Here is a 66616-nt window from a genome sequence, read left to right as displayed (position 1 = left end):
CCTCCAAGGCTAATCAACGAGAATGAAGATGAAGTATCCCTACAGCAACATGTCCAACCTTCTCCACCACAGAAGTCAATAATGAGCAGTCACTCTCTCACGAAGAGCCTCAAGATCCTCATGCTGATGTTCAACTTGTCATCGAAATTACCAGAAGATAGTCCCCAAGAGTTAGAAAGCCATCAATTTCTGATGAATGTATATGTGCAGGAGATTGAATGACATTAGAATGAAGATGAAACTAAGAACTTTGATCAAGAAAGCATCAATGAAGGAGTGTACGTAGATTATAGCAGACACTGGACACATGGAGAATTATCCATCTTGAACACGAAAAACATTTTTAATAGGTCTGGCAATCCGGTAATCATGTCACATTCAATCGACTAATCCTAACCAATGAATTTGGCTTCTGCTACTCTGAAAGCAAATGAATCTAGCTAGCAAGTACAATTTACGCATCATGTAATTGGATCTTCTAAACCAGAAGGCTTCCCATTAATAGCTTTGTTGGATATGAAAAAGAAGAATTAGGTGGCCGGTTGCCATTAGAAAGAAAGAATCAAAATTTGCATCTAATTATTATATCATATAGAAGGGAAGAAGGAATGGAAAATAAAAGAATTTTTTAGGTACCTAATATTCAGAAGGCAAGGTTGTCGTGTGATCCAGAATTTAAGTAGAACAATAAGAAAATTTCTGAAAAATAAAAATAAGTCTTTCGAATCCCCCCTCCCCTCCCCAAATATCACTGAAATAATAATAATAATAATATTGTAAAAACGGAGTGTATTTATTTGTTCTGGGCCTTTATTGGGTTAAGGCCTCGTAGAACTTTAAGCCTTTTTATTATTGGGTTAAATTACGGACTAGAATTTACAACAGCCAGTTCCAATCACACTGAAAAGAACTCGAAAAGAATAAGCTCTGTGAAACCGTACAAGCTCTGCGTAAGAACCTCTGCAATTCGACGATGGAGAAACGTGAGCCACGTGAACCTTGGGGTAATCGTTTCGTTGCTACAGTAGTGTTAACTTATGCTTCTTTATTTGTTGCAGTTCTTAGCTGTTTGGTTTCCGAGAAAACGAGATCAATATCTGGCTTGATTTTCATTCCGTCGCTTAAATATATCACAGAAACTAGATATACTAATCTCTTCGGTCGCTTTTGGATGCTCTGTTCGTTCGCTCTTCGATATATCAATTCGTCCGCTCTTCGATCTTTCTCGTCGGTCGCTATTCGATCGCCCTAGGATCTCTCCCTTCGGTCGTTCTTTGATTTCTCCTTTCGTTCGCTCTACGATCTCTCCCTCTTTATTTATTTTTTAAAAAAAATTAGCCGCACAGCGCTTCGGTCGAGGTGTCACAAACAGTACAGCCGAGCGGCTATACTATTTAAGAGAGTATAGCCGCCCGGCTATTAATAAAAAATAGAGAAACAGTCTTAGCGAGGGTATAGCCGAGCGGCTGTACTATTTAGGTACAGCCGGGCGGCTGTACTATATTTTAAAAAACAGCAGTATAGCCGTGCGGCTATACTATTTATTAATTAAACAAAGAGGATCAGTCTAACGAGCAGGCGCCGCGTGTAAACGAGTATGGCCGCCCGGCTATACTATTGTATAAAAAAATTTAGAGCACCGATATAGCCGCGCGGCTGTATTATTTTTATTTATAAAAAATGACCCCTGGCTATTAGGCGCCACGTGTCAAAATGCGTATCGCTCTATGATCTCTCCCTTTGATATCTCTTCACACGTAGCACTTGGGTTTTGATTTTTAATTTCTTTTTTCTTTTTAAATGTTCTGCTAAAAAAATGCTTCATGTTGACATAATTAAGTTTTTCTCCCCTCTGTTTTCCGAATTGCTGTTGAAAGAAAAACTGAAGTCTGAGAGCACGTTGTGCATCTCCCCCATTTTCACATGTATTATTGTTTTGGTTTCTGTAAAAATATTTCGCTTGCTTTATCTGGCATGTATTGAGTTTCTGCCTTAAAACCAAATTTACACGTATAAACTTGCTTCTGATTTCTGAGCTGCAAAATCTTTTGTTTGCTCAGCGAACCTTCTCAGCTGGTAATGCAAGGTCCAATGCACTGTGCTCATGGAGAAAACTTTTGTTGTTGTTTAGACTCTCGAGATATGCAATAGGATGTGTGTTTTAGGTCAGTGTGATCCAAGCAATCTTCAGGTGTTAGGGTAAAAAGTGGAGACGCTGTTTCGTCTCCTTGTTTCGTCTTATATTATTGACAGTCCCAACTATAATTGTTCATGCTCCCAATTTATATAGGACATTTTGGACTTGTGCTCTGGGGCACATAGTTCATGGAATATCCTTGTACTTGCATACAAATGTTGTCATCATCATCTCTGTTTCTGTTTGTCTGTTTGTTTATGTATATTCTCTTGTGGTGTTCTTTAACAAATCTATACACGCAAAGCAAGCTTGATTTAGGTTTTAATTTCTTCAAATATGGATCGTTGTGCAATACGTGTTCTGGAGCATGTGCATTCTTGTCCACGGAAATTTCCCATACATAACTATGTGTATTCCTGACCTTTTAAAACTTTGAGAGTATGAATATGTGCCTTCAGTGTCAGTCTATACATTGTATCAATCAGCTTCTTGCATGTGGAACTGATTGCTGAGTCTTTAGTGCGGGTTATGTGTTTTTACAAACCTGCTTGTTGGTTTCTTATCACATTTTCCTTTGACTTTGTAGAATGTCAAAATGCTTTTATCCCTTGATCCAATTATTATTTCTGAGTAACTGAACTCTTCTCGATATTGTTCAAGGCTGTGTTTTCTGAAACACCTATTACTTACAAGAATGCAATGCTCGCTCCTCCTGTTACGCACTTCAATTATTGCTCTGGTGGGGGTCGCTGATCTAGATTTTGTTTTACTTGTATGTGCATTCAAATCATTTAGCTCTCAACTTTTTATTGCTTCCATATCATGAATCAGATGAATTGGATGGTGACATTTGTTGCGAGGAAGCTGAGAAACTCAATGCGCAAAAATCTGTTATCGTTGATGCTATCGGTAGATTGAAGACCTTCGGGATCATCCCACCTGCCTAATCAACGAGAATGAAGATGAAGTATCCCTGCAGCAACATGTCCAACCTTCTCCACCACAAAAGTCAATATAATGAGCAGTCAATCTCTCACGAAGAGCCTCAAGATCCTGAAGCTGATGTTCAACCTGTCATCGAAATTACCAGAAGATAGTCCCCAAGAGTTAGAAAGCCATCAATTTCTGATGAATGTGTATGTGCAGGAGATTGAATGACTTTAGAATGAAGATGACCCTATGAGCTTTGATCAAGAAAGCATCAATGAAGGAGTGTACGTAGCCGATAGGATGCAAATGGGTCTTCAAAACCAATAGAAATTCTAGTGGCAATATAGAAACGCACTCTTTTCTTATATTGGTTGTATTCCTTGTTTTAAGAAATCCTAAGTATTGATACATGGAGATCTATCTACTATTCTGAAATCGCTGCTTCCTTCTCTGGGATCAGGGTTGAGCCAACCCTGTTCTTTTGTTCTACAAGGCAGGCACTCAATATACTTATCCCGAAAACTAATCGAAAGAGATTCGTCTGATTGCTTAAGGTGTCGATATATGCACCATTCAAAAATCGGATAAAAAATCTAGCAAGGTTACAAGTTCGAATCTTTTTCTCTCTCTCATTAATAAAGAAAAAATAATAATCCGAAATAATGCTATCCAGCATATGTAACTAAATAGTTAATTGAATCCTTAAAACCCTATAAATTTATAGCAGACACTGATAATCTAAACCCCGTCCCAGTCATGTATATGTTGAAATATACTGAAAGGCACAATAAATAGAATATGTTGCCCAACTAGCAACTTCCAGACCAGCCATTAGTTGTTTCACTTGAAATCACTCTAAAGCAACTTCACGAAGCATGAGTGACCAAAGGGCTTCAAAGCTGCTAGTTTGGAAACTCTTATTAAACCAGGCCAGGAATTCTGGATGCAACTCCATGCGATTCTCCTTCCACACCTGTCTTAACGCAGCGCAGTTATGAATCTTGTTTCTCATCAGCTTCTCTAAAAGATTCCCAACCCGCCGTCGACCAGCTGCTTCCGGCTTTAAAACATTACCAGGAGGTTCTGCCATACACTTACGAACAACTTTTAAGCAAGGCAAAACCTGGCCTTGAAGCAAAGCATAAGCAAAAGCTTTCACTCGATCTGGAAACTGATCAAGTTTATTCATTGGCAAACCAAATGGTGGAAGCTCCCACAAATGAGAACCGAAGGCTGGAATGACATAACTAAATACTTGATCAGTTAGAGGCTCGTAGTAAGGTTTGGTATCTGTTGGGGGTGCAGAGAAAGTGCATAAAGCCCGGGCATGCTCAACAAGCCATTCTGATTTTACACGAGTAACGCCGTACATGTACGGTCCTGATCTTGTCTGGATTAGCTCATTGTATACCAGAAATTCAGGGGCTGAATTAGAAACAGATGACCAAGGGTCGAGGAACACAGTCTCTTTAACCATGCAGGCTTGATATCGAACGGCACGAACTTTTCCATCTCCTAAATCAGATGACACTGATGAACTCCTTCCTCTAATGCGCTTAGCAACCCTGTCTGCCCAACCAGCACAGATGGCTTGGCCCAAGAGCTCTTCCTCATACATCGAAAGAGGGTTCTTGTCATAGGAAACCCTCCAATCACGTTCTACATCTTCCATGCTACCATAGATCCATGAAAATTCTTTCTCCCCACCAGAAACGCCACTTTGTTCAAAGACACGTTCGAAGAGCTGCTTTCTCAGCTTGGATATTTCCTCCATGGTTTTCGGGTGCAGAGCATTGTCATTGCAGAATTCCACTGGCCTCTTAGATATTTCATAGCACTGCAAAGCATAAGCTCTGGACAGAGCATCACTGCTGGGATTGAAAAACCTTTCACGAGGCACTTTTAGAGTTTCTTTTAGTTTCTTCTTTGTCAACTTCTCTTGATTTGAATGCTCGAAAGGCGCATCGCTGCAAACATTGTCATGGTTTGTAGTGTGAATATCTTCAAACTGCCTGAGAAAAGGATTTGAACAACTCAGAGATGCAACTGCTGCAACTGCATATGCTAACACCAAATTAGCTCGAGCACGATTTTTCTGTTTACTCATGATTTGAAAAATCGTAAGGAGCATCCGAGAGTGACGAGGACGCAGGGGATAACAAGCCATGGAATGCCCTAAAGGCGTTAATCTTCCATTTGTGTCACTTGCTTCAAGGACCGCCAAGAGACGCTCTGCTTCATCCACAGCACCAGCCTCTGGAGGAGTTGGAAATGGAAAATTGGATATCTGGGATGCACAGAAGAAAAAGGTCATACGTTACAAGAGCAATACAGATGTAAAAGAGAAAACAAAAGGCATTTTATTGTGGAACATAAAGGAGCAAATAACCCAGTGGTAGCAAAATAAAACATATAACATTCACTGCCTAAGAACCCCTGCTACATAGTAAGAACCATCAAAATCATTGTGCAGTTACCCCTGCACCTGAGATCTTGTGTTCGAATCTTTGCTCCTTACTATAGCTTGCATTTTTTTTAATAAAAAAAAAATCTAAAATGCTGAACAAAAGAATATGAATTTGGACCCACCTTAAGAATATTCATAGACTTCAGAAGAAGGGCAACACCATCAAAGGGGACTTTGGATATTTCGGGTGCGGAAAAATCAGGGAATTTGTTATAATACACTGCTTGAGAATACAGGCGGTAACAGTGGCCAGGTCCTGTTCTTCCAGCTCTTCCTTTACGCTGATCAGCTGATGCCTTGCTAATCCACTGTATTTTATATGTTTCCATGCCATTTGAATTGTAGTCCTTCACTTTCTCTTTCCCAGTATCAACAACATACTTTATCCTGCTTATAGTTAAAGAGGTTTCAGCCACATTTGTGGCTACAACAACAAGCCGACCTCCCTCCTTCACTTTTTCTATTTCCGTAAGTTGAGCTTCTGCATTCAGTCTGGCATAAAGAGGGACAACATGCAGTGCGCCTGGAAAAGTACCCTTTTTCCCAGCTGAATTGCAGCATAATGAAGATTTTCCAGCCCAAGAATCGAAACCAGCTTTCGGTGATACAATGCTACCATCCTCTCCTACAACCTCTGCCACAGTTCCATCAACTAATCCTGGGGTATCTTGGCACAATGAATCCCTATCGTCATCGCGAAAAAATTCTTGTTCACTTTCTGTTTCTGAATCATATGAATAACCCTCCAACTCATCCTCAACAGAATCAATATCAGAAACTTCATCAGTATCACTCTCAACTGATCTTTTCATAAGTTCCCTTGAAGCTCCTTGTAGCTTTCGACACAAGCGCTCTACTTCTCGCTTCCCAGTGACAAACACAAGTATGCCCCCAAGTGGCAGTCTCTTGTGAATCTTCAAGACTTTTTTACATGCTTTCTCAACATAATCCCCTTCTTCCTCGGTTCTGTTTTCGTAGTAAGCTTTTACTGAAAATTGTCTAGTGGGGACTTCTATGATCGGGGGCTCACCAAAAAGCTTTCTGATAAAGTCTTCTCGCAAGGTAGCACTCATCAGCACAAGCTTTAAAGGGAAAATCTGTTGTTCACGACTTACGTTTTTCCCCAAAAGCACCGCCTTTTGCTGGTTTTCATATTCTTTCTGCCATCACATGCAAAAGATTATGAGAAATTAACCGTGATTAATATAACTTTTAGCCATAAGCACTGCTCTCTAGCTCACCTGACGCTGTACAATAACACGTGAAAGCATTCCGATAAGTATGTCGGTGTTCGAGCTCCGCACATGTACTTCATCAAGAATTATGACAGAGTATTGCTTCAACAAAAAATCACTCTGCACAATTTGAAAAAAAAAAACATTATTACACAAAGATGACTCAGTTTAATTACGCATACTCCATAAGGTTTCATTACCAGAGGAAGCATACTAAAAGCAGGAAGTTGGTTATTTGATGTTTATAAGTGTTCAAAACATGACATGGATTTTAAAAAGATATCATTTGCTTAAAGTACCTTGAGTTCTTGTAGTAATATTCCGTCTGTCATGAATTTGATGGAGCAACTACTTTTACTCATTCTTTTGTCATGCCTAACTTGAAAGCCGACCTCTTTACCTAAATTCAGTCCAAGCTCATACGCCACTCGCTCAGCCGTCGCATAGACTGCAACACGGCGGGGTTGAGTTACACCAATAATACCACTTTGGGCAGAATTAGAGTGGCTTGAACCATAGCCAGCTTCAAAAAGAAACTGCAACATGTCAACCCAAATGCAGAATTTAGAACGTTCAAGATGACTTTAAAAAAATTAAACATATAAAGACAATCATTACTAGGAAAATCAAGCATATAAACTAATAATATTAATAAGCAGTCAGAATGCTTTTGATTGTCAAAAAACGCTTTTAATACTTCCACAATCACTTCTAAACATGCCTTAGAACCAGAATGCCAACAAACCCACCTGAGGAACTTGGGTTGTTTTACCACATCCAGTCTCTCCACGTATAATCACAGTGGAATTTTCATTAATGGCCTCCATGATCTCCTGCTCCATCATTACTATTGGAAGATCCTTCCTTGCTTCTTCAACTTCATCAGGCCTTGATACATGCACTATGGTTGGTGCAAGTAGAGGCCTTGCTGCAGGAAATTCTGATAATTCACTTGCTCTGCTGCTGGAATTTACTTTTGTGCTCTCTTTTACTTTGTCCTGTCAGAAGAACAAAATATACATATAAACAGTTTCAGATTTCATGCCATACAATTTACAAAACCCAAAAAATAAAAACTTTGTAGCTAGAATTCACAATATTGGTTCACAAATCATACTCTTCAACTATAATTGATTGCACACCTCATGAATCTCATCCAAATCCTGCCTTGATTGAGTTTTTTCTAACTGATGATCAGGCTCAGTTTGATCATTACAAGCACAGTCTCCATTATTCTTGTTAAATCCAGCTTTTGGGAATTGTAAAGCTTTCCTGCGTTTTGAATATTTGGATTCAACCTACATAATAAACAAGGATATATATCAGTAAAAAAGAAGAATAAATATGTGCGGCAGCAAAGTTCAATATGGAACCCGTTGGAATTTCCAAGTCAAGTTAATTAGAAGACACTCACATCACATACCTCCAACTTGTTGCGCTTTCTTTTCTGGGATTTGCTCATCTTCCTTGGTTTTTCTTGTATTGAGTTTTTCAAAACCCTAAGAAATACACTTGAATGCAATTGGAGTGTTGAGGACGAGGCATGAGCTCGTTACTTGTGAAAGGAGTTTTCCTGTTGGGCCCCAGAATCACTGATGGGCTTCATAGAAAAGTGGGCTTTATTTCTTTCTGTATTTGTGGTCCATGTGAATTGATATTTGAATGGATGTATGCTTCTTCCATATCTAGAATATTGAACATAATTGTAATACCTGTAGTGGTTGGAATCCCCGCGAAATTATAAATGAATGGCTTAATTGTTATATCTCTTGGAAGTTAAAGTGACTTATTTTGCCGTCTTGATCAATGTTTGATATTCTACAGTGCTCTTTATCATCAATTTCATCTAAAAATCTGTTAAGTTTGTAATTTTGTGCACCTAAGTTTTTTATTCACAAATTTGAGTGGGTAATGTGGCAAAGTAGAGCCCACCTCCATCATGGATAAAAAAAATTAATAAAAAATTAAAATACAAACATCAAATTTAAAACTGTAAAAAATTGGACTCTTCTCTCTCTCTCTTCGTTTTTTGTTGTTTGATTTTGGGATGGGAGGCATGATATTTTAAAACCAATTAAGGGTATGCGGCCTGGGGGTTTCTGTGGTAGTAGGGAAGAAAAAACCAGAGGGAGGGGGAGGTGTAAGAAATCAGCGGGGGTTGGGGGGCGGTGGGTTATTGGGTTCTGCCCAGGGAGAGTGGGTTGTCGGGGGAGGGGGGCAATGGGTTTTCGGGTTCTACCCAGGGAAGGGGTGGGTTGTAGGTTGGTTGGCGGGCCGGAATAGGTTTCTGGGCTCTGCGCAGGGAGGGGTGGATGGAGTAGGTTTTTTTTTTCCCTTCTAAAATCTATTTTATTTTCAATTTTATGTTTGTATTTTAATTTTTTAAAGTAATTAAAAAAACCTAAGTGCACAAGATTACTAAAATACCTCTGTCACGTCATCAAACTTAACAGATTTTTGAATGAAGTTAACAATAGGGGCAATATGGAACATCAAACCTTGATCAATGGGGCAAAGTGGGTTACTTTAACTTTCAAAGGGTAAATTGAGAATTGACCAATGTTTCAAGAGACAATGTAGCATTTAAGCCTAAATGAAAAAATAAAGTTGCAAACATAATTAGCTAGTGTGTGTTGATGTAAATTGCAGATGTTAGCTATTAATTAATTAATACTAATGCATAGAAGTAAAAGGGTCAATTTATTTTCATGGGTTTGATAATTTTAGTCAATAAAACTTTAGTTTTTGCTACAACAATTCAAAAATAATTTGAGTTTAACCCATCTCCTCCAGTCCTCCTCCCTTCCAACTTCCACCTTCCACCTTCTACAAAGTGGAGTACTTTGAGCCTTTACAAATTTTATATTGTAAATTTCCCCACATTGAAGTTATTTTTTGCCACAAGACCCCACATTTTAAATGATATATTTTCTCCTTTATTTTAAAACCCCCAATGAATAATAAATCATATAATTTCTTATCCAAATCAGAAAAAACAGGGAGTGAGTTACAAAATTTTAAGCATACTTTATGTTCCTAAAACATATATATTAAGAAATTTACAAAATAAGAGCCTGAAAAGCTTCTTTTCTATTTTGCCCCTCTCTCTCTCTCTCTATCTGTTTATTTTCTCTTTCGCTTCTCCGCTGTAGAAAATCTAGAATCCCCTTCTTCTTTCCAATTCGTTTCCCTCCACAGATCTCCAAATTCCCTCTGTCCAACCCTAAATTCATCGTCCCACACTCTCTCTCAACAATTCACACTGATCCATTTTCTATGCGCGGATGATTCTAGAAACTTCCATGAACCTTCCCGATAAGGCGCGTTTCGCTGCTGTCTTCATGGACCACCGCCACCCTTACCATGCCTGAGCTGCGTAGCAGACCACGCAGAACCCGGGCACCCAAAAACCCCGACCCGATTCTGAACCAGAACCCGAACCCGATCACCCAGCCTCAGCCTCAACCACCTCAGAAGCTAACTGTGCGGAAGACTAGGACCGCACAGAACAAGAAGAATAACAATAATAATCAGAAGAAGAATAAGGAAAAGAAGGCAGTTGGTGTCGGCAAGAGGAGGAGGGCCAAGGCTGGTCCGGTCATTGAAACGAGGTCGTTTAAGTTAGACGAAGAACAGGCTGGTGGTGAGGGAGCCATGGATGAGTACGATAGCGGTGGCCGCAGTGCCGATAAAGGTCCCGGAGCTGAGGATGAGGGCTTAGCTCCTATTCCCGAGAAGGTCAGTCTCTCTTTCACTTTTTCCAGTTTACGTTTGGATAATGAGTACGCTGAGAAAATGAAGGGAAGATATAAAATTTTGTGTATTTTTATTCTCGTTGCCATTTTTTGAACTGAGAAGTAGAAGAAAAATTCAAAATTCAAAATATAATTTTTTTGTTTATTAGTCTTAATTTGTCGATTTGGGCTGTGAACTCTTTGTGAGTGGGGCGTGGCAACAACGTGCAGTTTCTTTCTTAACATTGTGTTTGCACTGCGAACTATTTAGCATTATAGCATATCATGGTTTTTTGCTAATTGTTTTATATTCATTCTTCGATTTATTGACAACAGGTCCAGGTTGGTGGTTCCCCAGTATACAAAATAGAGAAGAAATTGGGGAAAGGAGGCTTTGGACAAGTGTATGTAGGTCGACGCATGGGGACTGGCCCTGGAGCTGTTGAGGTGTGCAATCATCTTCTTCATGGCATAACATCATTGTATAATTTGTTTCTGAAAAGAACAAAGACGTTATGTTGGATTTGTATTGTTAACGTAGCTGTTTGATCTAAATTTTAGGTTGCGTTGAAATTTGAGCATAGAAGCAGCAAAGGATGTAACTATGGCCCACCTTACGAATGGCAAATTTACAAGTAGGATGCTCCTATCTTCCCTTGTAGTGCGTTCGTTCTATACAAATCACATTCTCACCTTCCCAGTCTTATATTGTAACTCTTACTTAATCTTATGTCTGTACAGTGCACTCGGCGGTAGTCATGGGGTGCCACGAGTTCATTATAAGGGCCGTCAAGCTGACTACTACATCATGGTATGAGTTGTTTGCTCAAATTTCATTTTAATTGTAGTTTCTAATTAGCCAAGTTTGAGAATTTATGGAATCAGCCCTATTTTGTGTACAGGTGATGGATATGCTTGGACCTAGCTTGTGGGATGTCTGGAATAACAGCTCACACACGTAAGTTTCTCCCGTCTTTATACAGAAAATAAGGAAGGTATTTTCATTTTCTTCTTGCAACACTTATATCGTGGTCTGCTGCTCTAACACTTACTTCTACCGTTTCAATTTCAGGATGTCAATTGAAATGGTTGCGTGTATTGCCATTGAGGCAATATCCATATTGGAGAAGATGCACTCTAGAGGGTGATAATTTTATTTCAAATTTTCTGATTATTAGTTTTTTTCTTTTCAATATAATTCGTAGTTACGTTGAAATCATTGCAAATATAGTTCACTTATTTTTCGTGAAGATAGAATTCCATTGGTCAGAGAGTTATTTGATTTAATTTAAATCTTCATATTCTAATCCCTGTAATTGTGCCATGTGGGCTGTGTCAGTGCCACAACGTCCTGATACTTCTTTCCTATATCAATGCCTCATTTTAGTGCGTGATGGATGTCTGTTTAGTATGGTATATGTAGATGAGTGACGAGCAATATGTTGAATTCCTGTTAACCTGGTTTCCCATAAATGAAATAAAATGGCAATATTGAGTTGCTCTCCATGGTTTGCTTATCAAGTTATTTACAATTTCTCTGATGGTGTTCATGACAGATATGTACATGGGGATGTGAAACCTGAGAACTTTTTGCTTGGTCCCCCTGGTACTCTTGAGGAGAAGAAGCTGTTTCTTGTTGACCTTGGATTAGGTTAAGTCGTAGTTATATGATCCTACTTACAGCTGAAATTACTTGTCTGAGTAGCGTACCTAATACCTTATCATCTTGTTGCCTGTTTTGACTTGACAGCCACCAGGTGGCGAGATTCAACTGGCCAGCATGTTGACTATGATCAACGACCAGATGTTTTCAGGTGAAATAAATGCTGGTTAATTATTTGACCATAAAGTGGGATTTACCCTTGCAACTAAACCAAAAAACAAAAACCAACTGATATGTATACTGATCATTAATATGCTGCAGGGGAACGGTAAGGTATGCAAGTGTGCATGCTCATCTTGGTAGAACTGGCAGCAGGCGAGATGACTTGGAATCTCTAGCTTACACACTGATATTTCTTCTTCGTGGCCGGTTGCCATGGCAAGGATATCAGGTTCATAATGTCCAGAATTTGAGTAGGCATATGCTTCTATTTAATAGTGTATGTCACTCTTAACACAATATTTTTGTTAGGGAGAAAATAAAGGATTCCTTGTCTGCAAGAAAAAGATGGTCACTTCCCCAGAAACTCTGTGTTGCTTCTGCCCTCAGCCATTCAGACAGTTTGTTGAGTATGTGGTGAATTTGAAGTTTGACGAAGAACCGAACTATGCAAAATATATATCCCTTTTTGATGGGATTGTTGGTCCAAATCCAGATATCAGGCCAATAAATACTGATGGTGCTCAGAAGGTACTTTTAATGTTCTTGCATCTATACAGACTGTTTTTAGGTACCATTACTTATGGACCTTGGCTTCGAAATCGTCTAACTTATATTTGTTGCATTGTAAAGCTTATATGTCAGGTTGGACAAAAGAGAGGAAGATTGACCATGGAGGAGGAGGATGATGAGCAACCAAAGAAGAAGATTCGTATGGGGATGCCTGCAACACAATGGATTAGTGTATACAATGCTCGTAGGCCTATGAAGCAAAGGTATCTTCATTAAAGCTACATACTGGACTCTGTAATTCAAATTTGACCTAGAAGTGAACTAAGTAGATGTTTCCATCTCCCGTAGATATCACTATAATGTTGCAGATGTGAGGCTCTCCCAACACATTGAGAAAGGAAATGAGGACGGGTTATTTATTAGCAGTGTAGCTTCATGTTCAAATCTTTGGGCTCTCATTATGGATGCTGGCACTGGCTTCAGTTCCCAAGTTTATGAACTTTCTCCCTATTTTCTTCATAAGGTTTGTGTTCCATTAAATCTAGAATGGTTGTCTATCGAAGATTTGGATTTAGCTAGCTTTTGCAACTAGCATTGTTGTTTTTATGCATCAAATTATTTCTTTTATAATTTATACTACGCCACATGGATTATTATGATTGCCTGTGTAAGGAGATACATCAATCATGCCATTTATCTCTGGTTTTGAAGGAATGGATTATGGAGCAATGGGACAAAAACTACTATATCAGCGCAATAGCAGGAACTAGCAATGGAAGCTCACTAGTTGTAATGTCTAAAGGTTAGTCTAAGTATCTGTATCTGTATAGCTCGATTGCTTTACCAATTTAGTCATCTAACTTGACCTCTATTGCTTCATATAGGGACACAATTCTTACAGCAGTCATATAAAGTCAGTGAGTCATTTCCTTTCAAGTGGATTAATAAAAAATGGAGGGAAGGATTTTATGTTACTGCAATGGCCACTGCCGGGAGTAGATGGGCTATTGTTATGTCCCGTGGTGCAGGATTTTCTGACCAGGTCTTATTTGGATTTCCAAATATGTATGTTGAAATACCGTTTGGTGGTGAAGAAAAGATTCTGATAAGTGTGTTTTGGCTCCCTTGAAATGAATAATTGCAGGTTGTGGAACTAGATTTCCTGTATCCAAGTGAAGGCATTCATCGAAGGTGGGATCATGGTTTCCGCATCACGTCAACTGCAGCAACTTGGGATCAGGCAGCTTTTGTCCTTAGTGTTCCGAGGAGAAAACTGGCAGATGAAACTCAAGAGACGCTTCGAACTTCTGCTTTTCCTAGTACTCATGTTAAGGTGGGTTATTTTATTAATTGTTTTCTTCCTGTTTGTGGTTTCCATTTTATTCTTCTTTCTGAAGGCTCAAGTTTCTGTGGAAAATTGTGCAGGAGAAATGGGCAAAAAATCTGTATATTGCATCTATTTGTTACGGTCGAACTGTCTCATGAACAGCCAAAGTTATGTTGGGACGCCACTGATGAAATTCTGACGATTCACCTTTATGAACCACAAGCCAGCTTTTACCATTTAGTGACTGTTCAGAAGCAAAAATCCTCTCACGGAAAATTTGATTGGTCTTTGCATATGGGAGTTGATGTACGCTAAACTCTTCTTTATCGCCACCATAACATACATCTGTTACAAGTACTTGTGCACTGTCTTTCAATCTTTTGAGCTTATTTATATCTTTCATGCCCATTGGGAAGTTATTTATTCTTGCCTATCGTTAGAAAGATTGTATATTTCTGAGCAATAATTCCTCGGTTGAAGGCATGTGCACAAGTCATGTTTTGATTATTGATAGAATTTGGGAAAGTGCTCCTATGATTAGATGTGTCTCTGGACATTCTGAGCCCTTAAGTCTGTACTTAGTTTTCTTCATTTTTTCCCTGGGGGGTGAGAGAGCTCCTTTGTGGACTTTAAGATGAGATGTCTCAGTTTGACCTGAAAAACAGAAAACAGTTGTATACTTGCAAGCGTGAGTATGTAATGGTTTCTTAATTATTTTTTGTTTGTCTCGACCTCTTTCCAAACGCTTGTGTCCTTTGAATTACTAGCCACTGGTTATATACATTGCTGACCAATTCATGTCAGCATTACACATAAGTTGGCGATATGAATATGCTAGCTGTTCAGTGAATAAATGAATATCACAGGTTGAATAGTTGATAATTTTCGTCAAGGTCTTTGAAGCAGAACCACAATAGGGAAGGTTATATTGCACCAATTGATGAAGTAAGACCTGTGATGCCAAGAAAAGAAAGACCACCTATCTTAACATTGGTAAGTTGTAGGTCACAAGGAAATTTTATTCAAATTTCTCTTTATTGCAGCTTATATTGTGATTTTCTGTCTGGTTTTGTAGCTGTATGGTTTCATTATCTATTAGACAGCACTCAGTTCTTTTATTATGCTAAATCTCCTTAGCACTTCTTTCTGGTCGTCTCTTCGTTTTTTTTCATTTTTTAATCGTTTTATATGATGTAAACCACCGTCTTTGTATTAGATATAGGTGAGCTGCATGTGTGTGTGTGGCTTTGTGGTTCTTGCATATCCAGCCATGGTGATGCTATTGGAGAAAGTGGAAGTTGTCAAACCACAAGGTATGATATCTTTGTATTATTAACATCCCCCCCCCCCCCCCCAACTACCACTGTTAAACTTCATGACATGACTGCCGTTTTGTGTGACTGCATCATTCTCATGCATTTCTAACTTGCATTTATGAGCCTGCTCTTGGTAATTACCGCAAGAGAAGTACAAATTTGTCTTATTGTGTAACTAGTATCCGCATTGGTTTCTGTTCCGTTTTGATGGATTTAGTGTGTATAAGATTACTGTGGATTAATGTTGGTTTTAGTTCGAAGCACCTTTTTCACGGGACTGATAATTAATTGTCCAACTACTACTGTTAAACTTCATGACATGACTGCCGTTTTGTGTGACTGCATCATTTTCATGCATTTCTAACTTGCATTTATGAGCCTGCTCTTGGTAATTACCACAAGAGAAGTACAAATTTGTCTTATTGTGTAACTAGTATCCGCATTGGTTTCTGTTCCGTTTTGATGGATTTAGTGTGTATAAGATTACTGTGGATTAATGTTGGTTTTAGTTTGAAACACCTTTTTCACGGGACTGATAATTAATTGTCCAACTAAACAGACCAAAGTTTAGTATTAGCCTTATATAAATATTTTGTCTCTTTGCTGAAACTCCTGTTCATCTGTCTTAATTGGACAGAGTACTGAAGTTAGTGATACCAGAAGCAGGATGGGGAATGTTAGTTGGGAGAAATGGTTAAACGTTCTAGATAGTGCTTAGGAAAGTTAACTGATTTCGTCTAGGTATAAGAAACGTAGTTAAATGCAATAGAACAGATTAAGAGCTAGAAAAATGAATCTTGCATCACGAGTATACATTTGCATATGCCAAAAAGCATTGTTCGCCTTTTAGGAAAATAAGAAATAAAACAAGTTAAAGAATGAGGAGCCTTTACGAGCCTATAATTTGGAAGTTGTAATGGGTGCTTTCAGCCTAATGACATGATTGAGTTAAGCGGCACACAACCTCTTAAAAAATGTTCAGGAACTATGCATATTGTGCGAATTTCATTTATGCTCTTATTTTAATTGTATATCAGTCTAGAAGAAGAATGGTGCAGTACACCCATACAATTTCAACGTTCCTCTCAACTCCCCAAGCCATTTGGTTTTATTTCCAGTTGCAGAGCCAAAATGGTAGCCCGGAATATGGCAATGGTGTGCAGAATTTTCTAGATTGAACTGACCAGATCGACTTGAATCTGGCTGGTCAGAAAATGCAGCCAGGTCATGAATTGGCATTTCAGAAGACGAATTGAGTCTGTCATGAACCGGCCGAGGCATGGTGGTTGTTAAACTTTTGTCGAATATAATCAGATTTTTACTCGGAGAATGATTTCAATTGTTGCCATCATCATCCTCTGTTTAACTGTAAAAATTACATACTCTGATCACTGGTTCCTTCCCCTTTTGGCAACAGACGTCTGCCGGTAGGCCACAGCATAACTAGAGAGATGGTAACTTTTAAACATCATATGCAACGACCCATATTTGTGAGTCTTTTCCTTTCCCAGTATGACAACTTGATTTTGTTAAAACATTTTTCTCAATATCAATGCCATCCTTCATCACAAAACAAAATTAAAAAAGGACGATTAGCATCCAGCTATGAAGCGATTACTAAAGAGTTCAGGTTTAGGGTTAAGATGTTTGACAGAGGAGATGTTGAATGGATTTAGGAGTAAGTGAATAGATAATACCTACTTTATCACACAACCAAAACCCGCTCGCCACCTCCCCACCAAAAAAATACCGAAGGATAAACGTCATGTCGTAGATGATCAGTGATTATTTTCGAGGGCGGATTGCACAGTAACTCGCAGAAATTTCCCACAGAAATTTGGCGCCTGAATTTCATTGTGTTTTGGGCTTTTAAAGCTCAATGGTTTTGCTCGTATCTGGATCCGAAGATTTCGGGCTATATTTAATAGCTTTAATGGAGAACAGGAGGAAGGTATGGGCTTGGTACGGCACACCTTGGGAAATTGTATACAGCCAAGAAAGTGAAACGCATTAGAATTATGGAAGTTTCTGCAATGCTTATGGAAAGTAGGCAGGCACCTTGTGTTTGTACCCATTGCCCATTTTTCCCCGCCAGACCACCGAAAACGAGTCATGGTTTTAATCCGTTTTCTATACCTGCCTGTATCCATACATCCACAGTACAGTAGAACAACCCTAGAAGGCCAGAACTACAGCAACCAACATCACAATTCTCATTAAGGGTTGGAGTGATCCATCAAACTCACAACCACATAAGACTAACGCACATCAACTCGCCAGTACTCAACACTAATGAGTTCCCTTGCAAAGATTGACATCAACTCGTGCCGGTTCATGCCCTCACACAGCTCGAGGACAAAAAATTGACAAAACTGAGCTGGCTTTAGTGAAAAACCATTACGACAGTGCATGGCACCTCTAATGTGTTGGCCTTCGACATAATCTTCTCAATCGAACTCTTTCCTGGGGGAAATTAAGTATCATAACATCAGCAGTTACATACCTGAAGACAGAATTTAAAAAAAAAAAAAAAAAAAAAACTACTAACAATACTTGCCTCGATGTTGTCATGATTATATCGAATTGAGAAAAGACACCTGCATCCCCTTATATCGTGCATTTTCCTTTGGATTTCAATAATATGAGCATCATAGTAGATTGCTTGATCTCTCCTCTCCTAATTATTACCAAACCACCAAACGTGAACACTACTACCAACTTGAAACTGCAGTTGGTTATAGTATACCAAAACAGACTACAACTTTGGGAATTACCTGGAAGCAGAGGACAAGGTCTCCAACCTTCAAATTTTGACATTCTGAATGCTCCAGTGGTACAGAGCGTTCTCGCACTGCTCTTTTTACATTGACCCACTCATCTTCTTCGGCTCCAAATCCAACAAATCTGACACGAACTTCCTTTAATAAATGACAAAATCCATTTAATGAATTTATGTATGATTAGGACTGACTTTTGTACACTGTTTTCTAAATCTAAGTCTGGTCTCCAGTTAGATTTATATGGACTCAGAGTTCAGCCCACTGTAAATTGGAAGCAGTCAGCAGTATAATCATCAATAGGCAAAAGGTTACGATTTAAATACTTACAGTTTCCCCCGAACTAAGAGACCTGTGAGCAAGGAACGACTCAACATCATACCTGCAAAGTGATATAAGAGATTCAGACTCCACAGAGAGTGGAGAAACTGACGGTGGAACAGAGAGAGCATCTAATTGGCAAAACATCATATTCACATCAAAGTGTTGAGAAAATATTCTTTCCATTACAATTACTATCAGGGTAGCTATGTTTGCACTAGGCAATCAGAACATACAATTCAAAGAAGCACAAATTTTAGGAAGTCTTTCATGGTCACTAACAAGTTGAATAGCAAAGATTTAGGAAATACTCATGCACTGAAACTGTACTTAAATCTTCATTATACCTTCTATGTTTTGCCCCACCTCTTGTTTTAAAGTTGAGGTGGTTAAAAAGACCTTGAGGCATTAAACTTCTACTGTTGTCAGGTTAATTAAAGTGTGCATGGTCATTCATTCCTTAAATCCTGCATCAATTGCCTCATATCAATTTTTTTATAATTTAATATAAGCCTAGCTTTCCAAGCGCACCCAATTAAACACAAGGTCTTCCTTGTATTGCTGAAAACCTTGTTAAGAGGTGTACCATAAAATATGCTAATAGCCAACAAGTTAGAGGTTATAGTAGTAATAACAAGAAACTGATGAACTAAATATAAAGGACCACCAAGAAATCCAATGACAAAGTCACCCTTGTTTGTATACTAACCATGCCCCATCTTTTGATGACCTTGCCTCAAATTCCAACTCTGATATGTTTCCGGTCTTTTCTTCTGCTTTCAAATGCACAATATTAAAATTGGAATAAAATGATATGTGAATAATATTATGTGAAACAGAAACAGTTCAAACTTGAAATAACTTATTAGATATGACATTCAGTGGCTGGCTGGTAATAGAATGACAAATTTATATAATACAGTTCAAAACTTCAACTAGCTCGGTTGGTTTGTGGTTCACTATTTCTCTATTTTGGCCATAATAAATGAGCTCACCATACAAAAATCAGATTTAACCAGTTTACAAAAGCCTTACAAGCTTGCATAGTACTACAGCCTAGACATAAAAGCAACAAGAAGTTATGAGAAGCACCTTTAGGTATTTCAGAACTTCCAAGTGCCTTATTCAAAGGGCGAATTCCCTGTTGCTCAGAGATATTTTTGGATACGTTTGGCAACTCTTGCGCTCTATTCTGCAACCAACTTTGCACCTAAGACAATTGCAACAGAGTAGGGCTCTAAAGATGATTAATCAAGGACACCTTATGGTAACAATAGCAACAACAATATCATGGTATTATACAGATATACTGCAATAAAAGTAAAGGAAGAGAGAGCGAATGAAATGTGCAACCTCAGTCCATTTCACAATCGGTTTCCCAGCACGACCTGCGGAGCGACTGCATAAGCATAAGAAGCCAAAGCAAGACTTAGAGTAGGGACAAAAATTTCTCCGAAAGAAGAATCAGTAACCATGAAATGAAACTCACTTAAAACATTTTGCAATATTTTGACAAAATTGTCGCTCCAGCACTTGTTCTCCTAATTCCCTTAGCAATCTCTCCATTTTCTGAGTCTGTTCATAATGGTGGTGGAAAAAACCAAAAAAAAGCAAAGCGCAATTAATTTTTCAACAGATAATCTCCAATTAAGGATTGAATTCCACTGTATTGAGGTGAGCATGCGAGTTTTCTACTGACTTATTAATAATGGCATTCTTCAAGACATGGAAATCAGACAACGTAAATCACATTAGACAGTATATTTTCAAAAGAAGACCGCAGAAGCTGGGTGATAAGTAATTTTCAATAAACAAGCAATTCCCAGATAATGATAAAGGAAAAATAAATTAATTTAATAGAAAAAGGCGGAGAAGGAAGAGAAATTTATTCATTACCTCGGCCTTTGTAAAGCCAATGTGAACCTCTCTGTGTCTTGGACGAAGACGCTCCATTTACTCTCTCTCTCTCTCTCTCTCTGAAACCCCAACTTTAAACTTTGTATATTTGATTTCTTTCCCACTCTCCCTTTCTAATGGAAAACCCTAGAACTTTGTATAACAAGCACCTTTTTGTTCTGATTTCTTTTTCTGATTTTTTTAGTCTTCAAACGGAGCTCACTGTTCTGTACTTTCAAGTTTGACATGGAATGGAATGTCTGCTGTGTGTGCGTTTTTATGGACTTTGCTTTCTCACATTGGAAAGTGATGACAGGCTGAATTGATATGGTGCCAACTCAAAGCCCAGCCCAGCCCAGCCCAGAAGAGTGTTCAGGCTCCTTATCCATTTATGGGAACCTGATCCTGTGGAAGGGTGGGGTTTGGATGAGTTAGTAAAAAAATATGGGCTGGGGTGAGGCAGTTTGTACTTGAAATTCAGATATTGGAATATCACACTTTACTTGCTGTGTTTTGCTAATTACTTAGCATTGTTTAGCATAATGTATGGTCTGTTGTATCATTAGGCATATAATTAACAGATAAAAATTAAATTATTGAAAATAAAAAAAAATTTCCGCTGCCAGGAGTCAAACCCGGATGATAAACTCAAACCATTTTATTGGGCTACAACAGATTGGATGCTATTGATGGGAAATATAATAATATAAATGAACATTATTAACCATATAATTTTAAAAAAGAAAAATATCAAAAAATTAAAAGAGGTTTTCCGTTGCCAGGATTTGAACTTGGATAATTAACTCAATCCAATTTATTGGGCTACAGCAAATTAGATGCTATATAAAAATAAAAGCTTTTTCCCTGCCGGAATTTAAACCCGGATAATAAACTCAATCCAATTGATTAGGCTACAGGAGACTATTGTCATAAATTGGAATAACAATTATATATATCATGAAACATTGTTGCAATTTATATCTTGCCAATATTAACCCTCTCTGACAAATATGTAGTGTTGTGCATTTAAACAACAAATACCGGAAATCAGCGGTTTTTAACCGATATTTTCGTTTAGAGTAGATTATCACTTATATAAAAAAAAACCAAAACATGTATCATTTTTAAAATAAAACTCCAATTTTCAACTAACGTGCAACTTAACATCGTTAGTCTTTCTTCTTCTTTTTCAACATCTATGTAAATTTGATGATTGGATCACCTTTTTTTAAAATAAATAAAAAAGAAAGAAATCTCGATGGTATGAGAGGACTTTATTTATAATCAACATTCAAAAAATAGAGGACATGAAACCTAACCCGAGTACAGTCATTAGTAGTTGTCTAAGCATGAAGGATGAACGCAAGGCCGGAGTGGCAGCACTTAAGGCAAAAAATTATGAAACACGAGTATAGGAACATATATAAAATATATCAGCATTCAAAACCTACTTGTTTGTTGGGGTCAATTTTTTTGATTGTATCATATTTTATTTGGAGAATTATCAAAATCCCACCAACTTGGATGTACAAGTTTCTCATAATAATTGTTTCATTTGTTTTACATGCATATATAATATATTAATGCTTTAACGTGCAAAGAACAAAGAATGAATTAAAGATTTTTTTTTTTTCCATAAGATATATCTCATTAGGTCAGCATAACATAACCACAACAAATTTAGGGATTTGATACTTTCTTGTCCCATTCTATTATAAGATTTTTCTTAGAAAAATAATATGCAATCATTAGGCATCCACCGTTGTACAATGTTGATAAATACATATATTATATATATTTTAGGATATTTTCTATTAAAAAAATAATAATATATTAAACTCACACACATAACACAAATACATATATTAGATTTATTATCAATAATAGTACGCACATGTAACATAATAATAATTATTAATAATTTGATATTATGTGTGAGTGAATATATTGGTCGCGATTTTAATAATAAACTACATGTCGTATTACTTGTTTCAAAGATGGCTGCAGAGTCCAAGTCTCCAATCAGCAGGGTAATTAGGACGAATTGATCGGCTAAGAATTGATAAATTTGCTGGGGTAGTTCCGGATGTGCCAACAACTATTTTATTAACAGACCAAAGAAAATCACGCAGCCATCAACCATGAAAGAAAGCAAGTATGAACTGTTTGAATATGTTGCCTACCATTCATATTCATAGAATCATGCGATCTGTGTTAGGTGCGATGTCTTCTCTTCTAGATTTTTACAGTGTATTGGAGAACAATTTTGTAGCACATAATCACAAGACACCCTTTTCTTATAAACCGAGATGATGTTCGAGTAGTTGCATGTGAAAACAAAAAGGTTTTTTATTTATTTTTATTTTAATTTTTAATTTTTAAGTTTTTTTTTATGTTCATGGTTACTGACAAATTTCGAAATGAATTTGAATCCGCTGATTTTGAATTTTATTAGTGATTTGCGAGTGATTTCATGTACTATTTATGTGTTACTAGTATTCGTTAAGTATCATGAACAAATATTGATTAAAAATAATGTCCAAAGAAAAGGGAAAGGAATTTTTTTACTGGTCTAAGTAAAAATTACACAAATTATGGTGGCGTTCTTTCACGATTACAAAATTCAAACGCGTATTAGCTTACAATAGAATGACAACTTGCGCATATGAATGCGAGAAATTATTTTCTCATTCTTACCCCCACAATGAACGCTTTATACGACTAGCCAGTCAATTTCTCTGTCTCAAAAATTTCTTTCTTGGCGTACGTGCCATTTTTCTTTGATATATTTCCATTTGTTGAATAAATCTCTTATTTTAAAAGAAGAGAGTAGACTAGAAAGTAAAAAAAAAAAAATTCAATATTAAAAGAGCTCTTGAGTTCGAATCTCCTCTTTTTCGTTGAATAAAAAAACAAAATCATGGATTTTAAAGGAAATACAAAAAGGAGAAATTAATTGCATAGAAAGCAAAGGCTAAACTACAGGCACACAGAATGGAAAACGCGGTGAAATTATGAATAGAGAGTGATGAGCACTATGGATGGTAGAGAGGTAGGGTAGGTTGGCAAGCAATGAAGAAAACGGCAAGCTTTTCTGTTATAGTGACGGGGGGGTCAAGTCAATTTTTGGCAAAATAATCAAACAAAGAAATCATGACATTATAGCATATGAGCAGTAATATTTGAGCTTTTAAGCAACAAGGAGGAGAGTGGTTTTTTTTTTTTTTTTTTTTTCCATGGCATTTCAATCTCTTACAGCTAAGTGGTTAGGTCGGCAAATTTAAGGCCATGCTTTAGACGAACACGACATTTGAACAATAAACAACTGCAATAGGGTTGTTGAATTTATATATAAAACAACAAATTATAGATATAATAACAGGACAGCGACCAAAGAAAAGGGCTTAGTTTAATGGCAGCCAACATACAGCTTTTTTATTTAGTGGTTGCGATTTCACAAAATAATTTATCTTTTTCTGTCGCAGCACATTGATGACCATAACCAACATAGAAGATGCATAACATGAATTGGGAAAATCATGCACAAGGAACAAAAAAAGTAGTATTCAAATTTAGACCTCTGGTCTACAAGTCAATACCATTTATGCTAATTTAATTGATTTTTCTCTCTCTACAAACTCTGTTGTGGAGGGGACATAATATTTGCAGACCTCCAATATGATGTCGCTGAGCAGGCACAATTTCCTGGTACGCATATAATAAAACTATGCCATGTTATTGCAAGACTGACATGCCCTTTCAATAAAAGTTGGCATTTTTTAATTAGTTGAATAATTTTGTACACGTGGGTTCTTCTCTTTGACATTGAAAGTTTGAAACCTACCTTGTTTTTCAGTCCATTGTAATGGTGAACCCAAAAAGGTAGGCAATAAACCCAAATCTTACTCTTGAGTTTGCTATAAAAGGTGGGGTTTGGTTTTTGGTCTCTGCAAAACAAGTCTGTTGCTTTGCCAAATTGCCTGTGTTGGTGCTTTGGTTTTCTGCTTCTGCCATTGCAGCTCTGCATTGTTGCTCTGTAAGCCTTGTGTTATTTGCAGAAGAGACTAGTAAGAGAGCAAAAGGTTGGAGCTTTGATGGGGAGCTTATTGAAGGAGATAAGGAACGGTGGCCACTCAGTGGCTGATACTGAAAGCAAGGCTGGGCTTGGTGGAGGTGTTGAGGACGTGTATGGTGAGGATTGTGCCACGGAGGATCAGGTCCTCACACCATGGACTGCCTCTGTTGCAAGGTGACGCAGACAGCTCTTTTCTAACCGTTATGGCATAGTTATAAATGGTTTTTATTTTTTATTTTTTATAATTGTGTTTTTGCATTTTGTCTGGAACTTATCATAGTTGTCTCTATATGTTTTTTTTTTGTTTTTTTTATTTTTTAAATTTATAAAAGTTTTGCTCCTTTTTAGATAAGTGTCTGGAAATTGGTGTTTTAAGGCTCAATTTAGTTTGCAGGTTTGGGCTATAGATCAAATGGTAGACCTTTTTCAGTTGGTTTCTCTGACAAAACTTTGTTTTAGATTCCAATGAGAAAATTATCCAAAATTATTCTTCTCAGATTTATAGGGATCACAGAGACAATGGATGTGTTGGTATGAGCAGATTGTTTTTTCTCTTCAGAAAATTGTATTGGAACTTAAATTTGTAGGGCTGACTTTTTTATTCCCCAGCTTGTTCTTAGATTTCACTTAGCCTTTAGATGTTTTTCTCTCTTCATTTCATGCCCTTTGAAACCATGTTTCTAGTTAATGAATCAATTGCCAGAAACTTAAATATGCAGAATTTTAATTCTTTTGTGCATCATCTGCAATCCAAATGTGTTACAGTGGATATACTTTGCTGCGTGATCCACACTACAACAAGGGACTTGCCTTCACTGAGAAGGAGAGAGACGCTCATTACTTGCGCGGCCTTCTGCCTCCAGCCATCCTGACTCAGGAGCTTCAGGTCACAAAATGACATTTCTTCAAACTTCATTTTCATCCTAATGTTTACCCAATTAAACTGTTGAATGATTCCTTTTTAGTGTTTATTTTCTGCTAAACTTTCTGTAATAATTTTGGTGACCAGGAAAAGAAGTTGGTGCAGAATCTTCGCCAGTATGAAGTTCCATTGCATAGGTACATTGCCATGATGGATCTTCAGGTAATTGATTGCTTGTACCAGTTGAAACAATTGAAACTTCAGATCAATACAAATTACATTATAGGGAGTTATTAATTTTTCATCTTTTCCTTGTGGCTTTCTTGATGTATTGTACAGGAGAGAAATGAAGGGCTCTTTTATAAGCTTTTGATTGATAATGTTGAGGAACTGCTTCCTGTTGTGTACACCCCAACAGTTGGTGAGGCTTGCCAAAAATATGGGAGCATTTTCAGGCATCCTCAGGGTCTTTACATCAGTTTGAGAGAGAAGTACTGCCATCTGATAACGTTTTGAACTTCAACTCTCATAATTAGTTGCATAGCAGTCAAAGCATATATTGAATGATGAAATTTTTCAGGGGAAAGATCCTTGAAGTACTAAAGAATTGGCCGGAGAGGGGCATTCAAGTTATTGTCGTGACTGACGGTGAGCGTATTTTGGGGCTCGGGGATCTTGGCTGCCAGGTATGTGTGGCAGGTTCTGTTCTATGTTGAAACTGTTGCTTTGAACCATGTATATTTTGCCTTTGTCTCTAGTTGAATTTATTTTCACTTTGTTTGACATAAATGTTTCGAATTTTCCAGGGCATGGGAATTCCCGTTGGGAAGCTTTCTTTGTATACAGCACTGGGAGGAGTTCCTCCTTCAGCAGTAAGCATTTCCAAACTGCTGCCCCCTTTCCTTGACAAACATTTGCATTAATTTTCATAGGTCAAGTTGGCCCGAACTTGGCTGGCCTGTGGTTGTATTTCTGTTTATGCTGAGCAGTTGATGACTTCTTCATGCAAGTGTCTCAAAAAGTGTTATCAACCACACTTGACCTGGATAAGTTAGCTGAGTTTAAAAATATGAGCAAGAGAAGCTATTCCTATACTTCCAGAAAGTTTACAGATTGCATTTATTGTTTGCAGTGCTTGCCTATAACCATAGATGTCGGCACAAACAACGAGAAGTTGCTGAATGATGAGTTTTACATAGGGATTAAGCAAAAGAGAGCAACTGGACAGGTTTAATGTTTTATCTTTTCACCTTTATCTTCTTTTTTAAGTTGCTAATTCTGTTGACAATATGAAATATGAAATTATGTAAAATTGAAGTGGTTTCTTTTACCTTTGTGATTTAGGAATATGCAGAGCTTCTAGAGGAATTCATGACTGCAGTTAAGCAGAACTATGGGGAGAAAGTCCTAGTTCAGGTAGAAGTGTTTCTAATCTTTCATGTTATCTAGTTTATGGAACTTCTGAGTTCTGTCCACCTGGTTTTTTCGTTATCTGAATAACCCACTAATCTTTGCTGTTTATTTCTTGCTTAATTTTTAGTTTGAAGATTTTGCAAACCACAACGCATTTGAACTGCTGTCCAAGTACAGCAAAACTCACCTTGTCTTTAATGATGACATACAGGTAACATAATACACTTTCTTTTGACAGTTAGCAATCTTTCTTCCAGGAACATTTTCAAACTATTTTCTTTCAATTTGGTTCAGGGAACAGCATCTGTGGTCTTAGCAGGGCTCATATCTTCCTTGAAATTACTTGGGGGCCAATTAGCTGATCATACTTTCTTATTTCTGGGTGCTGGGGAGGTGAGGCTCGGATAGTAGTATTCAAACTTACTGTATTCATAACTGCTCTGGTTTTTTGATATTGTTTAACACTTTTGCTGCTTGGCTACTCAAGGCTGGAACTGGAATAGCAGAGCTTATAGCTCTTGAGATATCAAAAAAGGTATTAACTTTCTTACATCCCCTCTTCCCCAAAACACTTTCTTCAGCTAAGCATTTTTTATTAACAATGTGTTAATTTTTTTGCAGACCAACGCTCCGCTGGAAGAAACCCGCAAGAAAGTTTGGCTTGTGGATTCTAAGGTACTTCCTCCTTCAGAATATATATGCATTTACTCAGTATCTACACTCCCATAGCTTTCTCTTTTCCTGTTTCTTTTCTTTTTCTTTTCGGATATAACCATGGTATCATATTCATTGCAGGGACTGATTGTTAAATCTCGCATAGGATCACTTCAACATTTTAAGAAGCCTTGGGCTCATGACCATGAACCCATCAAGGAACTTGTAGACGCCGTGAAGGTGTGAAATAATGTTTTAATGACAGAATATCTATAAAAACAGAAAATAATTTCCCCCTGTGATCTTACAAAATGCCCCTCTTCATCAGGCAATCAAGCCGACGGTGTTAATAGGAACATCTGGTGTAGGAAAGACATTCACAAGGGAGGTTGTTGAGACCATGGCATCCTTAAATGAGGTTGATTTTCTCTCCTCCTCCCTCCATTATATTCATATATGATGATTAGTTTAAGTGACGTTGATCTGGTGATTGGCATGCAGAAACCTCTCATTCTTGCTCTTTCCAATCCAACATCACAATCTGAGTGTACAGCTGAGGAAGCTTACGCATGGACCAAGGTAATTAATCCTTTTTTTCGTTTTTTCTTTATTCTTTTTTCCCTTTAGTTTTCCTTAGGGCAGTTTTGTGGCTAGATGAACTAGCAGAGCTCTGTTTGATCATGATATCCATTTTTTTTATCCAAAGGGTCGAGCAATCTTTGCTAGTGGAAGCCCATTTGACCCTGTTGAATATGAGAAGAAACTCTTAGTGCCTGGCCAGGTTTGTACCTTCCAACTCAAGGAATTTTTTTATCTCCTTGTTCACTCTCTTCATTGAAATTTATGAAGGACAAAAGGACCTTACTTTCTCCTAACCATGTCATTCAGGCCAACAATGCCTACATATTTCCTGGTTTCGGTTTGGGATTGATCATGGCGGGTGCCATTCGTGTACATGACGACATGCTTTTGGCAGCCTGTAAGTACTAACAAATAAGCTATAAATTACCATTGATAATCTACTTACCTTCATTATATAACCACTTCCATCTCTAATCTTGTGCAACAGCTGAAGCTTTGGCTGCCCAAGTTACACAGGAAAACTATGACAAAGGAATGATTTACCCACCATTTACCAACATCAGAAAGATATCAGCCAACATTGCTGCCAAAGTCGCTGCCAAGGTTTATGAACTTGGTAAGTTTCTTTCTGATAGGTCATGTTCATACAAGCATTGCCTAATAAACACAATTTACTAAATCTTAGGGTTTTGTCAATTTTCTTTCTAGGTCTGGCTTCTAATCTGCCTCGGCCAAAATATCTGGTTAAGTATGCAGAGAGCTGCATGTACAGCCCACTCTACAGAAGCTACCGTTGAATTTTGAAGCTGCATATACATCCCCGGCCTACAGAAGCTATCGTTCAATTTCCAGTGTTTCTGTAGTTGCAATTTCTCTGATCAAAATAATTGATTACTTTTCGTTTTCTGCCAAAAGAAAAAGAAAAGGAAAGACTACTTTATTCTTTCAAATTCAACATCAAATGAATTAGTATCAATATCAAAGAAGCTTTACAACCATGCCCCGTACGATTTGATGACTTGATCCATTCTTGGACAATGAACTTACATGGACAAATTGACAAGGGTTCTCAACCCAGCAAAGAATTCTGCACGATCACGAGAACTACATTTGCGATATTTGAATACTTGAATTATTGGTTACTCGTAGGTATACCATATACGGTTCATCTTCAATGTAGATTGACAAGAATTGTATAAAATTGCAGATAGGCACAAGTAGCTATATACAAATCAAACTCATTACAGGGCTACAGGAAAATTCTGGGCAGGAACTACAAATTTGAGATATTATTATTAGTGCAGGCCATCAGAAACTTGGGAACTCCGAACCCCCCAAAACAATCTTGGCTTCAAGTTCTTGTTTGTGGCTGTAAAGAGCCAACCCATATGGGTTTCACAGGTGGCACAGTTTGTTATTGTCCATGCATACCTGCAAAAGTGGGAAAACTGGCGACTTAGCAACTCCATAATACTAAAATTCTAAGATCACAATCAAATCAGAGGAAATAATGAAGCTTACGGAAACCTAAGTAACTCACCATACAGCATAGATTGACAGTCTGAAGTCCCAGGGATTTCAAAAGGGCGTGAATACTATAATCAAACAATTGCCTAAAATTCACAATCATTGCAGCTAGACACCATATTTTATTCATACTTGATAAGTCATTCCGTATAATTGTGACATACTTTTTATTCTTTTTATTTGTTTTAATTTTACTAACTCTCAAATTTTGTGAATTACATAACTCTGAATCCCAATCTATGATTCTCTAGCCAATAGACTATACAAAGAATATTATTCAACCCCAGAATAAATTGATGTTCTTGGTCAGAGAATCAGAAGAATATTAAGGTACAAGCGCATACCCAGGAAACCAGCTGTATTCACTCACGGCTAGCCCTATAAGTGCCAAGCCATTTGCTTTGTAGAAAGTCATTATCTCATGTACAAAACCATTTGAGTTCACATAGGCACCAAGAGGACCTTCACTTGACATTACCAGCATATCACTCCGTTTTGCAATGACAGTCTGCATTGTACAACATGTGTGCGCACACACATCCAAGTTAATAGAAAGACATATAGGCAAATGATATGTATTTATGCATGCATGCACACACAGTTCCGAAGCAAGAACATTACCTGACAAGTTTTACACTGGATAAGATCAACACCCTGAAGCAGCTCAATTTCTCGACGCAGCCTATATGAAATGCCGTCAATCTCCAAAAGCTCCTGCCTTGTAGATTCAGACACAGGAATTTTACTAGCAATATAAAATGACAAAAGATCGGGTTTCTTCACAAGACTATCCATGCTTGGTGCCCCCACTATCTGTTTCCACATATCTGCAATACATCAAAAAAGAATCATATAACAAAGTTGACAGATGACACAACCCATTTGACCAGGATAACACATACAGGAAACTCACACTCTAAAAACTGAACCCTTAAATTCCTTTTTCACTCAATTTATAAATGATTGGGCAGGATGTTGTATGTGAACCCAAAGCAAAGTAAAAGTACCTGCAGCTCTTTCAGCAAGACAATAGGAGTCGTACATGCGATATACCCAATGAGGCCAGAATGCTCTTGGAGCTCTACGAAACTGTTTTAAGTCCGTATTTCTCCAACATCTATCTGGCTCTTTCTGTTTGCAGGATTGCATGTCCGACTTGGAACTGCTCCCCAAATCAACATTATTATTCTCAGGGCATGAATGTAATGAATCCGTGGATTCAGAGTCTTTTGATTGTGATCCTTGAAGTTGGGATTGTGACTTCTCATCATCACTGCTTGTAGTTGTTGTTGATTCATCCATTGTATCAGATCCATAATAGGAATCAACCACAGATTGGTGAATTTCCCTTTCAGTCAATGAAAGTGCACTCTCAAAGCTTTCATCTGAATTTGCCTCAGAATCATTGTCCACGTCCATAGATTCATTTGACTTTGCATGAGAATTGTTTGAAGGCAGTATACGCGAGAAATGATGGCCTCCAGGTTTACTAAATGGTGCAACAGCTCCAAATGCATCCCGTGGGGCCCTCAATGGTATATCTTCCTGGATGATTTGGACTTCCCCACATGGCTGACAGATGAAAATTTTACACCAAATAAGCTACTACATAGATGACCAAATAAAATAAAAGAGAGCGGCAATTGATCAATGTGTCTCAAACACAAAATTATTCTAACCGCTCCTTCCACATCAATCCAACGGCGTCTTAGATGAAATCTCTGTTGGCCACGAGTTACCACATTCAGTGAGCCATCCTCTAATCGTCGATATTGCCGAATCTGTAAAAGAAAAATATAAATAGTAGTATAATCTTGTGCTTATAAATGAAAAAGCATAGATTAAAACATAATAGTTTCTACATATGAGCAGTGGGACAAATTAAATATACCTCTGCAGTTGTCCCAATATTGGAAAACCTTATTCTTCCATTATCAGGATCTCTGTAAACCCGAATCTACACAAAAAAATTTCAGGAAAAAGTTACAATGAAATACTACATAAAGAAATCCAATTCATAGTAAAAACAAGTCCTTAGCTGTCACGAGGAGTTCACCTACCACACCAATAGTATAAGGAGCATCAACTTGGGTTAGCGCTCTCTCAACAGCAACTACAAAATTGGGTTGAATTACTCTTAGGGGAAGGGTCGCCTCTGGGAACAGGACAACTCCTGCATATACCACGAATCAAAATCTAAGTTCTCTGAAGATATTAAATAATTAATGAATGAAAACATACGAGAATATGAGGATGCAAAAGAAGGCAATCTGAAAACAAGACTGACAAGAGATTTAACTTTGTTTCTTTTTACTCCTAAGCCATTCATCTTGGTCATTATCATTAGGACTAAAGCGTGTAGGGGCACCAGTTAGTTGATTCCATTAATTTTGAGGTAATGCTATTAAAGCAGCTAAAAACTTAGACACAATGATATTAAGAAAGATGGCAATAGTGAAATGCATCTTGCATGGAATATTTTGACATATATCTGAAACGATTTTACTGACAGAGAGCATTCAAAAGACGCTAGATCATTCTGAATATCTAAAAGAACCAAATGCAATTGCTCAGAGATACCATCTCCACTTCCTGTTAATCCAGAATACTTTCAGATTAATAAAACATTCTTTTTTTCTTTCTCGTCCACCAAGATGGGTAGGACTTTACAGTTTGCACCAGACTACTCTGACCTGTCGCTAACACTAAAATGCCAAACGTATTCGCTACCAAGGTGAGAGACTGGAGCTGAAAATAACATCAATGATCAAATGTAAAACCATATAGATTAGTACCTTCAAGATAGAAAATAGGGAGGTTCAAGATGGCCCCCCCATCTAGAAATGCCACCCTATGATGAGTGTCTTCAACCTCTGTTGCAAGTAAGATACAACTAAACATCAATTCTTTGAATGTACAGTTGGACGCAAACAAATATAATTTTTTCTTTATAAAAAAAAGCCAGTAAAAGACCAAAAATTCCTACCACCAAGATATGTATGCAATGAAGCCAAACAGTTGTTGAAGGTATATTCATCAGACGAGCCACGACCACTTCAGTTGAAATTTCCATACAAAAGTCAATAGCAAATGACACAATCAAATAACAGCAGTGATAAAAATAGCTTTAAAAAACATAAAATGTCAATTTGAGTGTGTTATTCCCCGTGGAAAATTCAAAAACCCTAGGCCACAAATTATCAGTAAATGAATTGAAATGGTGATAAAGTTGGAGGAGAAGAGGAAAACGAAAATTACGTGAGGTCACGTTCATCGCCAGATGAGTCGTGGAGGTCATCGACCTCTTCGACCTGCAGTTCCTCGAGATCGAGCTCTCGTATCTCCTCCATCTGTTGCCTCTCTCTCGCTAGAATGCGATCATCTTCCATTTCTATCTTCACTGTGCGAATTGGCTTTGTTTCCTTTGGGTTTGGTTTGGAAGAAACAGAGAAATTTCAGGTGGTTGCTTACCCGCCACCGTGAACACTTCCGCCACCAATTTTCCTTTTCTCCCGCTCTTACGAATTCTAGTTTAGCTTCTTCACTGACCAGGTGTCTAGTGTCTTTGTCATGCCGGCGCGGATCTGTCACGCACCGAATTTGTTTTTAACCTTGAAATTTTTTTCCCCGTAAAAGTTATAAATTACTTTATTTTTTTGTCTTTTACCTCAAACTTTACTCAACCAAGGTTTTATCTATTTGAAAATTAAATCGCCTATTCTGCGCCTGCGAGAAGCTTTTATTGTTTATTTTTTCTTTTTAAAATTTATTTTTTAATTAAAAATAATAATAAATAGTTATGTTTCATAAAAATGAGATTCATTAACTTATTTTTCTTTTAATTTTAATTTTTTTAATATAAAAAGTGTGAATTTACCATATTATCTTCATTTAATTAATAATTTCAATTCTTAATGTTTGCATTAACCAAGGGCATTTTCTGGTATTTTGAATGTTTCACCATTCTCTGCCTTTTGCTTTATATATATAGATATATAAATTATCAGTCCCCTTCTATTGAGGGATCCCTCAAATAATTTTATTTGAGGGACGCCCCTTAGGGTACCCTACAATTTTTTTCCCAATGATCCAAACCATCTATTTTTTAGGTCTTTATTCATAGATCATCCTTACAAAAAATTAGACAAATCGAAAACCATTTCGACATCCAATTGTGTCTTACAAAATCAATGAATACGATGCTTCAAGAAAATGCTAAAATTTCAATAGCTTAATTGAGTGGTCAAATAATATCGGATTCAAGTGATTTTTTGTTGAGATGATCTTTGAATGAGTATGTACAAAATAGACGGTTTGGATGAGTGAAATACAATCCGGAGTGGGGCCTACAAGGGATGTCCCTCAAATAAGCTTATTTGAGGGATCCCTCAATGGAAGCTCTCTGTATAAATTATAACAACTTACTGTTATGTTTCACCAAAAATACATTGTTATCAACTTATTTAATACAAAAAGACTAAAATATACGCAATTTAAATATGACATCCTTTCTCTATAAAAGAATTCGATATTAGACAGCAAAGCGTTTTTTTCAATTATTTATTCAATTTACAAATGAATTTCCATTTGGTATTTGTAAGAATGTACAACAATTGTTTAATTGCTTATGAAGGAAGATATGTGTTGAATTAAGATTTCAATGGATTTTAAAGTAGTTAGGAATATGTGGATTTTATTGATTTTCATAAACTCCACATATACTTTAATTGAATTTTATAAGGATTTTGAAGAAATTTATTAGAATCTTATTATATGTTTGATAGATTTTTACAAACTTCTATAAATTCGAAATAGAGATAGGTTATCATATTTTATATTGGTGGTGGTAGTAGAGACAGTGATAATAGGGATGGTAGATGCATCAATAGTGGTGGGGAGAGTGGCAGTAATAATCATCTCAAGTAGTGGTGGCGGTGGGGATTGTGGTAATGACAATGATTGTGGTGGAGGAGGAGTGGTAGGGGTGATGGAGGCGACACGGTGGCAATAGTCATGACAAGATGGTGGTAGTAGATGTTTTATATCTTGAGAGTAAAAAATATATTTTTATAAAAAAAATTTAGGAGGGAAGCAAAGATTTGGCATGACTTAAAATGAAGTCTAAAATCAATCGAAATTCACTATTTTGGGTATTTTCTTTAAAGTCAATGATTTTTTTTAATATGCCCATTTTTTTTAAAATAATGATTGAATAGCTCTAAATTTGAATGGACTTTAAAAAGTTTCACACCCAAAATTTTATAGATCGTTATTGAATACCATGAACTTTTAAATTAGGTTTTTTTTATCACAAATGGTCCCTGAAGTTTGCGAAATTATCACATTTCGTCCCTAACTTTTTTTGTGACACTAATGATCCTTAAGGTTAGAATCCACACATCAAAGTGGTCTATGCCAATAGTTTTCGCCAAATTTTCTGTTAAATTGATGACGTGACACATGTGTGGAGCCCACACATCCAATCATATAGAACCACATGACTTTAAATATAATATAATATATTTTAAATAGTTTTAAAACTTAAAATTCATAAATAAAAAAACTAAAAGCAACTTAAATCTTTTATTTATTTATATGTATATATTTATATATATATATATATATCTCTCTCTGAACAGCGCATGAAAGATATTTAAAAATATATAAAAATATTTAAGTTGCTTTTAATTTATTATTTTTTATGAATTTCAAGGTTTTTAAAATTTATTATATTATATTTAAAATCACGCGGCTCTATACCATTGGATGTGTGGGCTCCATGCATGTGCCACATCAACAATTTAACAGAAAATTTGACGAAAGCTAACAACATTGACCATTTTGATGTGTAGAAGGTAACCTTAAGAATCATTAGAGTATCCACAATGATGTTCTCTATTTCTGAGCTAAAATTTGGCAAAGAATATAAAAAAGCTATTTTAGGAGCTCTCTAAAAAATTTCAACTCCAACCATACTCCCTAATTTGGAGAGTCATAAATGCTATAACTCTTTTTTGATTGGTCCATCTCTATTTTAAAAAAAATAAAATAGTTAGCCTTAAATAAAGGTTTGAAATACTCATTAAATAAAGCAGCATTAAATTATAAGGAGTCACTAGGAGTTATTTCTCTATTATCAGATTTAGGAGCTCCTAGAGGACTTCATATTTTAGGAGGTGGATAGGGAACGTGGTTAGAGTTGTATTTTTTGCGAGTTCTCCTTAAAATTTATCTTAGGAGGTGATTTAAGGAGTCCATTAGTGTTACAAAAAAAAGTTAAGGAAGAAAGTTGATAATTTCGTAAACATCGGAACCATTTGTGATTGCCTCCCTTTTCTGCTTTTACTTACAGCAGGCACCCGTTAATCTCTCAAATTTGGTTTCCGCACCCGTCGTCAAGCTCTCTATCTCTTCGCTGTGGCATATATAAGAGCTTCGAGGATAAAATCTCCAAGCCGCGAAAAAGCAAGGCCATGGGTCGCGTGGTCTTCTCTCACTTCCTCGCCAACTCTTCTCCACGCTTAGCAACCTCACTGTACTCCCTCTCTCTCTAATGCTCTCTCCACTGGCTTTAATTTCCAGTACAAGCTTCACATTTGTACGTTTTTTAAATTATTTTTTATTTTTCGAAGCAGGTGCTATGGTGGATTTCAAATCAGGCGCTGGAAAAGACCTAGTTCAAATCCTCAGCATCGGCTTCTAAGCGCCCGTAATGGCTCTGGTTTTCGGTGCTGCTGTAGCGCTTCGCTCTTGCAACCCGCTGGTCCAGAGACTTCTCCGAGCTCTGTAAAGTAATCCTTACTGTTACTAGATTCTTAGTCGTATATGTTCCATCGATTTCTTGGCTGCATTGTGATTGATAGTGGCTAGGTTGAGTGTTCTAGCTCGGAAGGCTGTTGTTACAGTTTTATGGCTCTTTGATTTAGACATTGATTGATTTTCGTCCAATTTCATTTCCGTTCTCATCGATTTTCGAATGTTAGTATTTAAATTTCATGTATAATTAACCGTTTTATTTATTATGTATATTATCTTGTTTGCATTAATGCCAAACTCATGTAATTTTAAGTGTTTTCTTTTTTCTTTTTGGCTTGCACATGGGTCTGTCACACAAACACATGTGAATAGTAATTAGATTAGATTTATGGTCAGTCTCATTGAGTTTTCCATTTATAGGAAGAGGATAGTGTCTGGAGTCCAGCCGACGGGTTCTATTCACCTAGGGAATTATCTTGGAGCCATAAGAAATTGGATTCTGTTGCAGGTAGTAACAAATTGTTTGATTTGGAAAATAGTTACTTGCATATTATGTATTTACATGGTAATGCTAATTTGCAATGTGGCTTCTGTTGTTGCAGAATACATATGATACTTTCTTTTTCATTGTGGACCTCCATGCGGTATGGCTTTCCAGTTCTTTTAACTTTCTTCTTCTTCCATTTCAGTTGCTTCTTCATGTGGTGGTGCCAGTGCCACAGGGATATATTACAGCAGAATCATTCACTTATTATATCCATTGATTTGTTGTTTTTAACCTTTTATGTGGTATCCCTGAAAATAACTCGTGGATATTGATACAAGTTCTCTTTGAATAATAATTTATTTTGGAAACAATACTCTTTCATGTTAGAGGATTCATACTCGTCTATTTAAATAAATACAACAGCACATATTGTCTACCTTTTGTGTGGTGGGTGTGTGTGAACTGTAAAATCTATTTTTTTTTCCTTTCTTTCTTTCCCTAAAGCATTCATGATGTTAAAACTTGAACTTTCAAATTCGATCTCCAAAGTATCCTGTTATTGCGTCAACATTGTGGATATATGAATTTAAGGAGAAAAATTGAGGCTCAGGGTTTGTTTTCCTCGGAATGGAAAATGGATCTCGGTGATGATTTTCAAAGTTTTTGCTTACAGATTACATTGCCGTATGATGCACAACAATTATCCAAGGCAACAAGGGATACCGCAGCTCTTTATTTGGCATGTGGAGTGGACACCTCCAAGGTGTAGTGCAAATATTGGTCCTTTGCACTGTTGTTTAGAAGATTGTACTTCTGCTGAATATCTTATTTATGATTTTGCAAGTGTAGGCATCTGTCTTTGTGCAGTCTCATGTTCGTGCCCATGCAGAGTTGATGTGGCTTTTAAGTTCTGTCACACCTGTTGGTTGGCTTAATAGAATGATTCAGTTTAAAGAGAAATCGCGCAAGGCGGTGAGTTTTTAGCTGTATGACAGCTCTATCATTGTTCTGTATCTAATCTAAAATGTTCTCAATGAGGACATGTTATACTTATAAGAAAAACTTATACTAGTCCATTTGATTCTGGTCGATGTGTTAGAGTCTTTATCGGTCTCACCCTGTTATTCTATCCAGAGGAGAAAGAATTGATTAACTTCTATCGATTATTGAACATTAAAATGAAATTTTCACTAAGCTAGCATTGATTATTTACGTTCCAGAAGCTACTGACTACACAACTTTGAACATCACCAGCAAACTTTCTGGTTTGACTTATGCCATGCTATGCATATTGTAGTTTTCTACTATGCTGTGTATTTATCATTTGTCACTGCTAATGTACATTTCCCAATGACATTCATATTTCAAATTAATTGTTGTATTTCTTCACAGAAATAACTTTATACTGCCCATATTATTTTTTTGACAGTTGTTTACATGTTATTATGTACGATTGAAGTTAATTGCCTTACTTTAGTTTTGCTATTGTAGGGGGATGAAAATGTTGGTGTTGGTCTGTTGACTTACCCTGTTTTGATGGCTTCTGATATTCTTTTATATCAGGTAATCCTCAAACTTTGCAGCTTATTTAACAGAATGTGAAATTTTATATCAGGTAATTTCTGTCTCCATAAGTACGGAGTGCAGAGTGAGATTTTGGGTTCATTTCCTGTTGGATGGAAGGCTTGAGTTGCAAGGAGGTGTGATAATCAAGGAGTATTAAAGCAATGGTTTTTTGTGTGCTTGTTTAAGTATGCATTGATAGCCTTGATATGTTAATCATTACTCTACGTTATTCTTATGTTCACCTGGATGCTTCTGTAGTCTGACTTTGTCCCAGTTGGTGAAGATCAAAAGCAGCATTTGGAGTTGACACGTGAGCTAGCGGAGCGTGTTAATCACTTATTTGGTGGAAGGAAATGGAAAAAATTGGGAGGGTGAGAAGCTATATTACAACTTAAACATAAAAATATTCGTTTAATTGTTCACTCTTATCATTTTCTGGCTTCACTTTCTCTCCATAGAGCTTTTTTTAATTTATAAAAATCCTCTGCATAGAACTTGACCTTTATATTTTATATGTTTTTGCAGGCGAGGTGGTTCAGTTTTTAAGGTGTATTTTCTTTTTTGGTTGATAATCCTTAACTTGGGCTCATCAATAACATAAGTAATGGAAATGTCTTTTCTTCCTTAGGTTCCTGAGCCTCTTATACCACCAGTTGGAGCACGAGTGATGTCCCTTACTGATGGTCTTTCCAAGGTTATTTATATTTCGTGTTCTCCTATAATTACACACTGCGAATAATGTATATCTCTTTTTCTGTTTAAATTATTATTCTCTACAGTGTTGACGTCCTTCATTTTTATTTTATGGGCTTTTTCTTACCTGAATTGATATTACTTTTGAAATGTCTCCTAGAGTCTGTCAGTATCAGATGACCAAAATAATTATGTACTCAATCAAGTTTCTATAGCACTCCAAGCACTTGAGGATATGAATACTTTCCCTCCTCTTACGAATTTGATTAGAAGTTAATTAGACAAAAGAAAAATTTATACTTTAAATTAATCTAATTTAAGGGGAGGGGGACTCGAACTTTAGTGCAAGGGGACGGACACACTGCCCTGACTAACTAGCCTAACACACAATTAGAAAAAAAAGTTTGTTTAGGCTATACTCCACAGCCCACTTCTCTTGAATTCCTCAATCTCTTTTTTTGAACTCTTTTCTTGTGTCTTCAAAATTCTCTCATTTAGTCCTCTATCATTCTAGCAGGTAAGTCTGTTTTTTGGTAAATAAAATTAAAATAAACAAATCTTTTACTGCTGAGTTATCTCTCCTATTATGGATTCCAAGGAAGAAATTGAAAGGAAATTGATAGAATGTGCATGAGGGTGGGTGGGTCTGGCAGTTGTGATTAATTATGGTAAAGTGAGGAAATTGAAGAGAAAATGGTGATGAAAATTATGTTAATTTGGACCTAATAATTTTGTAGGCCAAACGAAAAAAGGAAAGAATAATACCCCAAGACTTGGACAAATTTTGTTGTCTAATATTGTTACGATTATCATCATAGTATCTCATAGTAGTGAGTATGAAATAAGATCCTTGGAAAACTTATTTACACAATCTAGGGTATACGTAACAGTGATCAAAATTCCAGTTTTTCCATACATTTTAATTTTATGGCTAGTTCCCACCTATTTGTAGGCGTGCACCTAGTGTATTTAATGTTTTTAAGGAAGTAATATCATCAATAACACAAATAACAGACTTTTCTCATGCTTACTGACATTCTTTTGGTTTCAATATTATAGATGTCCAAGTCTGCGCCTTCTGATCAGTCCCGGATCAATCTTCTTGACCCTAAAGATGTGAGAAACAGAAATTTTACCCACTTCTTGTTTTTGATATGATATGCGGCAAGTATGCTTGACCTGTTTTATTTTTAGTTGTTATTACTTTTCACATAACCAAAGTTAAGCATATTATGGGTGTTGAGTTGACTATCGCAAACTCGTCTAGCTTGCCTCAAGTCTATACATTTCTTATGGAGAATCTATGTGACCTACCTATTTTGTTTTTTCATTATCCTTTTCCCAGTTTCATTTTGTTCCCCTCATCAACTTGATCTAAATGGCTTAATTGTTCTATAGGTAATAGCAAACAAAATAAAGAGGTGCAAAACTGACTCATTTCCAGGGTGAATACCTATCTTCCATTTGTAATCACTTAAAGCTTCCTCTCTTTTGATGTTCTGCTTTGTTAATTTTCTTCTGTCCATGTTTAGTGTTGGAGTCATAATCCTATTTCTGGTCATAATACTAAAACTCTTCTGTGTTGTTGTTTGATAATCCTATTTCTTACAGCATGGAATTTGATAATCCTGAAAGGCCTGAGTGCAACAACCTTCTCTCAATATATCAGCTGATTTCGGGAAAGACGAAAGAGGTAATGAATCTATTTGTTTACTTCTTTAACTTCTTTGTAGCCCATCTGTTTAGTGCTTTTCATTATATATAGATGCATGGACTTCAACTTTTTCTGGTGAAGTTTTTTTTCATACCATTTGAAGATGACTGACCATCTCTGGTACACCTTTATTATTGCAGGAAGTTGCAGAAGAATGCCGAGATATGAACTGGGGCACATTTAAGTCACTCCTAGCTGATGCGCTGATTGATCATCTGCAACCCATCCAGGTTTCGACATCTAAATATGATGCTTTTTCAATAGGTGATGTTTACAGGACAATTAATATTTGGCTGGTTGGTTGTGCCAATCGATCAGGACTTAAGTGCATATTTTATCCTTCGATACTGGAGATAATGCAGGCTTAGTTTTTTATGTAGTTTCTATGTTTTGGAGTTGTGATTGAGAATTTAGCCGCACTTTAGTCATTGTGGTAAAAATTCATGAACAGCACTAGCTAGCTGTCAGACTTTTCCTAAGATTTTAGGTTGGAACTGCCATCATATCTGTTGAACCTTTGTTTATATGTGAATCATCTGTTCAGGTATATAGGTTTCTGTTTTCCCATGTCTTCATCAGTTTTGCTGAGATGATTGTTTTTAAGCTGTTAAACTGACTGTATTTGCTATGTACAACTGCACATTTATTTGAATGAATTGGTGGAGAATATAGCTTTCTAAGTGATTTCTGGCAGTTGTTATGCTTCAAATCTGTGATTATATACCTATGATGTGTATATTTTTTATCTGCTTTATGTGCACAACTTTGTATTGTTCTGCCAAAGATTTATTGATGTTTTATGTCCCATCAACTTATTGATTCGCTCCACTCTTCAATTTATGGAGATGGCCTTTTTTCACTTGCCAGAAAGTGTACCATATTGTTCCATCATTCGTTGTGGTATTCCCTGTCATCATTGCATTTTCTGCTTTTGCAGGTTCGCTACGAGGAAATCATTTCTGACTCAGCTTATTTGGATGGAATTTTGGCAGAAGGTGCTACGAAAGCTGCAGGTATAGCTGATGCTACACTCCATAATGTCTACCAGGCAATGGGATTCTTGCGTAGATGAGCAGAACCAATGCTGCAGGGTAGAATTCATGTGAAACGACCAGTAAGACAGAAACTTCAAAGTTTACTTTGGATGATGGATCATCCGCCACAATTTTTCTTTTGGAGCATAACAACCATAAGCATATTCTTGATGAGTGAAAAGATATTTTAATGTGAAGGCCTTAAATCTTAGTTGTTGTAGTTGCCTCCATCCAAATAGGTGTTTTTGTTTGGGTATAAACGGATAGGTGTATTTTTCATTCGTTATTATTCAGTGGATTGGTAGTCTGCTATGTATTATTATGTGACTATTTAATAAAATATTGTTTGCTCTGTTGGTGCTTACAGTAGGATTTAATCTCTCTGAATCATTGAAATTAAGGACTGCAGCTTCATTGTTGAAGCAGTCTGTATAATAATTTATGACGCGTTTATCATCTCGTCACCGTTGCCTCTTGTTTCTTGAAATTAGTTCCCTGTGATTTTGGAGATTTGATTTTAGGAAGGCCGTGTTTGGTTAGAAGCTTAAGCCCTACGTGACATGTAGGGTTTATCACGTCTGTGGATGGATTCTTATCAACATAGAAGATAGTGATAGAAAGAGAGAATATAAATCCATCCAATGATTGGAAAGTTAGAAAAAAAACATAATCTCATATTCCCTTCCCCTTCGGTCCACCCATGGCCTTGTTTTTTCTTTACAAAAGAGGAGCTGTGACCACGCATCTGCAAAATTACGGACAAAGACGGTGAGAAGTCAATGCCACTCTTAAAATCTCTCTCTCTCTCTCTCTCTCTCTCTCTCTTGTGGCAAGAGAATAAAGGGTGCGTTTCCTCTCTGTTCTTCTTTCTTCCATTTCCTTTTAACATTTTTCTGAGACTTGCAGAGACAGAGAGACATGACAAGGACCACTGTGATACTGCTTTGCTATTCTAAAAGGTTTATATTCTCATCTCAATCATTATTTAGTATTTACTACTCTAAGCAGTATTGGTTATATATTATGCTATATTCATTTATACTTTATCCTTATTTGTATACGTCAATAGAATAATGAGATTTGATATTGAGTGCCTTGTAAAAGAAAGCTGGAGTTGCTTCCTTTGGGTAGTTGAGTGAAAATCTGTGACCCTTCCCACACGTCATCTATTGGGAAATTTCCCTTGAATCATTACCCAGTCATACTCATAATTTTGAAATACAAACTAGTTTGTATTATCAGTAAGGCTAGGGTTGGGAGCCAGTAAACCATACATGGCCCAGTGTAGTGTCACGGTTCGTATTGGTTTGATTTAGACCTCAAACTAGTTGCATAGCCGAACCAAACCAATGTGTTTGGTTTGGTTTGATTCCGCATTTCGTTGCGTATAGTGTATGCTCGATAATTTGCTTGACCTACTCCTTTTGCTTCCTTTGAGTCCCAGTCCCAAGTCCCACCGAATGAAACAGAAAAAAAATTCCACCCAAGCAAGAATGACGATGAGGAGAGATGAGGGAGAGATGGAATAAGCACCTGGGAACTTTGGGAGTAGATCTTGTTACATGTGGAAGTGGGAGTATTTTTGTGAATTTCTGAGACGTTCATGTGGCGATCCCAATCCACATCGATGAAAGAAAAAAAGATTCTAGGATTTGTTCCAATCCAAAGTTGCATTTGCATGGCATGGGAAATCCTGCAAACATACAACAAAGCCAGCTCAGGCTGGATGTATGCGTGTGCTCCCTACCGCCCATTGTCTGTGCGACACGCTCCCTCAATGGGACATATATAGCTGTATTTATCTTCACATTGCCCCAAGAACATATATATATATATATATAAATATAAATTTTAAGACAATTTAGTTTGTGAATCATTGTTTTCTTTTTATTTTTTAATGTTTTTTTATTAAACATGTGCATGAGATTCAAACTCAAGATCTTCATTAATGAAGTAGGGACTGAATGATACTAGATCAAAAGAAAATTTTAATAACTTCATTTCATTCATATACACACATGTAACCATTAGAGCTAATGAAAATGATAAAAAAAAAAATTTCTAGTAATTTAAATGATAAAATGATTAAGAGCATTTATCCCTGCACCGAAGTCTTCGATTCCCCTTCTCTTAATATTGTTGTTTACAATGAGTTTGACTGGAAATTATTTATTTTTAATTTATATGGAAGTTATTTAAAAACAACTGAGACATAAGTTCCCTTTGCGTGATTTCCAATCTTAAGGTATTTAGGGTGTTTTAGGATTTTACTTAAATAGGCGCAAGATTATCGAACTTGCCAATGCAGTGTTAGCTTTCTTTCAACAATTATGCGAGAAGGTTTCTTTTCTCCTAATCAAAGATTACATCTTAATTGAAATGAAGACATTAAATCATGCACATCTTCCGAAACCAAAACCAAAATGGTCGAGCTGGGTTACCCAGTGACTGTGGCCCTCCCTCTACGCCCCTGCTTGGCACCCATGATCTGAACTCCAGGATTTCTTTTATCCCAATGTAATAAAAAAAATAAAAAAAACCAAAACCAAAATCAAAACCAAATTGGATAAAACAAGCAAAGATATTTTGCCTGACACGTAACCCCCCAACCCTACCCCTCCTTGATTTTTTTTGTGCCTTTATTCAGTCTCCTCAAATCCTATATATATACGTTGGCTTGCCATGTTTGCTAAATATAAGCCATTGTTGAGTTCTCTGCTTTACCCTACTTCTGAAAGGAGAGATTTCATTTTGGGGTTTTCGAACGTTGCCTATTTTTCACGTTAAGATTTTCCCAAGAGAATGGACAGAAACCAATTGCAACGCCAGGTTGCCCTCAAGAGAAGCTCTCTGTTTGAGCAGGTTTTTATAATTTGCTTCTCCCCCCTTTTTTTTTTTTTTTTTTTTTTTTTCTGTGTTTCAGAACTATTTTTAGGCCATTTACATCTTGAAACTGCATGTCGTCTGCTCTGCACGGATACTTTTCATGTTTTCACAAAATGTGTTTGGCTGGCTTTGATATTTGCATTTCCACTCATAGGATTTTCTATATTCTCTTTTTTTAATACAACGGGGTTTCTCACACACACACTACTAAAAGTGTCATTGGAATTTGACACTTTTCTATTGAGTTAGACCCGTCGGTAGAATTTTCTATCTTTTTAAAGATTAAGAAATGGAATTAAACCAGCGGTGGTGTTGCAGAAAACAATCCGGGTAGGTATTGCTCTGTTTTAGTATACAGGTAGGGTTAGAAATCGGTCAGTATAAACCAAGGCCCAACTTTTTTTTAATACAACACCGAGGCCCAAATTTGAATGTACAACACTGGCCACACGTTACCCATTTAGCCCATTTCAATGTTATGTTTTTGAAAAATATTAGAAATGAATAAAATTGGCGTAATAATTAAGCTGATGTATTTGGTATTAATTATTTTGACAAAAAGGATAGATAGCAGGGCTCTTCGATTTTAGTAGTTCTGAAATTGTGCAACTACTTCATCTTCTCAATGTGTTTGGTTCAATGTTGCAGCAGTTCCTCGATTCACAGCAATTCGTACAGCTGGAGGATTTGGAAGACGATGCTAACCCAAATTTTGTGGAGGAAATTGTGACATTGTTCTACAAAGACTCATCTAGACTGTTCCAAAAGATTGAACAAACCATGTAAGTAAAACAATAGTCTTAGTTATATATGTGTTGGCAGTCGCTATTCATGCTCCCAGTTTGTCGTCGTGCGCTGTGTTTCGATTATTGATAATAAGTATGACTGAGTACTAAAATGAACTTCATTTGTATATTGATTTATGCAGGCAAAGTAGACCTATTGATTTTGGCAAGCTGGATGATTACATGCACCAGTTCAAGGGTAGCAGCTCAAGGTACCCAAGGGAGAAAAAAAAAAAAAAAAACCCAATACTACTTGCTTTCATTTTAACATCAGCTTGAGTAAATATATTGCTCCTCCAATGTGCTCATTAAAGCTAGATTTCTAACAGCATTGGAGCTATAAAGGTGAAGAATGAATGCTCCCAATTTAAGGAATTTTGTTTGGCAGGAAATGCTGAAGGGTAAGATATATATTCATGTATAAACATGTAGCAATCAATGTTGTAGTTCTTTCTCTCCTTGCTGTGACATCATTATGAATTTATGTTTGATTTTGCAGCTGCTTCTGGGCTTACCAGAGAGTGAAACAAGAGCACCACACCTTGAGGATCCAACTTGAATCTTACTTTCAGGTAACTAACGAGCAGTTGCATTTGTTCTTAAATTTTTTTTTTCTTTGCGCGTAAAAAATTATGTCGGTTTCTTATGTGCCTTGTATATCTGCAATCTGTATAGTTGAGGAAACAAGCAGGACTGGTACGACGTTTCTGAGGTGCCAAGTTGATAGCATGGAGAAAGAACTACCAGCAGCAGCATCATTTTGCCATTTTGTGGGCTCCTAGGGTTATAGAGGGCACCATTAAAATATCAAGTTAGCAGAAGGAATAATATGCAGTTTTTCAATTTTGGTTGGGGCCATAGAAGTTATGTTCCAAAAAATCTGAATCCTAGTGTGCCAATAATGCAGATGTTACTCTTCTGAATTATATTAATAATGCATCTATTATGTTGGCCTCTTTTTTTTGTTTTTTCAATGTCAGTCATTATAAAAAAGCAAAATATTCCAGGCCTTCTATTCATCACAATCACCATGACAGAGAATTTGGTGCATATCATGAATCAAAAAGAACAAGAATAGGATGAAATGATATGCCCCAAAATCTGTAAGGCAATCAGTAACCCAAGAGCGTGTTTTGGTTTTTGCATTTGGTTGGTTTGTTTAGAGCGCAGAAAAACTTGTAATGATAACAGCAATCAAAGAAGTGAAGAATAATGAAGGGGAACAAGAGAGGTAGGAAAGCAAAAAGGGTATAAAGTGAAGTTGGGATTTATCAGGATTTGATTGACTGATTGAGGGCAGTGATGATCAATCTCTTATATTAGTGGGATGTGGGGGCCCACCACTAGCCACTAGAGATGGCAATTGCAAAAGGGTGGCCTTGCCAATGATGACCATCATGACTTGCCTTATGTTCAATTCTATATTCATTGAACATGATATTGAACATTTCATGATCAGTTGCTTCTTTCCAAAAAAGAAAAGCGAGTTGTTTTACAAATCAATATTTTAACTTTTTTTGACAGTTGAATAATGTGTGTGTGAGAAACTCTATTTTCCTGTAATTTAAACTGTCGCTTATATACAAAAAGAAAGAAATCAAAGCCAAACTTCAAAACAATGAAGTTTCCTTAAAGCTAGGCTTCCCCCACCAACCCATCAAATGCAGAGCATGCCTAAAAGCTATTGCAAAACACAATTATGGCACTCTTAAACCAGCTTAACCAGGTTGTTAGATATCAGTGCATGCAAGGATATTTACAAGCAAGTGTTTGCTTGACTTGGCTTTAGGCTTCAGCTAGTGGGAGTGAAAGGACCACTACTTTTTAGTGACTAGGAAGTCTTCTCCATGAATCACAAGATAATGCTATGGCTGCACTTATTTGACTGTTGCTTCATTCTAATCCCAAGTCCACACTAGCCCTTTCTTTTAATGCAGTGTTAAACTGAGAGGTCTTTAAATTTGATAGGGACAACTTAAAATTTGATCAAATTTCAATTTTAAATCATGTATTATTTTCATCTAATCAAGTGTTAACACTTAGTTTTTAACTCATCTGTGAAACACTAGTTTATGACATGTGGCATGCATTATCAGAAAAAATAGCAACAAAAAGTGCCAAGGCCTTGGCCAAGTTGGGTGGCTCCCAGATGAAATTATAAGCATGTGTTTTTTCTCTCTTTTCCTTTTTTCAAGGAAAAGAATAATTCGCAGACTCTCTCTCTCTCACTCTCAAACACACACCACACATATAGGCACATTGAGTATTTTGAGCTGAAATGCTGTCTTGGTCATGTGTCACAGTGTCATGTCTATGTGACCGGCCACATATTCCACCTACACGGCTGTTACTTGGTTTTGAACATCTCTATATTTTTCTATTTTGAGTGTAAAATTTGAGACAAGGAATCTTCCCACCCAACCATTTTCCTTTTATTGCATGTGCTCTATACTCAATATTGGGTCTCCAAAAGAGGAGATGATTGGAAGAAAATAATTTGCTATATATCTCCACACACAAACACTCTGGTCTGCAACTGATTTTTCCTTGGGGTTCATTCTTACATGCTGTTTTCCAAGTTTCAAGTGAACCCAAGTTTCTAATTTCTTGAGGCTTTTGTTGCATGCTTTGGAAATGGGTCAGTTGTATAATAAGAGAAGCTATGTTGCATCTGAAGACAAAAAGCTGGAGCTGAGGCTTGGTCCTCCAGGAGAAGACCAGTCTCTTCTCTCTCTTGGTTGCATCATCATCAACAACAATATTTCTCATGAACACAAAAGAGTCTGCCATGAAACTTTTAAAGAGAAAAAAGAAGAGAGAGAGGGCAAGTGGTTGACAAACTCTGCTCCCAGCAGTCAGTGCCAGCAAAACCCTAAGCCTTCCCATTTTCAGTGTCCAATGATTTCCAAACCCTGCAACCCTGGAGTGGCAGAGTTCCACAACTCAGATAAGAAGGCATGTTCAGATCCTGCTATTGCTTCAGAGTTTACAAATCCTGCTGCAGCTCATGGCTCTGATCAGAAAAGGTACTCTGAGCTTTTCTTGCTTTATTTGCTTCAATTAACCATAATTTAGATTAAGTACATACAAGTTACAACCACCTACTTAATTTAGATTAAGATCTTTCTGTTGAGTTAATTGAGTGTTTTAATAGAAATGTTTCAGTAAAAGCCATGTTCATATTTATATATTTCTTTTGCTTTGCTTAATTCCAGTAAAACCAGAATTGCACAAGCTGCAGTTGTAGGGTGGCCTCCAGTACGTTCATCCAGGAAAAATCTTGCAAGCTGCAAATCAAGCTTTTCGAAGCCCCCAAATTCGGAGTCACCAAATGAAATTCTGCAGGAGGGGAGCAGTGGAAAATCTGATACTAATTCCAAGCCTCATATGTTTGTAAAGATCAACATGGAAGGGGTTCCCATTGGAAGAAAAATCAACCTCAAAGCCTATGACAGTTATGAGAAACTCTCCCTTGCCATAGATGAACTCTTCCATGGTCTTCTTGCAGGTTAAATTCTGTTCAACAAACTCAGGCATCATGGAAAATTATTTTGCATTTTATTTTGGTTTACATAAGCAATTTATTATATATTTATTTTCTTTTCAATTTTTAGCTCAAAGGGTTTGTTCTGATGTGGAAAAAGAAGACAAGAAGGGAGAGACCAAATCAATAACTCATGGCAATGGGGAATATACTCTGCTCTATGAGGATCATGAAGAAGACAGGATGCTTGTTGGTGATGTCCCATGGAAGTAAGCATTCATAATATTATTGTATACCTTCTGTTGCTGGAGATTTATTTTGTGATTTATGGTTCTCATTTTATTCTATTTAATTTATAATTGCAGCATGTTTGTGTCCACTGCAAAAAGGCTGCGCGTGCTGAAGAGCTCAGAGCTTTCCACTCTAAAACGTGAGCCTACTTTTTTTTATCTCATAATTATTATTTTTGTTCTAAGTGTCAAATTAGTTTTCATGGCTAGAGCCTTTTTAGATTTATAGTTTATAATGGAAGTTTGCCTGTTTTCAGTTAGCAGCAGTCAAAATGAAAAGACACCACTTGATACTCCAATGGAAGTTGGGAAATGAGGCAGTTACTGAGGGGAGAGATTTAGTCCCATATGATATAATGGCATGAAGCTCTGCATAATTAAGGGGTTCCCCATTAAGTTTTATCTTTTTATTTCTAGTTAATGGCCTAATTAAATCTTGTATATTAAGGGTTTTTGAAGATCACTGTAATTTGAATTTGTGTTTTCTGTATCTCCTTTTTCTTGTTGAAATATCAGGTTTATAGCCTTTTGGGATTCGTAAATATGTTTGTTCATAAGTCATGCTATAACTCTCGAAACCCCCCTCCCCCAAAAAAAACAACAAACAAAGAAGAAGACTGCCAGTACACATGACTCAATAGTGTAATGGTTTGGAGCAATTGTTCTTCCAAGATTATGGATTCGAATCCTAGTATTTGTGTAGTATGTATGAGTTTAGTATATTATCGTTCCTATAAATAAGAAAAGTTCTCAACATAAAAAGAAAGAAACCATTCTCTGTCACCTGCGATTAAACTATGTTTGTTTGAAGTGGCTTAGCAGGCTGGGTTGGGCTTAATTAAACATTAAGCTACTTCTGCATTGAGCCTATTGTAAACTTGAATTCTGACATGTTTATTCACGTGAAATTGGAGAATTTTTTGCCATGTTGAGATGAACTGGATTAAACATTGTGAGTCATTCTTAACATTCACTATCACTTTGAGAATGAAAACCCACAAGGGATCTACTTAAGATTAAGAATGAGACTCCTTAGGGAATGTGATATTGGTATTACGGGAGAAATGGTCAATTAGGAGTCCAATGAGAATGATTCATTCTCATTCTTTCTTATTCTGACTCTTTCGTACTCTCATTCATTCTTGTTTCGATTTCAGGTTGCATATGGAATTGTAGTTTTATTATAGAGATTTTTAGTTTATTGTATTTTAATTTTGCCATTGGTAGCATAAGGTAAAGGTAAAAGCGTCATGTAAAAAGTGAAATCATGAATTGTAGCTTTTGCCTTGTAAAATTATAAATTTCGCCTAACAAAAATAAGTGGCACGATACCGACCGAGCACAATAATATAAGAAAATATAAACTACATTCACCACAGGACAACGTGGCTGTTGCTCTGTCTGGGGCCTTTGGGCTTGCTGTTCTGTTTTTCTATGTTTGGGCCTCGCTCTGTTTTTCCTCTGTTTGGGCCTTCCTCTGTTTTTCTTCTGTTTTGATCATCAACTAGTTGGGCCTGGTTTCTTCTCCTGGCCGAGTAGTAGCTAGCCTACTTAAGTTTTGACAAATTGTGACTTATAGTTCAAGTGGTTAAGACTTGTACGTCAACATGTGATATCCTCAGGTGTATGTACTCGTTGTTTGAGAGTTGATGAAGATTTGGTGCATGCGTTGTGGTCTTGTAAGTTTGCACAACGAGTTTGGAAGTGTTCCCCTTTCTGTCAACTAGTTGGAACATAACGGGTATGTTCTTTCATGGATCCCTTCTACCATGTTCGTACTACTTTTCAGGAGGAGGATTTATGTTTATTCGCAGTGATAGGTTGGATAATTTGGGCTGAAAGAAACAAGAGTCTCCATGGAGGCGTAATAAGAGACCCTTTTGCAGTTTATGATGGATCACTAGTCTTTTATAAGGATTTTGTTGATCTATGTCTATCGCCTACGTTACCTCGCCATGTTGCTACTTGTTGTTGGAAACCTCCTGAGGGGGACTTGCTGAAATTAAATAGAAAGATGGGGCTAGGAGCAGTAGTCCGAAATGCCAATGGGGAATTAATAGGTGCCATAGCTAAACTGTTAATTGGGCGTCTTTCCCCTGAGGCTTTTGAAGCCTTGGCTATGATTGCAGGTTGTCAAATGGCAATTGATGCAGGATTCACAAGGATGATTATTGAAAGTGATTGCTTGGAGGTGCTTAACGCCATAAACCGAACTGAATTTGACATGAGCATGGAATGAGAGTTGATAGAGGAACTGAAAGAGTTACTCTGTCGTTTCGTATTCGTATCCGTGGAACACCAACCTCATACATGTAATTTTGTGGCTCACCAATTAGCCAAATTTGCTTTATCTTATAATGAGATATGTTATTGTATGGAAGAGGGGCCTAGCTGGCTTCACTCTTACCTTCAGAATGATTTGCGTTCTTTACATTCTATTGATGAATAAAGTCATTAGCCTTTGGCCTTTAATAAAATAAAAAAACAAAAAAAAAACTCAAGCAGTTAAGAATATACTCTGCATCCGAGATTATGTGTTTGAATCTAACTTCTCTAATATCGCTTATATAAAATAGGGTTTTTCGCAGCAATGGTTCCTCAACTATACCCGTTTTTGCATTTGGGTCACTGAACTCAATTATTAGTTGCAGAGGTCACTCAACTATGTGTTTCGTTGCACCAGTAGTCCTTCTGTCAAGTCTGACTAACGTGGTGTCAACTTCATGGCCAAATATATCTTTTGAAGTCTGGCATGTCCAACCTCCCATCTACAGCAACTTCCCTTCGAAAAATGTCAAATCTAGCGCCAAATAAATCCCCAATTCCCATTTATATTCGAAGAAAGCCACATAAAAACAATAGATGTGCTGAAATTTTGGAAATTGGAAGGAAATCTGGGAAGCCACATAAAAACAGTAGATGCGCAAAAATGTCGCAGATTTCTTCTTCATCAACAAATCCGAGCCCTAGTGCGAGGAAGTTATGCAGGTGCGATGGATATATCAAAACTTGGACTTCATGGACTGATTTAAATCCTGGGAGACGATTTGAGGCTTGTGAGATGAGTCGAGTAAGTTAATCTGTGAAATTTTATTTTGTTGCTTGATGGGTTTAGCTTTGATGTTATGAAAAGTACTTTGCAGAGAAATAGAGGAAATGACATAATTGGGAGTGGCTGGACGCACCGACCTATGCAAGAGGAAAAGAACTAATTCCTGGGTTGCTGAGAAAAATGAGAGCAATGGAAGAGGACCTAAAGTTAATAGAAGAACAGAAGAAAGAAGTGGAAGATAAGCTGAAAATGGTGGAGAGAGAAAAAAAGGGAATTGGAGTACGAAGTTGGAGAACTATGCAAGCAGAAAAGACTGTTGGAAGAGAAAAGAACATGCCAACGACCAAGAGAATCAGATTTGGGGGGTTTCATTTCTGTCATTGGTTCTTGGGTTTTTGGTGATTATGATGATGCTCTGTGTCTTGAGCAATTGGTTGACATTTCTGGGTGGAAACTATGAAAAGCTTATGATCAATTAGGTCGAAATGTAACTGATATGTAGTTCATTTTGCAATGAAATTTGAGTTCGAGTTTGGTGGACATATTGGTGTTAGTGTATTGAAATTTTGCAATGAAATTTGAGTTCATTTTGCAATAAAATGTGATGATACTCTGTACCAGTACCAAAATGTACCAAATCAATAGTTATAACACCCAGTTCCAAAATGTACCAAATCAGCATATATAACATCCAGTTACAGCTTCCAAAATGTACCAAAATCAGGTTCCAAGTGAAATTGAAGCATAATGTACCAATGTACCAAATCAGGTTCTAAGTTACAGCTTCCAAAATGTACCAAAATGTACCAGTTCAAGTTCTAAAATGTACCAAATACAAAACAATGACATCCAGCCCAGAGACACATCTAACAAACCATTCATAAAACACATTATTATGTCTCTCCTGGCCACAAATTGAGCATCTTATCTTGACATAAATCCTTCTCAACCTAGTAGGTGGTGGATTGTAAAATGGAGGCAAAGGGTTTGGAGGAACTGGAGCAGGTACTTCAACATCAGCTGGTCCTTTGTTCCTTGATTTCTTAGGTCTTCCAGGCTGCTTCTTATATGGAGGAGGTATAATTGGAGGCCAATTAGTTCTCTGCCACTGGTCCATGGATGGTATTGGGTGTACCATAGGTTCATATGAACTCAGGTAGGCTTCTTTCTTATAGCAGTCATGTGTATAGTCAAACACATTTGCCTCCTTTTGAAAGATACAAGAAATAGCATGAGAACATGGGATCCCACATAAATCCCATCTTCTACAAGAGCAAGTTTTGGCTTTTAGATCTACTACATACTCTCCCCCATACATATGACTCACTTGGTATTTGCTCTCACCTACTAATCTAGGAATGCATTGACTAGCTCCCAACTTGTTCTTCTCAATGATCTTGACAATCCTAGGCCCAACTGGATGTCTCCAAACCGTACCAGCAATCCTTCTATTAGCCATCCTTAACATGATATAAACTCTAATCCTTTCTAGACATGTTAAGATAGACTTGTCTCTTGAATCTAAAATGCAAGAGTTAAAGGATTCACAGAGGTTGTTCAACAACAAATCACACTTAGAATGTGGCTCAAAATGAGATCTACTCCAATTTTTGGCTGGTCTTTTCTTAAGCCACTTCCATGCCTTTTCATTTTGCTCTTTCATTTTGTCCATTTCTGCTTCATACCAGGGAATGGTAGTTGCTTTTGCCGCAGCCCAGAGAATGTTTTTCAGTGCAAGGCCAGCATGCTCTATCCTGAAGTTGCTGTAGAGATGCCTAACACACATTTTGTGCTCAGCTGTTGGAAGCAATGTCTCAATTGCAAGTATTAGACCTTTTTGCTTATCATTCATAAACACCCAAGCTTTCCCATTCTCAATTTGTAAGTCTTCAATCAAAAGTTGAAGGAACCAAATCCAACTACTTTTTGATTCCACCTCTACAACAGCATAAGCAACTGGGTACAGTCCATTATTCCCATCAACACTAACGGCTGTTAAAACTTGCCCTGTGTAAGGTCTCTTTAAATGGCAGCCATCTATACCAATCAGAGGTCTACATCCTGCCGAAAATCCCCGCTTACAAGTTTCCAAACACACATAAATTCTTTCAAACACAGGTTTATTACCCTTCATCTTATTCTTTATAATCACAGTGCTGCCTTTATTAGCCTTCTTCAATTCTTCTACATAGTCCCATAGCCTTGCATATTGCTCCACATAGCTGCCTCCAATGATCACCTTGGACAAGGTCTTTGCTCTATAAATATGATGCTTTGAAACATTCATATGGTACTTTTCTAAAACCTCAGCCTTGAATGCCCCTACATCCCACTCAGGATTTTTCCTAATCTTGTCAGCAAACCTTTTAGACAGCCACCTTGAATTAATATATTTCAGTTTGTCCACTCTAGTACACTCATGCTCTAAGGACAGAGTCTTTATGGCAAATGTCTGCTCATCTGTGTCTATCTTGGAAGCCCAGAGAATAAAAGGGCATTTCGTGTGACCTGTACACTTGGCTTGAATCCTTTTATTATCTTTCTTCACCAATTTAATATTCTTCCCTTGCACAATTGCATACTCCCTAATAGTTTCCTTGAGTTCATCCTTATTGGCAAATTGCATTCCAATTCTAAACTCTGGATTTCTCAAATCAGTTTCTTTCTTAAACTGTTTAAAATTTGTCTTCTTCCATTTCCTCTTGCTTGTCTTTTTTTGACCTTCTTCCTCATCACCAGAGCTATCAACATCAGAAGGAAGTCGATCACTATCTTCATCATCATCTGATATCTCCCATGTAGCTTCATTAAGAGGCATTTCATTCATCTCTTCAAAACATTGTGCATATTCATCATTTGGTGCATTGTTCCTTGGTTGTGCTCTTGATGCAGCCTCTTTATTACCATTTTCTTCTTCTTCACTTATTTCATAATCACTGTTAACAATAACATCCTCTTTTTTCTCCTCTTCCTCTTCATATTCATCTTCATTGCCAATATCTTTACTGTGTTGTTGTTGCCCTTTATCTTCACTCTCTAGCTCGTTGTTATTGAGTAGGATCATGGTAATACAACACCAATACCTGATTTGATGAAATGCTCCTAACCAACCCTGGAATACAACTGTCATTTACAACCTCATTCACAACATGCTGACCACTTTTTGCAGGCCCCTTATAGTAAACTTTTAAGCTTGTAACCCTTTGTGTTATATCAACTTTGTATCCAAGATCTATCCCAATTTTCTTTAAATCCAATAATGACAGATAGTCATGAATACAGTTGTCAACATAGCATACTTTGCCTCCCTTATACATGCCATTCTCCAACATACCAAAGTGGTGGAGTTCAAGAGTACACAGCTCTTCTTTATCTACCACATTACACAAAGGTATGCTTACAAACAATTTCAATGACAATGAGGAGAAAGTAAACAAGGAAGATAAAGTAAGTGCATGCATGTGCAAGTGTGAAATCACTTCCATGACAAACCGACAGAAATGGGACCATAGACAATAATAAAGACTCCAACTACATTTTTTCCCACCTTAAAGCCAAAACTTCATTGTCAACAACATGACCACAGATTTGCAAACATAATATATTGCAATATAAAATGCAGAATGAATATTTAGGTAATAGTAACTTACCATACTTGGGGGGGTTCTCCAGACCACCGAAAAATTGTCTACATTTGAAGAAGCCTCCACACACTATAGACCCGACACTTTTCTCTATGATTTCTATGAAACTGAAATCCTATATCTGTACTTTATCCTTTTTTTTAACTCAAAATACTTTGCTACTTAGTCCATTAACGCATAATGCTGAGATAATGTTCCAAAATCCTCCAAAAATCGAAGTCCAATGCCTCTCGATTTGAAAACCCTAGACGCGATTTTCCCCTTTTGCATAGACTGCCATTTCTGTGCAACTATCGTTCTCTTCAAAACCAAAAGATACGTTTTAATTAACTGAAAAGTCAGATTTGCCCGTAACGAATCTATGAGATTCTCACATATGCTTGCCACGTCATCATTTGAAAAGGAAAAAGCTAACGGACTTGACGGAAGGACTACTGGCGCAACGAAACACACAGTTGAGTGACCTCTGCAATTAATAATTGAGTTCAGTAACCCAAATACAAAAACGGGTATAGTTGAAGGACCATTGCTGCAAAAAACTCTATGAAATAAAATAAAAATTAGTAGTCCAAAACAACAAAGAACTGTAAAATGCGGTAAAACTGCACACAGACAGAATTTAGTGGCCTTACGTGTGTCTTTGATAAGACTCGGCGATAATCGAACTCTTTTCTCCATCTAGCCACCAAGGAGACATGAAATTTATGAAATCATTTCATGCATGCAAACATAGCAGCAGAAGCATGGTTGTTAATGACTCTGCTCCAATAACACGATGCCACATCACATGATTAAAAGATAAGAGAGGGGAATTTGCATCTGTCCATAAAAGAAGGCCAAAAGCCATTCAACATTGTTGGGATTGGGAGAGTGGGGGAGGGTTTTGTGGTCTTGGAGATAATCATATCATTTTCCACAGACTTTTGTTTTTTAAGCTGCTGATCAAATTAACTTGGCTTACTTAGGCTTTGTTTAATTTGATTTGTTGTTGTGAGGAAGAGGAAGAGCTGTCTAGCAAGCTAGCTAGGGCAACATGGTGAACACAGTGCTTGATCATCAAACTCAGAATGAGTTATGTGAGTCTGGTTCAGAATATGCTCCGAGAAACGTGGAAGATGGAGATGGAGAAGTAGATGATGATGGCAAATCCAAAAGAACTGGTATGTGCTCTCCTTAATTCTCTCTTTAACACACACGAAAGCTTTTATTTTATTTTATTTTTTGTTGTCTTTGGGCTGAGGAAGACTTGGGGAGACTTAACTGATTATAATCATTATCTTATATTATCTTTTCTCTTAAAAAAAACTTTATTTAAAACAAAAAATCGTGTACAATCTAGTTCCGTTTTCTTTTTGTTGGGGCATAGTCTATATAAAGAGTGCTGCTATTTCCATATCATTGTCCTATTTTTTCACTCACCTTATTTTCTCACATACTATATAAATTTGAAAAATCACAAACCTATCTTTCCATTATCATTATTCCTAAAATACCCTTTAATCGTATTTTCATTATCAAAAAAAAAAAATCTATTCCATCCCCCGCCCCAAGTCACACACCCCCCCCCCCAAAACCCCCTCCTTTCACGAAAACCCAATAGTCAACACCATAACCATCACACCCACAACCACCTCTCCTCCCATCTGCAGCCACCCTCACCTCCCACCCCCACCTCTCCTCCCAGTGCCTTTGCACTGGCTTCTTTCATTTTCTACTTTGTGCTGAGAAATTGTAGGGAGGGTGGGTGGGGTATGAGGGCAAGGACAATGGAGAAAGGAGGAAAGGATGGTGGGTTCTTCCAAATGGTTTTGAATATTGGGTAAAGGGACGGATAATGGGTTGTGCTAATGGCGGTTAGGTGTTTGGTGGGTTGGGTATGAAGATGGGTGTGGTGTGGGTTTCAAAAAAAAATATGGGTGTGGGAGTGTGTGAGGGAGAACGAGTGGGTTGTAAATTTGTTATCAGAAGTTATTTTACAAAAGAGTAAATTTATTTTTAAAATTTTAAAGATAAAGTGGATGGGGGAATAAAACAGGTGGGTGGAAATAGCAGCACTCTTATATAAAATAGAAGCACTATAAAAGAATACAAAAGATAGCAAGGAAATCATCTGGAGAAAAAAAAAAAAAAAACCTACGATATTAAAGATGTGACCAAAATATACAGATTTGGTGAAAATGTCTTTGATGTTTAACCGAACGTGGGTTCAAATTGGTCCATGAGCATGAAGAAAATATATGTTTTTTCTGTCTTTTACAAAGGGTTTTCTTCATGCTCGTGGACCAATTTGAACCATCTTCACGGCATCGCATAGAAGTTAATATCCTACGTCTTGAATGAAACCTTTTTTTCTTTTTTGGTCATGTTCTTTTTGTTTTTCCTTTGGCTTTTGCGATACAGCTATTAATGCATAAGAGAAAAGGAAGACAAGCCCCAAAAGAAAAAAGAAAAAGCAATGCGTTTTGGCAATATTTTTCTTCTCTCTGGAAAATGATAGTTAGTCGACTACCACTCCGAGCGGGGTCACTATTTACAGAAAGCTTTCTCCAGGAGGTACTTTACAAGACTCGAACCCCTGACCTCCCTAAGGATAGTACTTAGAGGCATTACCGAACTTGTTGACCTAGTCAGCTTTTATCCACTGGACCAAACCCGTTGGGCGTTTTGGCAATATTTTGAAAAGCAAAATTATAGACTTATATGAACTCAGAAAAAGATAAAAATGAAACATGTTGAGGTTCAACATGTTGCGGATGAAATAAGTAATATTTATTCATTTTTGTCCCTTATATGTGTATGTGTGTTCATGTATATATTTGCAGGGACTGTGTGGACTGCATGTGCACATATAATCACAACATCAATAGGTGCTGGGGTGCTTTCTCTGGCATGGGCAATGTCTCAGCTTGGTTGGGTTGCTGGCATTTGCACTATGTTGTTTTGCACATTAGCTGCCCTTTATGCTGCCACTCTCTTAGCAGATTGCTATAGATTTCCAGACCCAGTTACAGGCAAGAGAAATTACTCTTACATGGAAGCTGTCAAAGCTTATTTAGGTAACTCATTTCGGATATATACCCTCACTCTCTTATTTTCCAATGGTCAATTTTTGTTGATAGATTTTATGTTTTTATTTCGTTAATGTATAAGGTGGAACAATATTGTACAAGTTCTGTGGATGGATGGTGTATTTAAATCTCGCTACAATTGGAGTCGGCTTTACCATCACTACAACAAAAAGCATGGTGTAAGTTAACTTTCTCACGATAAAGAGGAGAAATATCGTTGTATCAATATTTATGATGCATTATAATTAATTCGAGTTCTTGTGTGCATTTGAGTACTTAGGGCTATACAGAAATCGCATTGCCATCGCAAAAATGGGGGTGATGCCCCATGCATGTTTTCCAATATTCCACACGTGGTTGCATTTGGAATTGTTGAAATTCTTTTATCTCAACTCCCAAACTTTCACAAGATCTCTTGGCTCTCAAAGCTTGCAGCAATTACGTCTTTTGGGTATGCCTTTATCGGAATTGGACTTTCCCTTTCAAAAATCATAACGGGTAAGTTGTCCATCCACAAAATGTTAAAACCCATCTCCCAAAAATGAAAAATGGAAACCAGAGAAAATAAAAATAAAATAAAAAATTTGCTTGAGCAGGGCATGGAGGAAAACCCACTGTTGCAGGAGTGGACCTATCTTCATCTGAGAAAATTTGGAGGATGTTTGTAGCAGCTGGAGATATTGCATTTGCTTGCTCATATGCTCTGGTGCTTTTTGATATCCAAGTAAGACATGCCAATTTCCCGAGTCAATTCTTGCCTTTTCTTCTATTTTGTTTCAGCTTAAACATTGCATGCATTTGAATTTGAATTTTATTTTTTATCAGGACACACTAAAATCATCGCCACCAGAAAACAAAGTCATGAAGAAGGCTGTCTCAATTGGGGGTTTGGCTATGATCATAGTGTTCTTGATGTGTGGTTCCTTGGGTTATGCTGCCTTTGGAGATAAGACCCCGGAAAATCTTCTAGCTGGTTTTGGAGATGATATGGCCTTCTGGCTAGTTGATATGGCCAATGTTTTCATTGTGTTGCACATAGTTGGTGCATATCAGGTGCATAAGATTTTTCTTCTAGTAGATAGTCGAACATGTTATGTTTTCAAACTGTCAATTCAAACCATCGATTAGGTGGAATCTTGTTTTAGTACATAGTTTAGACAGACAATTTAACATCCTAACATACAAAACTACTATTGTACAAAATGTAACGTATGTTGTTATTCCTAAACAGGTACTTTGCCAACCGGTGTTCCGAATTGTTGAATTATTAGCTAGAAGGAGGTGGAAAAGGTCCAAGTTCATAAACAAAGAGACCCCAATTAGAATTCGGAAGATGAGTTTCAACATCAACATGTTCAGGCTGTCATGGAGGACAGCCTATGGGGTGGTAGTCACATTTGTTGCCATTGCTCTGCCTTTCTTTTCAGACATGCTTGCCCTGCTTGGAGCCATTGGCTACTGGCCACTTATAATCTACATCCCATTGGAGATGCACATTGAGCAAAAGAAGATTGGGAAGCTTACAATTCGATGGTTTGGGCTCCACTTGTTGAGCTTTCTGTGCTTGCTTCTTTCCTTGGCTGCAGCATCTGGTGCCATTCGTGGTCTTTATAAGAGCCTCAATACTTACAAGCTCTTCCAATATAAAGAGTGAAGTGAACCCAAAATTAAACTAGGCTTGCTTGATGAGCTTGTAGACAATGATTTATTGGGTAGTTGATTTATAGGTGGACCATGGAACTCTGATCTTTATTAAAGAAGTTGAATTTCAATTTTACCATTCGCACTATTAAGAGAAATACTTCCTTATTCCCGTTTCATTGTCTTTTTCTTTATATCTCTCCTCTTTTGATAAGTGACACGAGGAGAGAGATAAGAGACAATGAAACAGGTGTAGGAAAGTTTTTCTCCACTATTGATGGGTTTGTCATTTTCATCGGTTACAATTAGGTAAAAATGTTATGTAAAAAATAGAATCAATAAATGGTAGCTTTTGCCTGTCAAATAATGAATTACACCACCTTGCCTTAATCTCTTCAAGCTCATATTCATACTATTGCCAACTACCCATAAAATTAAGAAGTATAATTAGTTAAGCTACTGTTGGCTATTAATTTAATTTCAAGGCCACTTTAAATATTTTTTTTATACCATATATATATATATATATATTCCTTTATTTCCAATGATCCTTGCTGATGTATAAATTTCGATCAACCAGTGACTTTTGTGGTTGTTGTGGTTGTTGTTTTGTCAGTCTTTGGGCTTGTTGCTCTGTTTCCTCAGTTTGGGCCTTGCTCCGTTTTTGATCCTCTGCTCGTTGGACCGGACCTGGTTTCTTTTTCTTGGCTTAGGCTTGTTAAGGTTCGATGAAATGTGAAAGGATCCTTAATTTCAAAATTAGAAATTCATGCCCCATTAATAGACTCCTTCGACCTTGATTCAAGCAAATGCAGTAATATTTTTATTTTATTTTTAAGTAGAAGCGATTCGGGAGGGTGGTTTCGAACTTCTACCAATATAAATAAAGATAGAAGAGCTCAACCAACTAAGCTATACCCACTTGCAAATAACTTTCTATTAACAAGTAACAACTCAATTACAACATGACCAATCCAATACTGACCCGAGCTTATAAACTGGTTACCTCCTAAGCAGCCACTAACGAACTAATCAATCTTGGCGCCAATCGAACTATTTTTTAACTAATTATCAACTCAGCTCCACAACTAATCAATTACAAAATATAATTAAAAAAATAGATTAACATATTCCGATCACCGATTTGGATGGAGGAATTTGAATTTAACAAAAATGCTAAATTTATTACAAAAATAAAAATCACATTACATTGAATGTATTTGAAATGACTATATGCAAGGAATCATTTGAAATTCATATCTTCTCTTCATTCTTGTATTGTTCAAATCCTTATATGAATTATAATAGTCTAAACAGTCTTACCTTATAATGTCATCCAAGTGGATAAATTTGTAATCGTCTAAGCAACTTTTCATAATTTACTCGATAAGTCATACTTCGATTTTTTTTTTTTCTTCCTAAAATATCCTCATTAATATTTGGTGTGATATAGGAAGGAAAATACTTTTTTTTTTCTCCAACTCTTAGAGTAATTTAATGCTATTTTGGACTGTTCTTTTTGCCGTGAAATTTGGAAATTGCTTCTTCTGGTTAGTTTTCTTCTCTCTCTCACTTCTTACAAGTGTCTCTAGTAAGTCTCAGCGTTACAACTACGCCTTTCTCCATCTGGCCACCATGGAGAGATTAAAAAACAGCAAAAGTAGGGTTGTTAATCACTTTTGGTCGAATAACACGATGCCACCCCAGCTAATCAAAACATAAGGGAGGGGCTAATTAGGCTTTGCATCTGTTCATGAAAGAATATAAGGTAGTGTAGCATTGTGCCTTTTTTGGGAGAGTGGCGGTTTGTGGTCTTGGCTTAATTAGCTTTGCTCAATTTGATTTATTATAGGGAAGACGAAGACGAAGACGAAGAGGTGCCTAGCTATCTAGGGCAAACATGGTGATCACTGTGCTTGATCATGAATTTCAGAATGAATTATGTGAAAGTGACTCTGAATATCCTCCCAAAAAGGTGGAAGATGGAGAAGTAGATGATGATGGCAAGCCCAAAAGAACTGGTATGTGCTCTCTTTTACAACATGAGCTCGAAGATCATATGATTTTTCTCCAGTTTCACAACATGGTTTTTCAGTTCAACTCAAGTTCTTTCTCTTTCTAATGTAGCAAAAAGTCCAAACTTGGTTACATTCTTTTTCCTATTTTCAAGTTTGACTTGTTCTTTTTCTTTTCTTCACATGTTCCTTTGTTATCTTAAAAAAAAGCTTGGAATGTAGCCATTAATGTTATCTTCAAAAGCTTGGAATCCTTTGGCTTTGGGATACAGCTACTATTAATGCATAAAGAATTCGCCTTGAGATGGCTCGAAAATTAAGCAAAGTTAGGATGGAATTATATGCATCTTGAAAAAGAAAATAAAAGAAAAACAAAATGTCTTGTAGACATACATAAGCTTTAGGGTTTAACATATTGCAGATGAAATAATTAATATTTTCCCTTTTTTTTTTATTCTCTAATATGTATATATGTAGGGACAGTGTGGACTGCATGTGCACATATAATCACAACATCAATAGGTGCTGGGGTGCTTTCTCTGGCATGGGCAATGGCTCAACTTGGTTGGGTTGCTGGCATTTTCATTCTCTTATTTTGCACCTTTGCTGCCCTTTATGCTGCCACTCTCCTAACAGATTGCTATAGATTTCCAGACCCAGTTACAGGCAAGAGAAATTACTCTTACATGGAAGCTGTCGAAGCCTATTTAGGTAACTCATTTCGTATGCACACTCTTATTTTTCATGGTCAAATTTTGTTGATAGATTTAGTTTTATCTTATTTTATTTGCCTTTTCTTTTCATTTCTTTAATGTATAAGGTGGAAGAATGTACAAGTTCTGTGGATGGATGTTGTATTTAAATCTCGCTACAATCGGAATCGGCTTTACTATTACTACAGCTAAAAGCATGGTGTAAGTCAATTTTCTCACAACAAAGTGAAGAGAAATATTGCTGTATCAATATTGTAATTCGAGTTCTTATACATATGTGTATTTGAATGCTCAGGGCTATACAGAAATCTAATTGCCATCGAAAAAATGGTGGTGATGACCCATGCATGTTCTCCAATATTCCACACGTGGTTGGGTTTGGAATTGTTGAAATTCTCTTATCTCAACTCCCAAACTTTCACAAGCTCTCTTGGCTCTCAAAGCTTGCAGCAATTACGTCTTTTGGTTATGCCTCTATCGGAATTGGACTTTCCCTTTCAAAAATCTTAACGGGTAAGTTCTCCATCAACAAAAATGTTACAACCCATCTCCCGAAAATGAAAACTGGAAACCGAAAAAAAAAATTTAAAAAAAAAAAAAAAATTTGCTTGAGCAGGGCATGGAGGAAAAACCTCTGTTGCAGGAGTGGACCCATCTTCATCCGATAAGATTTGGAGGATGTTTGCAGCAGCTGGAGATGTTGCATTTGCTTGTTCATATGCTCTGGTGCTTTTTGATATCCAAGTAAGACATGCCAATTGCCAAGAAAATTCTCAGCCTTTTCTGTTTTGTTTCAGTTTTATACATTGAATTTGATTTGTTTTGATTTAGGACACACTCAAGTCATTGCCACCAGAGAACAAAGTGATGAAGAAGGCTGTCTCAATTGGGGGGTTAATTATGATAATATTCTTCATCATGTGTAGTACCTCGGGTTATGCTGCATTTGGTGACAAGACCCCAGAAAATCTGCTGGCTGGTTTTGGAGATGATATGGCCTTTTGGCTAGTTGATTTGGCCAATGTTTTTATTGTGGTGCACATAGTTGGTGCATATCAGGTATATATGATCAGGTTCATAACATTGTCATTTTCCAGAGATAATATGGCATGCTATGTTTTCATATTGTCAATCTAAACCGTCTATTACGTAGAATCTTATTTCGATATGTGTCATTGACTGTTTGTCAACATAATATGCAAGACTATTATAATACAAATGTAACGTGACATGTTATTCATGAGCATGTAAAATCTTATTTCGACACGTGACATTGACTGTTTGGCAACATTATGTGCAAGACTGTTATTGTCCAAATATAACATGCCATGTTATTTATGAGCATGTAGAATCTTATTTGGATATGTGACATTAACAGTTTGAAAACATAATATACAAGACTGCTATTGTACAAATGTAACGTTCCATGTTATTCATGGGCAGGTACTTTGCCAACCAGTCTTCCGAATTGTTGAATTACTGGCTAGAAGGAGGTGGCCAAAATCCAAGTTCATAAACAGAGAGAACCCAATTAGATTTGGAAAGATCAGATTCAATATCAACATGTTTAGGCTGTCATGGAGAACAGCGTATGGGGTGGTGGTCACAATTGTTGCCATTGCTCTGCCTTTCTTCTCAGACATGCTTGCCCTCCTTGGAGCCATTGGCTACTGGCCACTTATAGTCTACATCCCACTGGAGATGCACATTGCGCAGAAAAAGATTGGGAAGCTAACAATTCGATGGTTTGGGCTCCAGTTGTTGAGCTTTCTGTGCTTGCTTCTTTCCTTGGCTGCAGCATCTGGTGCTATTCATGGTCTTTACAAGGGCCTCAATGCTTACAAGCTCTTCCAATTTAAAGAGTGAACTGAACCCAAAATTGGTATGCTTATTCTAAATAAAAATAAGGATCTAATTATGTAATAAAAACATGACTCTAATTATGTAACAAAACAATCCACTACCAGAAAAGCTCCATATAAGTCACGAATACACCTGTGACTAATCTTAAGACTTAACCACCAACAACTCGTAGCCTATGGATATCCCATTATCCAAAAGAAGGGTAATTTGGTCCTCTCATTCAAATCACTCTTCTTTTTTTTTTTTTTACCTCTCACTTTTTTTGGGTCAGAGTTTTTCCTCCCACTTTTTTTAGCCTTTTCAAACTTCAAAGTAGAAGACTAGGGCACTTACTTTTTTTATTTATAAATTCGTAGTTCTGTCTCACTGATGGAGAAATTCTTGGTCACCTACCATGGATTTAAAAGTCGGACCACTTTCGTCCTTGTAATATTATATAGTTTACAGAATAATGTGGAAGTCCACTTACTTTATAAATCTAAAAATCTTTTCAAGCATGCAATAGCGAGGCCTGTGTTAATGGAGCATTACCTCAAATACGAGCAAAAAAACGCAAAAAAAAACCAAAAAAAAAAAAAAAACAAGTGCTCTGGTCTAAGATTTTTCCCATCACTTGACAAAAGCAGGTTAGCTAGAGCAAGCAATTGAAGGTGATGATGTAATTTTGCAACCAAATATGTAATGTTTAAATACAAGGGAACCTGTATTATATGATGCTCATGACTCTTTGTCTGTCTTCACCAACTAAATTCAAGTGTCCCAATCCTTCTAGATGCCCCATGCATAATCACGTTTTAGCCGTTTTGTTCTAGAGTGAACATAGTCATGTTCAAGTTTTCTAAAGCATGGTTTTACTTTCATTTTCAGCTATAGAAGAACATGGTTTTACTTAGAATTGAAAATTAAAAGAAAAAGCGTCTTACAAAATATACGATCTTTTGATTTCTTATTACTACTTATTATTATCACTTTGAACACTTTAAACATAGTTAACTTTTATGTACATTGTTGACTTATTTCTTAACAGTTTAAACTCGGTTCGGTAGCTTAACGTTTTAGGTTTTAATTGTTGTTTAACATCAACTAGATCTTTTATATTATTATTTAATTTATTTTTAATTCTTGTTTGTGAAGTGATTGGTCCTGGATTTTTGCCACTCTAACTGAAGGGAGTAGCATTCTTGCGAGTTGAATAGCAACAGTGTATCGGCGGCCAGAAAAATGAGTAGTGTGTTCAAAAGTTAGTCGTTATGAAGCTTTTTTAGACTATATCATGCATATAGTCAATGCCATGACCAAACCATCGTGATTTAATAGAGACACAAACCAACTATGAA

General features: G+C 36.9%; 11 protein-coding genes and 1 long non-coding RNA gene across 23 annotated transcripts in view; 8 read left to right on the top strand and 4 right to left on the bottom strand.

Annotated features, from left to right (window-relative positions):
* LOC109948479 overlaps window positions 1-295 on the top strand; it is a 5671-nt gene extending 5376 nt beyond the window's left edge. For all 6 annotated transcript variants that reach the window (XR_002271129.1, XR_002271123.1, XR_002271116.1 and 3 more), the window contains one exon: window positions 1-295. This exon is cut by the window's left edge and continues 2049 nt beyond it. This is a non-coding gene — a long non-coding RNA (uncharacterized LOC109948479).
* On the bottom strand, window positions 3670-8261 carry LOC18791576 (ATP-dependent RNA helicase DEAH13). The gene is made up of 7 exons (XM_020563009.1): window positions 8193-8261; window positions 7912-8067; window positions 7519-7767; window positions 7069-7305; window positions 6776-6889; window positions 5657-6694; window positions 3670-5354 (listed from the first exon to the last, which is right to left on the bottom strand). The coding sequence occupies exons 1-7, from the start codon at window positions 8229-8231 to the stop codon at window positions 3918-3920; spliced, it is 3270 nt and encodes a 1089-aa protein (XP_020418598.1). The 5' UTR covers window positions 8232-8261; the 3' UTR covers window positions 3670-3917.
* Window positions 9840-14896, top strand: LOC18793555 (casein kinase 1-like protein HD16). Its single transcript, XM_007225111.2, has 16 exons — window positions 9840-10507; window positions 10840-10950; window positions 11065-11138; window positions 11245-11314; window positions 11406-11461; window positions 11576-11647; window positions 12060-12154; window positions 12254-12317; window positions 12428-12557; window positions 12638-12856; window positions 12959-13101; window positions 13187-13361; window positions 13550-13640; window positions 13723-13880; window positions 13983-14171; window positions 14264-14896. Exons 1-16 carry the CDS (start codon window positions 10133-10135, stop codon window positions 14321-14323), a joined length of 2082 nt encoding a protein of 693 aa, XP_007225173.1. The 5' UTR covers window positions 9840-10132; the 3' UTR covers window positions 14324-14896.
* On the bottom strand, window positions 15506-20892 carry LOC18788578 (protein SAWADEE HOMEODOMAIN HOMOLOG 1). The gene is made up of 9 exons (XM_020554187.1): window positions 20476-20892; window positions 20069-20154; window positions 19933-19978; window positions 19672-19789; window positions 19289-19352; window positions 18589-18640; window positions 18256-18399; window positions 18039-18158; window positions 15506-17944 (listed from the first exon to the last, which is right to left on the bottom strand). The coding sequence occupies exons 1-9, from the start codon at window positions 20530-20532 to the stop codon at window positions 17900-17902; spliced, it is 732 nt and encodes a 243-aa protein (XP_020409776.1). The 5' UTR covers window positions 20533-20892; the 3' UTR covers window positions 15506-17899.
* On the top strand, window positions 24003-29059 carry LOC18788804 (NADP-dependent malic enzyme). Of its 2 annotated transcripts, XM_007222000.2 has the most exons (20): window positions 24003-24183; window positions 24534-24724; window positions 25316-25436; window positions 25560-25634; window positions 25752-25903; window positions 25993-26098; window positions 26219-26284; window positions 26545-26640; window positions 26757-26828; window positions 26953-27036; window positions 27120-27218; window positions 27313-27360; window positions 27447-27500; window positions 27621-27719; window positions 27808-27897; window positions 27981-28058; window positions 28186-28260; window positions 28368-28458; window positions 28549-28677; window positions 28770-29059. In XM_007222000.2, the coding sequence occupies exons 1-20, from the start codon at window positions 24154-24156 to the stop codon at window positions 28856-28858; spliced, it is 1845 nt and encodes a 614-aa protein (XP_007222062.2). In that variant the 5' UTR covers window positions 24003-24153; the 3' UTR covers window positions 28859-29059. The 2 variants fall into 2 exon arrangements, with proteins under 2 accessions (XP_007222062.2, XP_020409774.1); XM_020554185.1 differs by lacking the exons at window positions 24003-24183; window positions 24534-24724 and adding an exon at window positions 24748-25081.
* On the bottom strand, window positions 29162-33175 carry LOC18788117 (protein cereblon). The gene is made up of 10 exons (XM_020554186.1): window positions 32847-33175; window positions 32575-32642; window positions 32384-32461; window positions 31649-31761; window positions 31480-31545; window positions 31268-31369; window positions 30596-31160; window positions 30210-30415; window positions 29933-30096; window positions 29162-29492 (listed from the first exon to the last, which is right to left on the bottom strand). Exons 1-10 carry the CDS (start codon window positions 32975-32977, stop codon window positions 29357-29359), a joined length of 1629 nt encoding a protein of 542 aa, XP_020409775.1. The 5' UTR covers window positions 32978-33175; the 3' UTR covers window positions 29162-29356.
* Window positions 35929-42200, top strand: LOC18791307 (tryptophan--tRNA ligase, chloroplastic/mitochondrial). 3 transcript variants are annotated; one of them, XM_020563487.1, is made up of 15 exons: window positions 35929-36123; window positions 36221-36379; window positions 36765-36852; window positions 36947-36988; window positions 37505-37594; window positions 37681-37803; window positions 38323-38394; window positions 38656-38768; window positions 38923-38944; window positions 39026-39091; window positions 40150-40206; window positions 40489-40535; window positions 40702-40783; window positions 40945-41034; window positions 41742-42200. In XM_020563487.1, exons 1-15 carry the CDS (start codon window positions 36062-36064, stop codon window positions 41874-41876), a joined length of 1248 nt encoding a protein of 415 aa, XP_020419076.1. In that variant the 5' UTR covers window positions 35929-36061; the 3' UTR covers window positions 41877-42200. The 3 variants fall into 3 exon arrangements, with proteins under 3 accessions (XP_020419076.1, XP_007221585.2, XP_020419493.1); XM_007221523.2 differs by having other exon boundaries at window positions 35930-36123; window positions 36224-36374; XM_020563904.1 differs by having other exon boundaries at window positions 35930-36123; window positions 36224-36379.
* Window positions 44097-46468, top strand: LOC18789841 (histidine-containing phosphotransfer protein 4). 2 transcript variants are annotated; one of them, XM_020554715.1, is made up of 6 exons: window positions 44097-44700; window positions 45376-45506; window positions 45653-45721; window positions 45839-45910; window positions 46009-46081; window positions 46185-46468. In XM_020554715.1, exons 1-6 carry the CDS (start codon window positions 44641-44643, stop codon window positions 46218-46220), a joined length of 441 nt encoding a protein of 146 aa, XP_020410304.1. In that variant the 5' UTR covers window positions 44097-44640; the 3' UTR covers window positions 46221-46468. The 2 variants fall into 2 exon arrangements, with proteins under 2 accessions (XP_020410304.1, XP_020410302.1); XM_020554713.1 differs by having other exon boundaries at window positions 44100-44700; window positions 45373-45506.
* Window positions 47747-49909, top strand: LOC18793568 (auxin-responsive protein IAA2). 2 transcript variants are annotated; one of them, XM_020556087.1, is made up of 5 exons: window positions 47747-48535; window positions 48725-49017; window positions 49154-49262; window positions 49359-49423; window positions 49541-49909. In XM_020556087.1, the coding sequence occupies exons 1-5, from the start codon at window positions 48144-48146 to the stop codon at window positions 49597-49599; spliced, it is 918 nt and encodes a 305-aa protein (XP_020411676.1). In that variant the 5' UTR covers window positions 47747-48143; the 3' UTR covers window positions 49600-49909. The 2 variants fall into 2 exon arrangements, with proteins under 2 accessions (XP_020411676.1, XP_007223404.2); XM_007223342.2 differs by having other exon boundaries at window positions 47756-48535; window positions 49124-49262.
* LOC18790575 lies at window positions 53147-55399 on the bottom strand. The gene has a single exon (XM_007227164.2). It carries the CDS (start codon window positions 55397-55399, stop codon window positions 53147-53149), a length of 2253 nt encoding a protein of 750 aa, XP_007227226.2.
* LOC18790382 (amino acid permease 8) lies at window positions 56771-60827 on the top strand. The gene is made up of 7 exons (XM_007224104.2): window positions 56771-57139; window positions 58802-59035; window positions 59130-59226; window positions 59328-59545; window positions 59644-59771; window positions 59873-60100; window positions 60279-60827. The coding sequence occupies exons 1-7, from the start codon at window positions 57013-57015 to the stop codon at window positions 60699-60701; spliced, it is 1455 nt and encodes a 484-aa protein (XP_007224166.2). The 5' UTR covers window positions 56771-57012; the 3' UTR covers window positions 60702-60827.
* On the top strand, window positions 62032-65382 carry LOC18791744 (amino acid permease 8). 2 transcript variants are annotated; one of them, XM_007223911.2, is made up of 8 exons: window positions 62045-62456; window positions 62541-62709; window positions 63181-63414; window positions 63524-63617; window positions 63712-63929; window positions 64033-64160; window positions 64248-64475; window positions 64860-65382. In XM_007223911.2, exons 2-8 carry the CDS (start codon window positions 62589-62591, stop codon window positions 65280-65282), a joined length of 1446 nt encoding a protein of 481 aa, XP_007223973.1. In that variant the 5' UTR covers window positions 62045-62456; window positions 62541-62588; the 3' UTR covers window positions 65283-65382. The 2 variants fall into 2 exon arrangements, with proteins under 2 accessions (XP_020410317.1, XP_007223973.1); XM_020554728.1 differs by having other exon boundaries at window positions 62032-62709; window positions 63187-63414.

Source organism: Prunus persica, chromosome G1 (genome assembly GCF_000346465.2).
Source record: "Prunus persica cultivar Lovell chromosome G1, Prunus_persica_NCBIv2, whole genome shotgun sequence".
Lineage (NCBI taxonomy): Eukaryota > Viridiplantae > Streptophyta > Magnoliopsida > Rosales > Rosaceae > Prunus > Prunus persica.
Note: the sequence above shows the minus strand (reverse complement) of the source record. Positions and strands in the feature narration are given on the sequence as shown.

What these genes read in the sequence shown, in the direction of transcription:
- LOC18791576 (XM_020563009.1), bottom strand. Translation starts at nt 8,231, where the DNA reads ATGAGCAAATCCCAGAAAAGAAAGCGCAACAAGTTGGAG. An exon ending in AAACAACCCAAGTTCCTCAG is followed by an intron (nt 7,306 to 7,518) that starts GTGGGTTTGTTG and finishes GACATGTTGCAG; the next exon opens with TTTCTTTTTGAAGCTGGCTA. An exon ending in TATTACTACAAGAACTCAAG is followed by an intron (nt 6,890 to 7,068) that starts GTACTTTAAGCA and finishes CAAATTGTGCAG; the next exon opens with AGTGATTTTTTGTTGAAGCA.
- LOC18793555 (XM_007225111.2), top strand. Translation starts at nt 10,133, where the DNA reads ATGCCTGAGCTGCGTAGCAGACCACGCAGAACCCGGGCACCCAAAAAC. An exon ending in TAGCTCCTATTCCCGAGAAG is followed by an intron (nt 10,508 to 10,839) that starts GTCAGTCTCTCT and finishes TATTGACAACAG; the next exon opens with GTCCAGGTTGGTGGTTCCCC. An exon ending in GTGCAGGATTTTCTGACCAG is followed by an intron (nt 13,881 to 13,982) that starts GTCTTATTTGGA and finishes GAATAATTGCAG; the next exon opens with GTTGTGGAACTAGATTTCCT.
- LOC18788578 (XM_020554187.1), bottom strand. Translation starts at nt 20,532, where the DNA reads ATGGAGCGTCTTCGTCCAAGACACAGAGAGGTTCACATTGGCTTTACA. An exon ending in TTGGCTTTACAAAGGCCGAG is followed by an intron (nt 20,155 to 20,475) that starts GTAATGAATAAA and finishes CATTATGAACAG; the next exon opens with ACTCAGAAAATGGAGAGATT. An exon ending in AAGTTCTGAAATACCTAAAG is followed by an intron (nt 19,353 to 19,671) that starts GTGCTTCTCATA and finishes ATTTGAAAGCAG; the next exon opens with AAGAAAAGACCGGAAACATA.
- LOC18788804 (XM_007222000.2), top strand. Translation starts at nt 24,154, where the DNA reads ATGATGTCGCTGAGCAGGCACAATTTCCTG. An exon ending in TATTTCTGGGTGCTGGGGAG is followed by an intron (nt 27,219 to 27,312) that starts GTGAGGCTCGGA and finishes TGGCTACTCAAG; the next exon opens with GCTGGAACTGGAATAGCAGA. An exon ending in TGCCAAGGTTTATGAACTTG is followed by an intron (nt 28,678 to 28,769) that starts GTAAGTTTCTTT and finishes TTTTCTTTCTAG; the next exon opens with GTCTGGCTTCTAATCTGCCT.
- LOC18788117 (XM_020554186.1), bottom strand. Translation starts at nt 32,977, where the DNA reads ATGGAAGATGATCGCATTCTAGCGAGAGAGAGGCAACAGATGGAGGAG. An exon ending in CTCCTTATACTATTGGTGTG is followed by an intron (nt 31,546 to 31,648) that starts GTAGGTGAACTC and finishes TTTTTTGTGTAG; the next exon opens with ATTCGGGTTTACAGAGATCC. An exon ending in TCCAGTGTAAAACTTGTCAG is followed by an intron (nt 30,097 to 30,209) that starts GTAATGTTCTTG and finishes TGTACAATGCAG; the next exon opens with ACTGTCATTGCAAAACGGAG.
- LOC18791307 (XM_020563487.1), top strand. Translation starts at nt 36,062, where the DNA reads ATGGGTCGCGTGGTCTTCTCTCACTTCCTCGCCAACTCTTCTCCACGC. An exon ending in GAAATTGGATTCTGTTGCAG is followed by an intron (nt 36,853 to 36,946) that starts GTAGTAACAAAT and finishes CTGTTGTTGCAG; the next exon opens with AATACATATGATACTTTCTT. An exon ending in ATCTTCTTGACCCTAAAGAT is followed by an intron (nt 40,207 to 40,488) that starts GTGAGAAACAGA and finishes ATTGTTCTATAG; the next exon opens with GTAATAGCAAACAAAATAAA.
- LOC18789841 (XM_020554713.1), top strand. Translation starts at nt 44,641, where the DNA reads ATGGACAGAAACCAATTGCAACGCCAGGTTGCCCTCAAGAGAAGCTCT. An exon ending in GAAGCTCTCTGTTTGAGCAG is followed by an intron (nt 44,701 to 45,372) that starts GTTTTTATAATT and finishes TCAATGTTGCAG; the next exon opens with CAGTTCCTCGATTCACAGCA. An exon ending in CAAAAGATTGAACAAACCAT is followed by an intron (nt 45,507 to 45,652) that starts GTAAGTAAAACA and finishes TGATTTATGCAG; the next exon opens with GCAAAGTAGACCTATTGATT.
- LOC18793568 (XM_007223342.2), top strand. Translation starts at nt 48,144, where the DNA reads ATGGGTCAGTTGTATAATAAGAGAAGCTATGTTGCATCTGAAGACAAA. An exon ending in CATGGCTCTGATCAGAAAAG is followed by an intron (nt 48,536 to 48,724) that starts GTACTCTGAGCT and finishes GCTTAATTCCAG; the next exon opens with TAAAACCAGAATTGCACAAG. An exon ending in CTTCCATGGTCTTCTTGCAG is followed by an intron (nt 49,018 to 49,123) that starts GTTAAATTCTGT and finishes TTCAATTTTTAG; the next exon opens with CTCAAAGGGTTTGTTCTGAT.
- LOC18790575 (XM_007227164.2), bottom strand. Translation starts at nt 55,399, where the DNA reads ATGATCCTACTCAATAACAACGAGCTAGAGAGTGAAGATAAAGGGCAA.
- LOC18790382 (XM_007224104.2), top strand. Translation starts at nt 57,013, where the DNA reads ATGGTGAACACAGTGCTTGATCATCAAACTCAGAATGAGTTATGTGAG. An exon ending in AGCTGTCAAAGCTTATTTAG is followed by an intron (nt 59,036 to 59,129) that starts GTAACTCATTTC and finishes TTAATGTATAAG; the next exon opens with GTGGAACAATATTGTACAAG. An exon ending in TGGTGCTTTTTGATATCCAA is followed by an intron (nt 59,772 to 59,872) that starts GTAAGACATGCC and finishes ATTTTTTATCAG; the next exon opens with GACACACTAAAATCATCGCC.
- LOC18791744 (XM_007223911.2), top strand. Translation starts at nt 62,589, where the DNA reads ATGGTGATCACTGTGCTTGATCATGAATTTCAGAATGAATTATGTGAA. An exon ending in AGCTGTCGAAGCCTATTTAG is followed by an intron (nt 63,415 to 63,523) that starts GTAACTCATTTC and finishes TTAATGTATAAG; the next exon opens with GTGGAAGAATGTACAAGTTC. An exon ending in TGGTGCTTTTTGATATCCAA is followed by an intron (nt 64,161 to 64,247) that starts GTAAGACATGCC and finishes GTTTTGATTTAG; the next exon opens with GACACACTCAAGTCATTGCC.